General features: G+C 46.7%; 1 protein-coding gene across 3 annotated transcripts; it reads right to left on the bottom strand.

Moving 5' to 3' along the window:
- Positions 1 to 21,639: 21,639 nt before the first annotated feature.
- LOC117852671 (amino acid transporter AVT1I) lies at positions 21,640 to 28,545 on the bottom strand. Of its 3 annotated transcripts, none has more exons than XM_034734868.2 (4): positions 28,065 to 28,545; positions 23,284 to 27,751; positions 22,541 to 23,148; positions 21,640 to 22,296 (listed from the first exon to the last, which is right to left on the bottom strand). In XM_034734868.2, the coding sequence occupies exons 2-4, from the start codon at positions 23,357 to 23,359 to the stop codon at positions 21,781 to 21,783; spliced, it is 1,200 nt and encodes a 399-aa protein (XP_034590759.1). In that variant the 5' UTR covers positions 23,360 to 27,751; positions 28,065 to 28,545; the 3' UTR covers positions 21,640 to 21,780. The 3 variants fall into 3 exon arrangements, with proteins under 3 accessions (XP_034590759.1, XP_034590760.1, XP_034590758.1); XM_034734869.2 differs by having other exon boundaries at positions 28,368 to 28,545; XM_034734867.2 differs by having other exon boundaries at positions 23,284 to 28,545.
- Positions 28,546 to 72,089: the final 43,544 nt, after the last annotated feature.

Below are 72,089 nucleotides of genomic sequence, written 5' to 3'. Positions count from 1 at the left end.
GGCTTTCGATGATGCCGATCGATGCTTGGTGGATTCCGAGGTACATTTTACTTAGTTAACTCAATTTCAAGTTCTAACATTGTGTTCTTTTAAATAATAAATGCTATGCATGGTACAGGTTACGCGCTGCGGGACTCCTCCCTCTAGCGAGGTTGGTTGAGAGAGACATGATGGACGCCGGACTGAAGTGCGCGGAGAATTCGACACATTTCCACTTCGACATGTCACTCCTAGTAGCTCTTCTTGACCATTGGTGGCCTGGGACTCACACGTTCCACCTCATAGTGGGTGAGATGGCCCCGACACTTGAGGACATGTCGCTTCTGCTTGGACTTCCTTGTGCCAGCAGGGCCGTTGGCCCGGAGGACATGCCAGTTAGCTAGCGTGAGTAGCTTTTGGCCCAGTTTTCCCATGTTCCACTGAACGATCGGGCAGAGCCGTACCGCACCTTCAGCTCCACACACGGACCCACGAAGAAGTGGCCCATGCAGTTCAATGTGAGTATTATTTACCTATCTTTTTATATCGTTATCGCTAAGTTCTGTGAATGTGTCAAATAACTTGTATTATTGTGCAGGCCGACTACATGAAAGCCGGTGTCGATGACGCCACAGTTGCACCACACTTGGGGGCATACTTGCTGTGGCTCTTTGGGTGGATCATGTTTTGCATGTCCCAGGGGAACTTGGTGCCTAAGCACCTACTTCCTTACGCGAGGGCCATAGCGGAGGCCCCGCTTGACGACGTTCCACAGTATAGCTGAGGTTCAGCTATATTGGCAGTGACCTACAGGGGGCTTTGCACGGGCTGCTGCAAGGTCAACTTGATGGATCCCATCTTCGTTGGTTGCCCGTTGCTTCTTCAGCTTTAGTCATACGAGCGCTTCCTGATAGGTCGGCCACTCATTAACGTGGCCTCCTACCCGGAGTTGCCTTTCGACCACGACGACATCGACAGCAGACCCACGATGGGGTCATTGTGGTGCTTGAGAAAGGTACGGTACTACACCTACAATTACATTCTATACTCAATTCATATGTTGCATGCATCCAGATTTCGATTACTAAACCTATTTGTGAAATATTTTTTTGTAGGGATTGTGGGTTGGAGATCAGACGAAGAAGTCATACCCAGACTTTGTTGGTCAGTTCGACACTCTTGTTGACACCGATGTGAGGTAGACACCCTACACCACAGCGAGCGTCCACGCTTGTGCCCCGCTTGGGCTGTCTTCGTTGTGCCTTCGAGACCAGGATTACTGGATGACGAAGAGGCCACTGGTGTACGACCTCCACATCAATCATTATGTGGTACATTGTGTGATGAGGCAGTTCCACCGGTACCAGGACTCCCCACTTCCTATTACTCACATCATCCTGGCCGACGTTCATAGGTACACCCCATCTAATCATTTTCCATCTAATAAAGATTTTTTGTTACTCTAACCTGTTGCACCATGCATATGTTATGTGGACCCATCTGTCGGTGTTTTAGATTGGCAACCCGCCTAGGGGGTACCCTAGGTGGTCTTTGTGCGGTGGGTGTCGTCGAGAATCAAGGAGTTGACGGTGATGCAAGGAACACGATTTAGACAGGTTCGGGCCGCTAGATCGCGTAATACCCTACGTCCTGTGTGTTGATTGTATTGAACTTCTTAGCTGTTGTCTTGAGGGGGGTCCCTGCCCGCCCTTATATAGTCGGGGGAGCAGGGTTACAGGGTGGAGTCCTAGTCAAACATGGTTACAGAGTTCTACTTCTAATCGGTAGAGTAGTTTCCTTGTCTATTCTGACTAGTCTTTAGGAGTCCGTGGAGGCTACTTTACCCTACGATGTAGCCTTCCATATCCTGATCTCGTCTGAGTACGTCCCTGAGTGGGCTGTACAAGGCCTACTTGTGGGCCTGCGGATGTATGCCTGACAAGCCCCCGAGTACTTTGTAGTCGAGGGGAACAACTCAGGGTACTCGAGGATGTTGCCTGAGTGCTCCTTGGTGCTTTCTGAGTTGTAGACGCGGTCGATCCTTGGAGTACTAGTGCTGTCGCGTGACTGGAAGGTACTCTCAGCATCCTGCAATGTTCGAGTAACCTTTTCCTTGAAACTTCTTTATATGGTAGTGCGATGACAATCGCACTCCATATGGAGTAGCCCTCGAGCCTTAGGTCGAATCGAAGAATCAGACTGAGGGTCAAATCTGTGATTTTGCTCTTACTTTTGTAGTCTTTAGAAAAAAGAAAACTTTATCCTGCGGGTACAGTATCCGCAGCCCCCGAGCACTTAGGCGATTACTTGTAGTCGTTGAAGGGGTCAAACCTTTGGTCAGAGTATCCGTTGGAAATTATGGTGGTGAATCTAATTTATATATGATCGTTGCTTGATTAATGCTTGGAATCCGGAGGTGATGCAGATATAACAGGGGGCCTAGTGGTAATTAGCGGTAGTCGTTTTTAGCAGATCTATTTTTTTCGCCCCTTTCCTGTGCATCTTGAGCCGCCGCTCTTCCTTCAGCCGCTGCCACCATTGTTGCCTTGTCCTCACCCTTGAGGGAGATTTGCTGCCACTCCTTCCTTCCTCCACCTTTCCCGAGACTAACTGATGCGCGTCAAGAAGATGGGGAAGAAACTGGAGAAAAACAAGGGGGAAGCCGTGGACACCAGTAAGGTGAGATCTAAATCCAAGAAAGTCAAAGAGCTCGCGCTGCTGGCGCCAAAGTGTGGCCCGACAAACCAGACTGCGCCGCTGCCGCCTGGGATCACCTGGAAGCACTCTGTGATAAAGGAACCAGCGGTCCAGGCTTTGATCGACGCTAAGCTTCTTCAACCAAAGCTTGAACTCAAGTGGAGGCCGGCATTTGGGAATGCATGGCAGTTTGAGGAGCACCCGAATGAGACAGTCATGCTTGCGTATTTTGTCGAGAGAGGACTAACAGTGCCCACCTCCGACTTCTTCAGAGGTATTATCGGGTACTAAAACCTTCAGTTAGTTCACTTGAATCCCAATGGTGTGCTCCATATGGCTATCTTTGTACACTTGTGTGAGGTGTACCTAGGTGTCCCTCCTAGTCTTGATCTTTTTGGAAAGTTGTTTCGTTATAAGCCGCAGCCCAGTGCAACTAGGACAGAGGTGTTTGGAGGGGCTAGGTTTCAGCTAAGGAACTTGAGTTATCTCGAGTATGTCTTGCCTGACTCTCATGGCGACTGGAAGAAAAGATGGTTTTATGTTGGAAATCATGATCCTGTCTTGGGAAGCATGCTGATAATTGGGTGACCGAGCCCGAGGATACCCCTGAAATTTCTAACCTGCTGACTCAGCTTGCCGAGTTGGAGTCATTGGGCTTAACTAGCATCAATGTAGCCGCCAGTTTTCTCAAGCGGAGGGTTCAACCTTTGTAGCAATGAGCTCGCTCAGGCTTGGACTACTCGGGTTTTGATGACCCATCGCGGATGTCCCCTGATGACATATCTGATGATGATGTTGGGGCATTGTTGGGGAAATTATTCAAGAACTATCAAGAGGTACCAGTACTTCCAGGAGACCTTCATCAGTTTGATAGTTGGTATGGACCAACAAAGGTATGTTCCTTTGCTTGATTTGTGTATTCAAGGTGTGGTAACACTTTCGAGTAACAATTGTTGGCTTGCAGTCCCGGGTGCTTTTTGGCTTCTTGCCACAGCCTGAGGGCAAGGAGATTGTTGTGGTTGACACTGATGATGATTCTTCTCCTCCTACTAAGAAACGGCGAGTAGTCCAAAAGAAAGCTGTTGTGCAGCCTATTTCTTCATCGAGTTTGACCCCCGAGGGGTCACAGAGTGCTAAGGTATGTAGTCGTGTATTTAAGCATTTTTTGGAAAATTGTTTCTTTGCAGAATGCTAATGATTCTAGTCGGTTGGGAAGGTCGACGACTTGACCACGGGCGGTGATGAGGCTACTTCTGGTGAAGTAGCCGCAATTGCCAAAAAAGCAGTTGTCAGTATCGTGGCTGTTGAAGAGCTGCCTGTGGAGGTGCCGCTTTTGAACTTGGAAACAACATCCTCTGAGCAGGCAGCATCGGCATCGGCAGCCCCAAGGTTGGCAGCCCCCGAGCAGGTTATCGGGGTTACGTCTTCTGAGGTGGCAGATGTCGTGAAGACACCGGTGGTTGCTGCTGGTGCCTTGTTGTCCGATATTATCGCCAGTGGTGAGTACTCTATTTATTTTGGTAGTCCTGTGTACGTAGTCTCATCCTTGATTTTTTTCAAGATTCAGCGAAAGAGTAGAGGTCATACCTCCCATGGCCCCTGTGGTGCCGAGTACTCAACCAGCGGTTACTGAGAAGAAACGCGTGCGATTGCCGCCTCAATCATCCCGGTGAGTTTTTATGTGAGCTTTCTTTTGATTTGTATTTTTGAACTTCCTGAAAAATGGGTGATGACCTCATGTTTTGACCCAGGGATGCTGAGGATACCATTCCTGTGGATACAGGAGTGGAGGCTGGTCTTCCAACTACACTCTCTGGTCCCTTAGTTGATTTGTCAATGGATGACGCACCTGAGGTTGAAGACACAAGTCGTCTTGGTGCCACTATCTCCATGCTGCAAGAAGTTATCCACTCAATGGAGGGCCCAACAGTTCCCTCGAGTTCTAGGGGTGTGCCATCTTCAATGACTGTTGGTGGCACCTTGGCTTTAGTTGATGCGACTAAAGTGGGTGAAGTCGACGCACCGGGTATGTTGCTGGAGTATAGATGCTTTGAAGGGGATTTCTTTTGTATCCTATAATGACCCAAGCGTTTTTGTTGTCAGGGGCTGTTGTGGGTGAAAGTCTGGAGCCTCAGATTGCTAAGAATACCGAGGGTCCGATACTCGAGTTGCTGTCGGAATCAAAGTTTCGAAGAGCTATCCGGAGCTTTCAGGTGTGTGAACTATTTTCTTTTGATTAATTGTGTTTTTACAAGTCTTGATGACTTGTTTTGACTTGCTTGCAGGATCTGTTTAACAGAGCCCAAAGAAATACTCGAGCCCTCTAGGAGCGTAATGACACCGTGCAACGAGTGGTGCAACTGGAGCAAGAATGTAGCCATCTTATAGAGTCCTTGAGAGTTCATAAAGAGGCTGCAAAGTCCTTTGTAGTAGAGAGGAATGACCATGAAGTCCTTCAGGAGCGATTGGAGAATCGCTATAAATCTTTGAACAAGAAATATCAGGGTGAGTACTCATAATCTTTTGAGTATGTTTGACTATAGTGGTAGGTTCTGATCTATGATGCTTGGCACAGAGCTCAAGAGAAAAGAGGCTACTGCGAGTAGTCAACTTCTTGATTGGAGAAATGCTCATGACCGGGTAGCTGATGAGGCTGACCATCTCCGGGCATCGCTGGCTGAGGCTCAGGCTGCATATGAGCATGAGAGAAACAGGAAGAATCAAAATAGAGTTATGCTTGCTATGGCAACGGTGGCTTCTAGAGACCACGGTAGGACCATAGAGACACTGCAAGGCGAGCTCCAATAGTTGACTAGTGCTACGCAGGATGTAGTCAATGCCATCGCTCCACTTGAAGATGATGCTGAGCCTCGCTTACTAGTCGAGAGGCTGAGAGCTGCTCCGGGTAAAGTTGCTGGGCTCTGTAAGGCTGTATGCAAACAAGTCCTTACGGTGGTCAAGTCATATTACTCGAGGGCAGATTTGACAGTGGCTGGTGATGGAGTTGCTCGGAACTGCACAGAGGATGCCTATGTGCAGTATCTTGAGAAGGCTGAGCCAATTGCTTCGAAGATGTCTGAGTTTGTATCTTTAGAATAGCCTTAGTCCTGTTGAACTTTTGAGTTGTAACTTGCCGAGTACTTCGTAGGAGTACTCAAAATAATTCTCTGAATTTTATTTGCAGTCTGAATTGTGATCGATGATCTTCTATCTTGTCTAAGCTTTCTAGTCGAGAGGAACAAGTCCAAGTAATCAAGTAGTCATAGTATCTGTTGCGGTCGTCAATTATTGGTGTAGCTGTTGAAAGTCCTCTGACCTTTCTTTGTATTTTGAGGGGAGTGCACGGACGAGCTGTTCACTTTCGTCTGTTGTGGTTGAGTGCCTTCACGTGGGTGGAGTCAGAAAGCATCTGGCTGACCTTTGTCAGCGTTTCAGGCTGATCGTCATGAGCGAGCAGTAATTTCTGAGTAGGTGGTGGTTGTGGCGTTCTTGCTTTGAGTAAAAAAATGACTAATGATGTAGTCGTGGCTTTGTGAAGCCTGCTTTAGTCTTTGTGGAGGCGAGTTGAGAACTCGAACTAGAGCTTCAGTAATTGTGGGTACCTCTACGAGTTGTGATGACTCGGAGAGTTTTGATTGAGTCAAGAATGGGGAGCGGAGCACGGGAGCTCGCAGAGCTGAAGTGCTCGAGTGGCTGTGAATAGCCGACGAGTTGTGATAACTCGAAGATGCTTGATGAAGTCAAGTCAATCGGCGCGCTGGGGCTCGGAGAGCTAGAGAGCTCGAGTGGCTGTTAATAGCTAGTGAGTTGTGATAACTCAAAGAGACTTGGATGAAATCAAGTCAATCGGAGCGCTGGGGCTTGGAGAGCTAGGGAGCTCGAGTGGCTGTTGATAGCCGGTGAGTCATGATAACTCGAAGAGACTTGATGAAATCAAGTCAATCAGAGCGCTGGGGCTCGAAGAGCTAGAGAGCTCGAGTGGCTAAGGATAGTCGAATCAGAGGCGAAGATGGGAATTTTGCCAAAGAACTTTATTGTTTTTATTTAACTGGCATGAAAAACCGAGTGTATATCTTGTAGTCTGCTATGGGTAATAGCGACATAGATATTCTATGTTCCAAGAGTTTGCTATTTCTTCTCCTGAGAGGTCTTGTAGTCGATACGATCCAGGCCCTGTGACCTTGGATATGACGTAGGGACCTTCTCATGGTGAATTGAGCTTGTGTAGCCCTGATGTGTCCTAGACGCGTTTAAAGCCCATGTCTCCCAAGTTGAAGGAGTGCTCTTTGACGTTGCGGTCGTGGTAGCGTCCTAATCTGTCGAGATATCTAGCTGACTGTATTAGAGTTGCGCCTCTTGTTTCTTCCAAACTATCAAGATCCAGGCATCTAGTTTCTTCTGCTATTCCTTTATCATATTGTTCAACTGCAGGAGACTGCCACATGACGTCTGCAGGGAGGATGGCCTCTGACCCATGTACAAGGAAATAGGGAGAGAACCCTGTAGACTTGCATGGTTGAGTACACAGTCCCCAAAGGACATTGGGTAGTTCTTTGAGCCATTTACCTCCTTTTGTGTTGCCGATATCATGCAACATTTTCTTGAGAGCTTCGAGTAACATGCTATTGGCACGCTCGACTTGGCCGTTGGCCCTTGGGTGAGCAACGGAGACGTATCGTATATCAATTCTGCTATTCTCGCAGTATTCTCAGAAGTAGTGGTTGTTGAAGTTAGAACCCAGATCTGTGATGATCCTGTTGGGGAAACCATTGCGGTGTACAATTTTGTCCAGGAAGTTGAGGGCTCGGTCAACCTTGGGGCAAGTAACAGGTTTGACTTCAACCCATTTGCTGAATTTGTCGATGGCTACAAGTACTCGATTGAACCCTGTAGGTGCAGTTGGTAGTGGTCCTATCATATCAAGCCCCCAGCAAGCGAAAGGCCATGTTGGAGGTATCGTGATGAGCATGTAGGTAGGGACATGCTGTTGCTTAGTGAAGAACTGACAGCCTTGGTATTTGTGGATTAGTTGTTTTGCATCGGCCAATGCCATGGGCCAGTAAAAACCTACACTGAAAGCTTTGCCCACGATCGTTCGCGAAGAGGTGTGGTTACCACAGATTCCTTTGTGTATTTCTTCTAAGATTTCTTGGCCTTCTTCTCAGATAACACATTTCATGAGTACTCCTGACGATGCGCTTCTTCGTAGAGCTTGTCTCCGACTAGAACATAGCTTTTTCCTTATCGCGAAATTTGCTCAGCTTGGTTTTTATCGGATGGCAACTTTTGATCTTTGATGTAGCTTTCAATTTCAAGATGTGATTAAAAGGAATAATAAAACAACGATTTTCCATAATTTAAAATTCTTCCCAACATTTATTTTTCTTCACAGGAAATTTAGCATAGGAAAATTTGCTTTTCGGAATTAAATAATGTTGTTCTCTATCTGTGCATTCATGCTGATGCATCTTGGTGTTTCATGAGTGCAAAAGTTTCAAATTTGCGTTTGGACTTTGTCCAAGTTCTTATGAGAATTTTCTAGTTTTTCTGGAATTTTTTCTCTTTTTTCTTGAGCTTAATCCAATTTTTGGATGGTTCTAAAATCCTTTTCACAAGCTCCAAATATTTTAATTGATTCGTCGTGTCCCAAGCTATCTAATTTCATAGTATTCTTTGTAGCTTAAATAAATTATCTAGATTATCTGGATTTTTATTTACACGAGAAATTAATTCTGAAAATAAAAAGAGAAAAACCTTTCCCTCAATCTATCTCTTTAACCTAGCCCAACCGGCCTTTTCTTTCCCCTTCTTCTTTACTTCCGGCCCAAATCAGCAGCAGGCCACTGGCCAATCCTTTCCGGCCTTTTCTCTCTCACCGGCCCAACTTCAGCCGCAGCAGGCTCAATCTGCAAGCTGGCCTTTTTCCCCTTCCTTCGGCCCATCCCGCTCGCCCGGCCCATGTCTCCACGGGCCCAAGTCCCTCACCTGGAGGCCCAGCCAGCGCCTCCTCTCTCCCTCTCACTGATGGGCGGGACCCACATGTCATCCCGTCCCCCACCTCACCGCAGTCGCCGCCACACGCAACGCACAGGCCACGCTGCGCCCCCTTGCCTCCTAACCTCTCTAGCTCCTACGCCACTCCCGCCGCACGCACTGCCCCATTCCTCCCTCGCCCGCACGCCGCTAGTAACCGGCCCCTTCACTCCCGGTAACGGATGCCCGTTACCTCCTTCATGGCCTTCAATGGCCGGCCGCCCGATTCACCTCCCCGGCACCCTCTCAACTCCCTCCGTGCCCTATAAATCCCCCAACGCTTTCGCCCAAAGCTCCTCTTTCCATTCCACCGCTCGCTTGCCACTCTCTCGCACTAGAGCAACGCCGCCCAAAAGTTTCGCCGCCGCTGGTTCCTGTTCACCGGCCGTGCGCCTCTGCTTCCTCCACTTCGCCGCCGGTGAGGCTTCCTCCTCACACCTCTCTCCCTCACCTGCGCCGGTTTTTCCTCCCCTCCTCGCCGCACCAAGCGCCGGCGAGCCACCAGCCGTGCGCCGCCGGCCAGAGCTGCGCAAGCCCCGACGCAAGGAAGAAGAAAGGGATAAGGCACCATTTTGCATCTTGACCCCTGACAAACTATGTAATTCCTTCAATATCTTTGTGCCTTGATCAATCTTCAGAAAATTCCTTGAACTTTTCAGTTCCTTGCAATCTAATCCAATCCATAATCTTTTGCAGATCTAATCCTGAGTTTTCAGCTTTTCGCGGGCTCTGTTCTCTGTGTCTTGGTAATCTTCTTTGCTAACCCCTGTAGGCTACAGTTAATCGTGTTTAGGTCCATAGAACCTTGTTTAACCCATAGCTTCCATGTTTTAGCTCCGTTTAACCTCATTCAAGAGGCGTTAGGTTCATAACAGCATAAATTACACGTTAGTAATGATGTTGTCCACCATTGCAGGTCTTTAAAAATAAATTTAATATTAATTTGATTAATGACTATTTGAATGCCTTTTCTTAATAAGAATTTAAGTAGGATTTACACCGGTTTTTCATAATCAATATTAATTTGACTAATTCTTATTCAATTAGTTTTATAAATAAAAGTTAACTAGGTTCTATCCCGGTTTTCATAAACTAAGGTTTAATTGGTTAATTCCTAAATTATAACTAGCTTTTCTAAATAAAAGATATCTAGGTTATACATCGGTTTTCATAAATAAAGTTAAGATGCTTAATGATATCATAAATGCATTTTCAATAATAACATGTTTAGTTGAACAAAATATAAAGTTATTCGATTAGATGTCTTATACATGCTCTGAGTTCTAAAGTTAATCGTTAAATTGGCATAATTTGCACTTTAATATTTACAAATAAAATATGATTAAGTTTACCGCATTTTCAAAGATTAAATGTAAATTGCTTAATTCCAAATAGGGTATTCCTCTAAAATAACCTATGTCCATGTTTTATTTAATTAAAATGGATCAAGCATATAGTCTTTTTATTTCTTTGATACATCAAACTTCTCGATAGTTCCAATCTCAGTGTTTCCTGCATTTGCGTGACCTTAGTCAAGCGTTGTCCTTTAGTATGCTCTTTTAAAGCCTTTCTTTTATTTTGGTGTATTGTTCTTAGTTGTACTTGTTTGTTTGTTTGTGCTGGTGTTTGCTTTGATTAGAAAGATTGCTGCTCGAAAGCTTTGAAGAGTGAGAGTTTCAAGAAAGCAAGATCTAAAGAGCTCTGATCTTGGCTAATTAATTAGAAACTCTAGTTTGAAGCGGTCTTACTGAAAGGGCAAGAGGGACGGTGGTAAATGGGATATAGCACCCGCTCTCTTGGGGAGTGGGCTTTGCTAAGACACTGTACCTACTAGGGGGCTGTTATCTCCTACTACCGATCCGGAAACCTTAGCGGACTACTTCTTACTAGGGAATCATTGTAAAGGCCTCATAGCATCCCTATGCAATCACACCTCGAAAGTGTGGTATGGTGCCTAGCTAGCACCGCATGGTTGGGTCTAAAGTTCTTTTGAACTTTTACGCGACTTGTGGGTAAAGATGTACAACCTCTGCAGAGTGTAAACTGATATATCAGCTGTGCTCATGGTTAAGAGCGGCCTGGACCCTCACACGATTAATTAAACTTGAAGATGGACTTAAATCATTATTCTGGTTAGTTCCCGTGGCCTTGCTGAGTACCAACCATAAGTGTACTCACCCTTGCTTACTGCTGCTCAGAAGAAGAAGCTGCTATGAAGTTGCTATGAAGACGATGTTGAGTTCTAGGCGTACGCAACCCCCAGTCGTTTGCCTGTGAAGTTTGGAGCCTCCAATTCAAGAGTTTAGGCTGTGTGCCTCTGATAGTCTTGTAAGTCTTTTTGTATTTATTTTTACATGATATTGTTCCTGTTATTCACTTATGATGTCACTATATGTATGAAACTTGATCCTGGCATACATATAGGTAGCATGACTTGTTCCGGTATGGATGGCTTGTGGAGCTCATGTACAAAAATTCCTGCTGGAAATTCTGCACGAGTTGAGCCCATTTTTTACAATACATCAGCAGCTACATTGTTGTCACGGACAACATGATGAAATTCCAAGCCTGAGAACTTGTTTTCTAGTTTGCGGACTTCCTTACAGTAAGCGTCCATGTTTTTCTTGTTTCGATCCCACTGATCATTGACTTGGTTAATGACGACCAGCGAGTCGCCATATACCATCAGTCGTTTGATTCCAAGAGAGATTGCGAGATGAAGACCATGTAGTAATGCTTCGTACTCAGCTTCGTTGTTTGAGACTTCCCAAAAGATTTGGAGAACGTATTTGAGTTGTTCACCTTTTGGGGAAATCAAGAGTACTCCTATGCCGGCTCCTTCAAGCTTGAGGGAACCGTCGAAGTACATAACCCAGTGTTCTGGCCGTTCGACTAGCGTTGGTACTTGATTTTCCCTCCATTCAGCCATGAAGTCGACCAGAGCTTGAGATTTGATAGCCGTTCTTGGTTTAAAGTCTAGGGATAGAGCTCTGAGCTATACTGCCCATTTGGAGATTCTACCCATTGCATCCCTATTGTGAAGGATTTCGCCGAGCGGGAAGTCGGTGATGACGGATATGCTGTGTTCCTAAAAGTAGTGTCGCAGATTCCGTGAAGTGAGCAGGATTGCATAGAGCAGTTTTTGTACTGGTGGATACCGAGTTTTGGAGTCTGAGAGTACTTCACTGATGAAGTATACAGGTCTCTGGACTTAGTAAATGTGGCCTGGTTCGGACCGTTCGACTACTATTGCGACGCTGACAACGTGAGTGGTAGAAGCTATGTATAGGAGCAAGTCTTCGTTTGGAGTTGGAGCGGTGAGGATTGGTAGTTTTGACAGGAAGTCTTTGAGTTGTGTCAAAGCTTTGTCTGCCTCCTCTGTCCACAAAAGCTTGTCCTGGTGTTTGAGTAGCTTGAAGAAGGGTAGTTCGCATTCTTCAAGTCTTGAGATGAATCGATTGAGGGCTGCCATGCAACCTGTGAGCTTCTGCACATCCTTGATGCCAGCTGGGGCTTGCATATTTGTGATGGCAGATATTTTCTTCGGGTTGGCCTCAATGCCACGGTGGCTAATGATGAACCTGAGTAGTTTTCCGGAAGGTACACCGAAAACGCATTTAGTAGAGTTGAGTTTCCATCGGAACGCTCGTAGACTTGAGAAAGTTTCTTCCAAATTGGTGATTAGATCATCTGGGTCTCTTGTTTTGACGACTACGTTGTCTACCTAAGCTTCTATGTTGCGGTGTAGTTATTTTTTGAAATACATCTGGATGGCCCATTGATAGGTGGCTCCTGCGTTTACTACTCCAAAAGACATTGTTTTGTAGCTAAATGCACCAAACGGGGTGATGAAAGCTGTTTTGGCTTGATCTTCTTCTCTAAGGCTTATTTGATGATAGCCTGAGTAGCAATCAAGGAAACAGAGCAAAGCACACCCAGTCGTGGAGTCGACTACTTGGTTGATCCTAGGTAACCCAAAAAGGTCCTTTGGGCAATGTTTGTTGAGATCTGTGTAGTCAACGCACATCCTCCATTTGTTGTTTTTCTTCTTTCGAACGAGTATAGGGTTCGCTAACCAATCAGGGTGAAAAACTTATTTTATGAACCCTGCTGCGAGTAGTTTGGCTAGCTCTTTCTTGATTGCATCTCTTCTATCTTGAGCAAACCTTCGTAGGCATTGTCTTTTTGGGGTAGTCTTGGGATCAACATTTAGTGAATGCTCAATCAGTTTCTTGGGCACACCGGGCATGTCAGCAGGCTTCCAAGCGAAGATATCGTGGTTAGCCCGAAGAAAATTGATGAGCACGGTTTCCTATTTGGGGTCTAACCCTATTCCAATTAGAGCTGTCTTGGATGGGTCACCAGTATGGAAATCAACGGTTTTGAAGTCCTTCTCACTTGCTGGTTTGACTTTTGCTGATCCCGACTTGTTTTCTGGGATTTCGAGTTCCGTGGGATTAAGTTTCTTTGAAGCCGAGAAGACTTGTTGCATGGGGCTATGTGCTTGAGAGGTTGCTGCGATTTCTACAGCTTTGGTGTTTCATTCGTATGATCGCCTTAGGTCTCCCCGTAGCGTTAACTCTCCCTTGGGTCCTAGCATCTTGAGTACCAAGTAGACCTAATGTGGTATAGCCATAACTTAGCCAAGGCTGGCCTCCCGAGTATGGCATGGTAAGAGGTTTCGAAGTCGGCGACTTCGAATCTGATATACTCGGTTCGGTAATGTTCCTTAGTGCCGAAAGTTACTGGTAGGAAAACTTGGCCTAGTGGTATGGCTGCATTTCCTAGGACAATCCCGTAAAATGGTGAGTCCGTTGGAGTGAGCATGTCTGTGATGTCAAGGCACATTTTTCTTAATGTTTTCGTGAAGATGATGTTGAGTCCGCTTCCTCCATCAATGAGTACTTTGGTCAATCTTGAGCCTGCAACAACGGGGTCGAGTACTAAAGGGTACCTCAGACCATTTGAGTGGTGTGGGAGCTGTTGTCTTGATGGCCATAATTTCTTTGAGTTCTAGCTTGTTGGATCGCTTGGATGCGGTACCCGGAATTCCGCCAAAAATGACGTTGACTGTCTTGGAGGCGGTCTGGAAATCTCCTTTGCCTTCTTCATCCTTATTGATTTTGCTTTTGCCCTTATCCTTTTTGTGACTATAGTCTTTGGGAGGTGGTGGTGCAGGTAGATCTTGCATTACTCGGCGCATGCTGTAGCAATCTATCGCTGAATGTTTGTTGTTTGGTGTCATGGGCATTGCTTCTTGAGTAACTTGGTGAAGGTAGGTCCCTCATCGCGTTTGCGAGATCCTTTCTTCCCTGAGTTGGTCATAGTAGCAATAGTGTTGTCGGGTTTGCGTTTGCGGTTCGGATTACCCGAGTAGTTGTTTCGAGTATCAGTATTTCGGTTCCTTTCTTGTTCATGACTGTTATTATTGTTGTCGCGACTGCGGTTGCGATGCGAGCCGAATCGCTCACGCTCTTTATCTTCTTCGTCTGCCCATTGTTGTACCATAACTTTGAGATCTTTGATGGTGACTGGACGTCATCTGCTAAAGTCTTGGTATGTTCGACAATCGTAGAGGCCATTTTGAAAGTACTCAATGACGTCTGTTTCTGAGATGTCGACTATTTAGCCTTCTTTTCAAAAAATCGGCGCAGGTAGTCGCGAAGTGTCTCGCCTTCTTTCTGTTTAACTTGACTTAGATCGATTTTATTGCCTAGTCGGGACATGGAGCCCACGTAGTTATTGGTAAAAGCCTTTGTCAAATCTTCCCAAGAGTCAATGGTTCTAGGCTAGAGTGACTCAAGCCATGTTAATGGTGCGGGTTCCATACATATTGGAAAATGGATGACCTTTGTGTCGTTGTTGCCTCCGGCTACCTAAACTACTAGTGAGTAGCACCGAAGCCATTGAACTGGGTCTTGCTTGCCATCGTACATGGTGATTCCTATTGGCTTGAACTTCTCAGGTAGCCCAGTCCTCATTACCCGCGTGGTAAAAGCAGGAAAATGGTTATAGTTGTCAACTTCGCGTTCGCGTTCACGACGACTATTGATTACTTCCCTTAGATCGCTGAAAATTGACGTTTCGCGATCCTTTCTGCAATGGCGAGGGCTTTTTGCAAAGTTGGTGCAGTTGACATCTCCAACGTCCTTATTTCATCTTGGGGCCTTGCGTTCATTTTGTCCCTAGCTATGTTGCTCTAGTTGGTTGACTACCTCGTTGCTTTTTCTTTGAGCCTCACAATGGCCAGCGTGGATCGCGACATCTCTGCTGCCGTCTTGAGGAATAGATGGGATTGGAGATTCTTTATCGAGTAGTTTGTAAGCTTGCTCTGCGAGTTGCGTGATTAACCCATTGCCTTGCTGCGCGAGTTGAGCTATTAATTCATTATCTCTGCCATGAGGCATGAGAGTTGATATAAGATTGATTGAGGCAAATGCTGCGAGTGGAGTGTTGTGTTCTTGGGTTTGCACTGCATCGAATGCTCTTTCGATGTTCATCATAGGGATATTTGTAGCTAGTAGTCGTCGACGTTCAGCCTGAGTAACATTGTGTGCCCTTCTTTGGTTTCTTTGTTCAGAAGTTTCATCTTGCGGGGCGTTAGCTGATGACTCATCTTCTGAAACGTTGTCGAGTTGTGCTATCCATCGAGGAGTTCTCTGTTGGCTGGTACCTATGTCATTGTTTTGTGTGATGACAAAAATTTCTCTATCTGGGTAGTGGCTTCCAGAGTTTGATGTTGCAATCTCTGTAGTGCTTTCTTCACGATTTGAAGTAAGCGAGATGCCTTCTTGATACGGGAGGTTATCTATGTGAGCGACAAGTCGTGACTCATAGTCATGGGCGAGGAAGGATGGTTTCATCCCTAGCCAATAAATGAATCTGCCTTGCGGGGTTGAAGTAACTACCAAGCCTTGAGCTGGGCCTGATAATGGAATCTCTTGGACATAGTTCGAGTCATAGTCGCAGTCTTTGACTGACCCGACTTCGGATTGGGTTTGAGTGAGGAAACCTTGGTGGACTATGGTTGTGTTGCGGAGTCCGTACGGGAATCGACTTCGAGCTGAAGTCGACTTGCAGGGTGACTTGCACGTTAGCTCATGTGGGCTAGTCCAAGTCGAGGTCGAGTCCGAGCCATAGTCGAACTCATTGTTGTTGACGTTGAAAACTTGGTTTTTCTCGCGAAATTTTTCGTTTTTTGCTGAAAAATGCTTTCGTCGAGATGTTCCTTCTCCTGGATGCCAATGATGCGGCGCTGAAATGATCCAACGCCATCGGCGATGCAAAGCCAGGATCCAAAGACAAAGGTTGCGCCTGCCTTAAAGCTGAAAATAGGCTTGACAATGACTGATGCCATCGATCTCGCGTGGAGAAACTCAGCGATAGCCCCTACCTGGCGCGCCAGCTGTCGGTGTTTTAGACCGGTAACCTGCTTAGGGGGTACCCTAGGTGGCCTTTTGTGCGGTGGGTGTCGTCGAGAATCAAGGAGTCGATGGTGACGCAAGGAATAGGATTTAGATAGGTTCGGGACGCTAGATCGCGTAATACCCTACGTCCTGTGTGTTGATTGTATTGAACTTCTTAGTTGTCTTCTTGAGGGGGGTCCCTACCCGCCCTTATATAGTTGGGGGAATAGGGTTACAGGGTGGAGTCCTAGTCGGACATGGTTACAGAGTTCTACTCCTAATTGGTAGAGTTGTTTCCTTGTCTATTCCGATCTAGTCTTTAGGAGTCTGTGGAGGCTACGTTACCCTGCGGTGTAGCCTTCCATATCCTGATCTTGTCCGAGTACATCCCTAAGTGGGCCGTACAAGGCCTACTCGTGGACCTGGGAATGTATGCCTGACACCGTCACGGTAGTGCTGGGCCAGCGACCCAGTGGGGTTCGAGGATGGTTTCGTACGTTGAGATGTAGGCGGCCGCTTTGGAGGACTTGGTGCACGAGGATTGTCTACACTCCGATGATGCTTTCACAGCGTACCTACAGTGGTACTTGCTGAGGACACGTACACGCATCATGCACATTCCCAGGCAGGTACCGATGGAGACCACACCTCTAACGCAGATCTACCCGCGTTCTAGGGATATGAACTTCGACATCATGATACGCTTCTGCATCATTTGCTACTCAAACTGCTTTGGATTATGTTGCACTTTGTACGAAATGTGGTGTGCCTAACTTGAACTATGTCATTGGCAACAATATGACATTATTGCAAAGGTGCAGGCGACGATGAAGTCTAGCATGGATCACTGCTTGACCATGTCTCCGCAGGAGCACGAGTCCATGTACAAGAGGATAGAGCACCTGTGCAGTAGGTTCATGCGGGCCGTCAGTTGCCATGGTGGTCACACCGATGTTGTACTTCCACCATGGGTTGCCTACCCCGGGTCATCTTCAGCACCATCTACGTAGCACTCTGGTTTGTCTTCAGCACCACCTACGCAGCACCCCGGTTTGTCTTCTCCTGCACCCACTCATCCGGCGTACCCCGGAGTGTCTTGTGCTCCACGTGCACCATCTTGGGTAGCTGTAGCAGTAAGTCCTTCCACTTATGCGTTGGGTCCGCAGTATGTGACTCCCACAGGTATGTGTTCGTTACTTTGTCATTTTCCATTGACCAATTGTTCTCTAATTGCTCGTACTAAATTATAATTTCATCACACAGCTCCACAACAGTATCGAGGATATAGTGCACTAGGACCGTCTTCAGCTTCACTCCGCGTGCACAACTTCGGTGTGTCATCAATACGTGCATTCTATTCCATTACAAATAGGAACGAAATTGACAATAACACTTTCTGGTTCAATAACAGCGTACACAGGCCGCAGAGGGACCGATGAGAAGTCCGTAGAGGAGGAGATCCAGAGGACAAGTTCGGCATGGGTGGACTCCTTTTTCAGCTACGACGCTAAGGAGATAGGTCCTTCGTAGTTGGGTGACGCGCCCATGACTCTGACACAGGGCTCCACCCAAGACTTCGCGCACCAGCTGTAGCTGCATCAGGACGTCCACCTCGCGAGGTTGGCCCTCCGGAGCCCTTCACGTACGACCAGTACCAGACTAGAGCAGCACAACGGGTAGCAAGATGTGGTCGTGGTCCTCCATGTTACAAGCAAGGACGCATTTAGTCCATAGGACCTCCTTTATCTTTTGTAGGCCAGTGCAGGCTATGATGTGTACGATGTTGTAGACTATGATGTGTGCTCCTTTACAGACTACATTATATAGGCCGGTGCAGAGACTTTGATAGCTAGGACGGTGCAAGCTATGATGTCCATGCATGTCCTTTTCCATTTGGCATTATGGACATGGTCCATGGACCATGTTAGTAGCATTCTATATATTAGATGTTCAGGCAACGTTCAAACGCACTACTAATACTTCCCAACCCGAATCCACCATTTGTAGTGAGGTTGCATCTCCCTCTAAGAAATGTCGTCATGGAGGGAGGAGCAAAATGGGGTTCCACCATGGAATGAGTGCCCCAAATGCCATTGCGGCTCCGTGCGTGGTTGCAAGTATGGGAGGATGACACACCTAGGGGGAAGAAGGGGTGTAGGTACTTCAAGTGTCCCAACATTGATGATGATTTCAAGGTCAGTCCGTTTAGTCGTCGTGGAGGGAGGAGCAAAATGGGGTTCCACCGTGGAATGAGTGCCCCAAATGCCATTGCGGCTTCCGTGCGTGGTTGCAAGTATGGGAGGATGACACACCTAGGGGGAAGAAGGGGTGTAGGTACTTCAAGTGTCCCAACATTGATGATGATTTCAAGGTCAGTCCGTTCATAAATATTTTAAATATATTTTCTACGTACGGGTACCTTGAACTAATAAGGAATGAATATGCAGGCATGCACATCATGGAATGGATTGACACTAGGCCTTTAGGGGGGTGCCCATTTGGCCAGTGGTGCTAGAGACCAAAGCCCAATACTATGGTGGGCTAGAAGTGGCTCGAGACGCGGCACGTGCTGCTCGGCTCGAGCAAGAGCGACGCATCCGCCAACAACAGATTCGTTTGTAGGGAAAGGAGGATGAACTGCAGAGACGGCGTGACCAGTTAGGTGCTCGAGAGGCAGCACTGAAATGGTAGGAGGAAGAATTCAAAACTCCTTAGGTGCAACTCCTCCAAGAAGAAGAGCGATAGAAGAAGAAGAAGAAGCAGGAGGTAGAATGTTCCTCCAAAACAATGAGGAAGGGGAAACTTCCCCAGTTCACCCAGTAGAACGTTAGTTGTGCTCCACCAATTTACATTACCTAAGGCATTTTATCCTAGGGAAGGTGCTCTTTAGGTTTTTCATGTTGGGCACCTCGGATGCTATTGTACTGATGTTTGTACTGCGATAACATTTCATCTCCATGCTTCAAGTACTCAGATTCCACACTATTCCCATTATACTGCTCTGCTGCCAGTACAATACTCAAATAGTGCTAATTCACTGTTGATTTGCTAGAGTACTGGGGAATCTCTTCGGTACTTGATTTGGTAGTCATGACAGCTTCTGCAGATTCCCTGTCATCTTTTGGTGAAAAATTAGAGTATACTGAACTGTCATTCCATGAAGCTCCTTTCAAAAGAGAGATGATGGCCTCTACATTTGGTGGATGCCTTGATTGGAAAAGATGCTTGCACCGGCTTCACCTATCCATCACTTCTGATTAGTGGTCATGCATTGATGGATGCTGGCTGATCACTAGTGCCTCTATATGTACTGATAGCTTCCAGCTTTCTTCTCCATATCACCATTTTCTGGTTGAACTTCATGAAGAAGGTAAGCCCAGCTACCCTTTCTTTTGAGTATCAAGAAATGAAAGTATCACAGCCAAGAGTTGGTCTTCGGCTGTTTGCAACTTTCAAATAGTGCTAAACCATTGTTGACGTGAACCCTCACTAAAAAGCCTACACTATAGACTGTAAGGACCCTGAACATAAGCCTTCTCAGGCAGATGGGACTCGACACTGAGCCCTACATCCCTGCACCTACAAAGCCTATATCTAGACTTTTTCAGGATAATTGAACACGACGGGATACTGAGCACATGGGGGCGCAGTGCATCTCCATCTCAGCACTCCTTATATTGGACCTCCCTCTCTCATATCCTTCCACACCACTGAGCAGGAGGAACAACAATGGCATCCGCAAGAGGGGGAGGTCATGGGAGGAGGGGATGCTCCTATTCCTACCATCACTTGGCTAGGTTCTTTTGGCCCAACGGAGTATGAGGCACCCCTCGACGACTTCCCTCTTGAGGATAGGAGTAACTACACCCCTCCAAACTGCCTTAGGCCTTATGACGGCCACCATGATGCGTGGCCAATGTGTCACCATAGCGTGGCTTGTGTCGTCCAGCTATTTGATGGGTACGATGATGGAAGCCAGCATTTCTTTCAATACCCGTATGGTTTGGTAAGTCAAGTTATTACTTCTTTACTCTTCCTAAGCTTTTCGTGCTACAAACTAACATCATATTCAGTCTTATCTCGATGAAGGAAACTGCTGCTAAGCGAAGTGGGTCGATCCACCACTTTTTGAGCCAACCCAAGAGTACATCCACTACCTGAAGTGTAAGATCTTTGACCTCGAGCGTAAGATCGAGGACTTTCAATCCAAAGTTGATGCAAATACTTGGGCGGTTAACATAGCAGGTGACTTGATTTGTACTGATCCATGGTGCAATTGCCCCTACCACCACAAACAAGGATCGTCCCCCGTCTCCGCCATCCTCTAGGGATGCTAGCTACTATGAGGCTGGGCCCTCCTAGCTCTCGCAGAGCCAGTTCTACTAGAAAGTAGACATGACTCTATCCCTAGCTATTTCAATTGCCTAAGGCATGTTAGGTTTAGCAATGACACATGTTTAGGATAGCAACCGTGCCGCACATGCCACTGCAATCTATAATTAATTGTTCACCCTAGAGTCGTTGTTGTTCATATGTTGTGCACGAATTTCGTCTCTATCTGTTGTAATTTCACTGGAAACAGCTATGTCTCTAATGGCAGGGAGTTAATTCATTTTCAATTATTTCCTCGAAGCGCTCTACCTCTTTCAAATTACGAAGTTTCATATTGCAACCAAAAGTGACATATCTGAATATTTAGTGCTACCAATGTTACTTGATATTTTTTTTACTATGAGACAAAATTACACGAAAAAAATTAAAAAATCCAAGTTATAGCCGGTTCAAATAGCTATAGCCATTTGAACCGGCTATAGTGCTAACACACAACAAAACCAGCCGTTGGAGGGGGAGCTAGCTACCGCCGTTTGGTATCCGGCTACCGCCCTTTCAATCGGCGGTAATAGGCTACCGCCGTTTCAAATGGTAGTACCTACGTCCACCGCTCCAACCGCCATTTCAAATGGCGGGCGCGTAGCTACTGCCGTTTGATCCGGCGGCAGGGGTCCATTTCTGCAAATTTTTGGATCACCTATTTATTTTTGCAAATTCGTAAAATAAAAAATAAAAAAAATAAAAAAAATTCGAAGGCTTTAGGTGGTTTTGGGCTTTTGGCGGTTTGGCCCAGACTCAAGGAAGCCTGAAACAAAATGCCAGTCGGTTTGGCCCAGACGCACGTCCACAATGCGCATCTTGCTTGTCGCGGTTGGGCGGAAAACACACCGTGACTCCAAAACTCTAAACCGGGGGCCTGCCGGCCCACTCGATTGCAGCTGCATGAAGCCATCGGCGGGCCCGCTAACCAGCGGAGAAGGGCCCACGGCCGCGCCTTTCCTCGGTCCATTGCTTCTTTCTTTGATAACCATTCTGGTAGGTAAACAGAATGTGAACTGGGAAGTGGGAACCACAAGTTTTTTTTTAAAAAAAAACGAGGGAACCACCAGAGTTGAAGCATTCTATGTTGATCGTATAATGTCCCGTCCGAAAAAATATCTATGAACAACATAGGTAATGAAGAAAAATATCGTCCGAAAAAATAGCAACTAATTTCATATGCTATCTTCTTATCAAGGTGAGAGTACAACTGCATAAGGCTACAGATGTGGATGTTACTAGGGTAGGTTACAATATGGTTTGGGTCATATATACAGCAGCTCAAAGTGATCACTCAAAAGCTATGAACAATCTGCTTCAGTGAGTTATATGTGCCAACCACAATTACTCCCGCCCCAATCATGATAATTCCCAGGCAAACCACCAGCTCCAACCTCAGATTCCTGGAGGTCCTCGAGCTGATCTTCAGGTAGCAAACGCAGGGCAGCAAGATCGTGACCGTGCTGCTGAGGAACGAGCCAGTAAGCGCGACGACATAGGCGAAGAAGGGCACCACAAGTGCTATGATGGTCGTGCTGACGACCAGGGCGGTCCTGATGAAGATGCCGATGGTCCTGTTCTTGCCAACACGAAGGCTGTCCTCGATAGCCTCTGCTATCGGAGTGATTAGCAGCGCGAACTTGGTGAACGGATTGATCAGTGTCGTGAAGATGGCGATGTTGGAGGCAACACGTTTTGATGGAAGGTTGAGCGTCACCTGGGAACTTAGTGATTCCCCGTACATCAAGTATCCAATGATGCCTGTCACCCCATAGCTAAGGGTGCAGATAATGAAGCAGATGAGCAGCACCTGAAATTGTAAGAGGTATAAATATAAATGATGTCACTATAGTAGCTTTATGTAACCGGAAGTTTGACAGATGATTAGTAGTTCTGCCTCAGTGTAGAGATTATTCCAATTTCATGTTACTTATTGTTGGGCAGACAGATGATTAATAGTTCTAAAGAAACAGTACTTCATAAAAGTCAAATTTATCTGGATTTATGATCAAATTAACAAAAGATATTGGTGAAAGGAATTCTACTTTACTTACTGTGGGGAATGTTTTTCTGTTTCTCATGCCAGTGTATATCATGGGAAAAACAGCATGGCCACTGAAACAGAACGCATATAAGCTCATAGCAGTTGGCATACCAGACCAGTTGACAGTCACGCCTTTCTCATGAAAACCAACACCATCAAATGCTCCAACCCACAGAACAGAGGCGATTAGAATGAAAGAAGCCATGACTCCACCAAGAGCGACATATGCAAGCATGTTCAAGCTCCGGAGCCATGTTGTTGGCAACACCAGCAGGCTGAAGATCAACACAAACCCTTGCTTGCTTCCAATCTTGAGACTGGCAATATGGAAGTTGGCACTTGGAAATAATTTCTCCAAGTTGTCACCTTCTAATATCAAGAAATCAATAGCAACAAGATACAGCTCCAGATACAAGAATATTGCTACAATGATTTTTCCTTTCCGGCCAAAAGCTAGCTCGCCAATATCAGGATAGGTCTTAACAAGCGAGCTTGAGTCTATACATCTCTGTAGGAGAATACCAGTATAGAAACAGATGGTTGCTATGGTTATGAAAATGAGTAAGCTCAGCCATCCTCCTTGAGACAATGCATATGGAATGGATAATATTCCAACCCCTGCAAACAAAGAAAACATACACAGAGAATTAGCTAGCTTAGGGAAACATGGGCAACCGTATTAAAACTGCTAAAGCATCACTTCTTGACATCTCAAGCTTGCAAAAGACAGGCAGAACGGAAGAAACTAGAAACCTGAGAGAGCATTAACTCCATTGAAGCAAGTTTTGAAGAAGCCTGTCCCAGACTTTGAAGGAGTGTTGTTCTCCATCAGAAACTCCTAGTTGCTATTGACTAGAGGATGCAGCCCTGGGTTTTAAAGAGCTGTGGTGCATGAGGTTAGGACATGCAGACCCACTCCATGTCACATTATCACCACTTTGGTAGTGCCGTGTGACAAGAAGTGGATGTCTATTCCCAGAAAAGAGATGAAAGTAAAGCCAAAAAAAAAGGATTGAGTGGAATTAGACAGAACAGCAAAGTAGATTCATGAAATACACATTTTTTGTCAAACAGATGGACGTCATCGCTTGAGGATCTAACGAGACGTATCCCAGGGGGAAGGAAAGGAGAAGCAGCCCATGCAAAATGCATGCAGAAGCCATAAAAAAGCAGGAACACAAATAAAGTTGCATGCTGTTCCTGCAACCTCTAGGACCCAAATGAACAGATGTTTTTGTGTACTGTTTCCCTTTTTGTTGGAAAAGATTATAGATTATACTGAAACTCTATACAGCACGGAGGCCATCAAAAGTAACGTTAATTGCACGCACCACATAAATGTGATGTCATGGCGCACCATACTGCAGAATATATCCATACGAGCAGTTTACAATCAGGCTTACAGAACTAGTTAGCCAGAATCTAGACCCCTTGCACCGAAGCAACTGGGAAAAGGGTTGCAATCTCCAGGACTGTCAAGTGTAAACTTCAGGGAAAATTCAAACCTAGCCATAGTGAAAAAGCAGTGGTAATGATTAACAAGTAGACAAATTAGAATGAATAAATATGTAATCAAAACTGTGTATGAACCATCCACTTTATAATGCCAGTCTCTTTTTTTCCCAGATACTCAAGAGAGCTGTGTATCATTTCATTTAAGAATAAGAAAAAAGGAAAATACAAATTTTTAAAAAAAACACAGATCCAACACAATTCTTACACACAACATGATGCCCAACATCAGTTTTAACAGAAAAAAAGAGACGCCCCACTCAAAGAATAATAAGCGACCAGAAGGCTGGACAACCTCTAAATTAGAATGCCTCTAGCATGCCTGCCCTACTGCCAGATTCTGCAGCTCTTTGACCCTAGCTGTACACAATAGAGTTTCCTTCCCCAAAATAGAACGGATCAGCTAATTCAAATCTGGGGAGGCACCATTAAAAACACAATCATTCCGGTGAGTCCATGGTTCCCTGGCCATTAAGATGATCGGTGTGTTAAGCCCTTTCTGAAGTTGACAATGCCAGTCTCCAAAGTCAAAACCATTTAAGACACAACCCTCATTCTAAAACACAATGTATTCAACGATATTTTGCATCCAGGTCAGCACAAAACAGCCCTTAAAGTGGATGTATTTTGAAGTTCGGGGTTGCAAATTCTGACAATATCACTGTTAAGGGTTTGAAAATAAACCATGGCCAGAGTTGAAGGGTTGACAAATGTACTTTTACTGACAGTAATGGTCACAGATAAGCAATGCAGCCAAGAAGAATATGGTATAACAGATGGTAATACCTTATACATGTTATAATTTTACAACAACCCAAATTAGCTAGCTTGCTAATATCAATATCTAACATAATCAAAATCTTGGCATGTGATTTACGTAAACGAAGCACATGAGCTTCTATTTATTGGATATCATTAATTGATGTTTATTTCTGTAAGTAATAATGGACCATAATTTCAACAACCAACAGCAACAGATGTGAAAAGGAATGATATATCTAAGATGTGATGTAACATGAGGATAAAAGTGTACCTGAAATGGTTAGCCTCACTGCATATTCAAAACTAAAATTGTAATGGAGAAAGCATAATAATTGGTCAACAGCAGTTCAAAACAATAGAAATATTTAGTTATACATGCTGAATCATGAAGGCACAGCTTCACATTCTAACCATCATAGCAGAAGATAATATATGGACACAAACTTTTGAGATATAGATATTTGGATGAGGAGACTTCCCACTATATGATGTTCCCTTTTTGTGACAAATGAAGAAAAGTGTGCACAAAGTGCAAATGAAACCAATAAAGGCTTAAAGCTCACCAGTGCCCTATTATAAATAAGTGAAGCCCAACAGCAGACCAAAAACTAGTACCAGTTTCTATTAAACTATTCCTATTGCACATTCAGTGGCATCATATCAAGTAATTAGGAGTAAGTGCATTATTCAGTTAAGAGAAAATGAAAATGGAACCACTTTTTTCTATAGAGCTGAAGCCACACGAGTAATATCTCCAAAGATGCTATGCAAAGCACAACAATGGAAGATTCCAAATGGAAGCACTTTAAATAATTATACCATGTAGTTTCTTTAACAAAAGTTAGAAGACTCATAACCCCAGGGGAAAAAAGCATAGGAAACAAAGACGTGCTATCCTACATGAAGTCTCAAATAAAAAAACAGAAATCACGATCCACGTTCCATCACAGCAGCTGTCATAAAATTTTGAATAGATACAGTGACCACAGAGAGAAAGATTGCAGAGTCAGCTAACCGTGTACAACTTTACACAGATGTCTGAAGTTGATACTTGATAGATCTAAAGCACTTCAATGAGGTAACACAACACGCTACATAGTGACTCCTTGAGGGTATCTTCTTGTCTATCCACCAGAGATATCTGGAGTGGCCCACAATATTATCCAAGAAACAGAAAATAGCAATGCCTTTAATTTCCATTTATGCCCCAGTCCACTAGACACGACGAGATGTTTTCAATCCTTTCTCCTTTGTATCATTTCTGATCACACCTAAAGCAAGCATTTGCTGCAGTATACGAAGCTAGCAGATGTCTGGCAAAGATGCAGACACTTATTTAAAAGATCTACTTTCATTTTTTTTTCTAGAGCATACAACTCACTGTCTGGCAAAGATGTACTGTGTAGAAACTAGTCAAATATGAGGTAATTGCCAATAGGGGAATTTCTACAACCCGAATCACCACCAAATCAAATTCAATTAACTGTAAACAACTTTATTAAACTACAAAATTACTGTGGTTTTAGTAATACTACAGTTTTCAAAACCACAATATTTAGTACATCCAAACACCTTATTGCTATCTAATACCTAGGTATTTTGTAAGCCATGGTATCTATCCAACACTTCAAAAATACTTTGTATCCAAACAGGACCTTAAGCTTCTTTGTTAACTGTGACAAAGAAATTGAAAGGAGAATAAAGTGCATCCCATAGATGAAACAGAAAGTGACGTGTGAATACATGTCCAATTTCACAAATTCATTATGAAAACAAAATTACACACAAAAAGTGTGAAAAGTGAAAAATCAGAAATCCAGAACATGTTAGGAGGCTATAGTAGCCTAGCAGCAAGGAATATGATATGTTTAGTAACATCAATCAACAGAAATTTACCAGCTTCTTCAATAAACATAAATTACTAATCAAGAAACCTAAGTTGATGAGGACAAACTGGTGATATTCCTCCTCTATCTGATAACTTCACTTCTTTCATCCTTATAATTCTACTCCCTCTAGTCACAGATACTTTGTTTTTCACAAGGTCAGGTCAAACTTTTGAAACTTTAACTATCAGAAAATTTAGAATATTCACTTTGGAAACACAAAATCATACGTGTAGATTTGTCCTTAGAAACACTCCCATAATCTCATAAATTTATTTTACTTTATAAATATATTATTAATAAAAATAGTGTTCAAAGGTACACTTTGTCCCCATCATGTCCAAAAAACATCAAGTACTTTTTATTGGACGAAGTAACATGCAACATGAAGCAGCAAACATAGGACATCAAAGTCAATCTCAAATTCTCAATGTCCAGTGGATGGATCAAAGCAAAGCATAATCAGAGGAATACCTAAAACTAATAATAGCATGCATACCCAGTTACCCATAAGATACAATGTGGCTTATGTTATATACTTTGAGCTTCATCAAATTGTATAGTGATAGCCACGAGGTGGAACTGAGGAAGTCAGACGTCCGAGTGATAGTAAAAGGCTATAACTTCGTCATAGTTCACTTGAAGTTGCTGTCCTTCTGTCATTCAGGTCCAGAATGGTTCCGGTAGCAGGTGGGTGTGGAATAACAGCCCCAACATAGTTCTCTTTGCTGCATCTGTACAACCCCATGGTTAATCAGGCTATGCAATTTATGTTGACCTGAGGAATCCAGATTTATTCTGACAATGACTGACCCACCAAAGTCCAATATAATTGGCAGGAAACTTCATGAGGAAAAGTGAAAAAGAACACAACCGTTGGTGCTCACAATACATGCTCAGCAAGCATTGGTTGGGAGGCAGAGCTATGACGTCCACTAAATCATTCATTAGGCCCCATCATTCTTGATTCAACGCTCAAGCTTCTTGCTGGGTCAACCTAAATCAATATCGTTTTCCCAGCTACCAACAGCCATTGTTTCACTCGCTAAGCTTCAATCAACCTAAAGATCGAAAAGGGCACATCAGAAGATTCGAAGTGGCAAGTGTGGAGGGATCTCCACTCTCCAACAAAAGGCATCAATACTCAATAGGATATCCTAAAAGCCCACATTGCAGTAGCGTGTTTTTCTTGAACTGGTACCAAATCCTAGTAGCCTAGGACTGTCTAGTTTACTCCTGTGGCCCGCGCAATGATGGAGGAGACACTAAGTGGGGTTATTAACTTATTATACATCAAAAGATTGAACCAAAAGTTGCGCGTGCCAGCAAATCCGCAAGGAAACCAAGATGGAAGAAAGCATGAGAAACACGAACCCGGCGTAGGATATGGCCGTGTTTGGAGCAGACCAAAAGGCCTCCACTCCATTACCAGCGCCGCTGCACGCACGCCAACCCACATTGTGCATCACCACTACGATTCAGCACGGAATTGAGCCGACAAATGTAGCCGCGCTGATACAGCGCACTCATCACCGGCCACCAGCACTACCAGATACAGCGGCCGCTAGCCTGTTCCCCGGACGGCCGGACCGGCTTTACCTCCCGAAACATATAGCCTATAGGCGGAGGCGAATAGCAATCGGCGTTATACTGAATAGCGAGGTGGGGGGGGGGAACCTGGCGCTGCGCAGGGCAGCTCGCCCTGCCGGAAGCCCGGAATGCTAACCACCACAGTAAACAGGAAATGGTCGCTTTCCAAGGGCCCGCCACCTCCCCGCCGCCGCCGGTGGGGTTGGGGCGGCGTCTCGGACGTCGGCGGCACCAACCTCCAACCTTCTTTTCCACGCGAAAAATGTGGTGGAGTGAGAATCAGCCGCCGGCTTGGGCGTATTTGGGCTGCCATGTGGTGAAACGCTAAAGGGCCTGTAAGAAGAATTGCCGAGACTACGAAAGGCCTTTGCCCACCAGCAGCGACAGACAGCACCGGGAAACAAGGAAAGAAATCCGAGCAGCCCGTGTTCGAGAACGCGGAATTTTTTTTATTTTTTTATTTTTGTTTTTTCGATTTTGTGGAAATATAGCGTGGAATCAAAAATTTGCAGAAATGGGCTTATACCGTTTGCAGAAATGGGCTTATACCGTTTGCAGAAATGGGCTTATACCGTCGGCTGAAACGGCGGTATGGTCCTTACCGCCGGCTGAAACGACAGTAAGGGCCTGATGCTGCCTACGCCGCTCCCTACCGCCGTTTCAGCAGGCGGGAGAGCCCTACCGCCGGTTGAAACGGCGGTAAGACCCTCACCACCTTACCGTTGCTGCCGAAGTAGTGTGCGCATGGATCAAGGAAGCCCCGCCGGTCGAAATAGCGGTAAGGACCCTTACCGTCGGATGAATCGGTGGGGGTTCTCCCTATAAAAATCCACGCCGCAACTACCCAAATAGAGAGGGGAAAGGAACCAGAGAAGAGGGAGGGGAACCAGAGAAGAGGGAAAGAAGGAAAGAAGAGCGAAAGAAGAGGAAAGAAGAGGGAAAGAAGGAAAAGAAGGAGGAAAAAAACAAAAAAGAGAGGGAAGAAACTATCGTCGTCAGGTATGTTTTTCAATCTCGTAGTATAGTAGATTTAGAAATATCCGGTGATTTTAGATGTACAAAAATATAGATTAGGTAGTACAGTAGATTCAGTATTTAGTTCATAGTAAATCTAGTGCAGTATACTTTGATGCAATTTTAATATTTATGTTATACAACCGTACGATGCCACGACGTGGAAAAGCTAGGAAACCAAGGTAATTTCGGTGCACGTTATTACGTTAACTGCTAGTCGTATGGTTTAATGTTAGTTGCTTTCGATTCTTAGAACGAAAATGGTAAAGGTGGAGTGGTGTTCCGTTGACCGGAAATACGTTCGACCTTTTGCCTCTGCCTAGTGGTGTTCCAATACCCATGTGCTTTTGCGGCGATCCTTACAAGGTAGCCAAGTCCGATGCAGAGGACACGTACAGGCAAAGGTACTGGATGTGTTCAAACTTCCAGTTTGAGCCTACGCTTCATCAGCGCCGTATTAACAAGATGGTGAGGGATTGATGTTGTGTAATAATTATTTCGTGTCATATGACATCTTGCATGATTTTTTTTTGTTTTGTAACAATTACATTTGTTGGAGACCCCTCCACCGCTCTGTGATTTTGAGCAGTGGATTGACACTAAGATCAAGCCTGAAGACAAGGAGGAGATGCAGTACATGTTGCGGTGAGCGGCAGAGAACAAGGAGAGGATGGAGAAGAGACTCAGAGAGGAGGCTGCAGAGAAGGAGCACAAGGAAGAGGAGAAAAGGAGGCGTGTTGCTGCGGAGAGGGAGGAGAGGGAGGGGAAGCTTGAGCGTGCACGTCGAGTGAAAGCAGCGATCGAGGAGAATCACGATGCCCTAAGAAAGGGAAAGTGACCTCGTTGTACTCAGTAGTTTCTCTATTATTGGCTAGTTTCATGGTGTTGACGCCAGATTTTGACACATATGGAATCGGCGTCAAGGGAAAAAAGAAATTGACCGATGCGGCAGATTAAAAGGTCATGACTGGGAATCGGCCGATTGATGCTACAGTTGGGAATCGGCCAATTGGCGCTACAGTCTTTTGGCGGACAGAGTTAGTGGAGATTAGCTGACTGGAAGGCTGGAACGATTGGGCTAATATGGGCTTAAAGTGGATCAGGGAAAGAAGATAGAGAAAGATTGGCCCGCGAGAGTATAGTAACCAACTCCGATACGAGTTGTGTTTGTAAATATTTGTTTTTGTTTAAGATTAGAGATATATCCTAGTCGGTTAAGAAATTGGTTGTAACAGGCTATAAATAGTCATCCTTAGAGATTTGTAAAAGAACACATCAATCAATACAAACAAATCTACTTTTTCATCGCACTTTACTTTCAAGTCGGCGACTTCGCCAATACTTTTTCTTCTTTCACGAGTTCGTACGGGTTGGCAGGGCTGCATCGACACGATCTCCGGCTGATTCTGTAAGTTCCGTTTATCGAGTAATATCCAAGCTTTAACTTCGGGCGCATCGCTGTTGTTTCAATTAGATTTATTCACCAGTTATCGATATTTACTAGAATTATAGATTTTATCAGTTGTTCTAGTTTTATCACCAGTTATCCAGCTTGGGATTTGAACTGTCGGCTCTGTTATTGTTATTTTCATTCATCATTATTATATAGCCGATTAGATCTATTTCAAGTGTTACTTTCGTAGCTTTGTCTAACTTACTCTAGTAGTTTCCTTCGCAATCGCTACGTGATTGTTGGCTGTATCATAGCCGATTATCTTTATATAGCAAATCGGCCGATTCGCTGATACGCTTTTCGAGATCGGAAACTTAGCCGATCGGAACCCCTGGAATTTGACATGTTTTTCTTCCTTGCCAATCAACAGGTCAGATTGGCTGGCACGCCGCGCGAACCGCACCAGGGCAATCACCCGAACAGGAGCTAAGCAGATTCTCCCAGGTCGTGTGTCCGACGCTGAGGGTCAATCGGCTGACTTTTAGCGCCAACACACTTTTGGCATGCCCAGTGGGACCACCTCAACATCCACCATTTCAAAAGCTGCCGAGATCTCCAAAGACAACGTCATCGAGGTGACGGAAGCAGATCTCAAGGACGACCAGAAAGAAGAGTTGGCAAAGCAGATGGAACAATACAGGAAAACTTGCTTGCAATCTTTCAGTCGTACCAGGAGTAGGGAGACCGTCAAGAAAGCTCCCTTTCCAACTCCCCGCCAGATCACCATCGCTGAGGATTCGGCCAAGATGTTCGACATGATCCAACAGTCTGTCTACCAAGCCTTCATCGATCAATCCCTGGTGATGGCCAACACGGTGTACAATACTGTCATCAGATCCCTGGCCAACGGCGTATCTCAAGGATATCAGGGGCCGGCGTACGCCCCACCCATCGCAGCCCCAGTCAGGAGCTTACCGGGCACATCTCAATCGGCTCCTCAGCCGATGCCGACACAGCATGGAGGACACAACACTTCACTGCCTTCAATGCATCTAGGATACAATGGTGTGCCATGCTTTCAATCACAAACACCGCCACAACCTGCTCAAGTTTCCTTCGTGCAATCATTGCCATCAAACTCAGTTCCTTGGGGGGCACCGTCGACAACGGTCGTTCTGGATCAATCAACCGGCTATGGAGGCTCTCCGATCCAGGCACCATTCCAGTTGGCCACCCGGCCGACGGTTCCACAGTATCAACCTGCCACGTCATAAATCGGCAGGGGGGTAGAGGCTGCTGAGGCACTCCGAGGTGCGGCGTCGATGATACTGTATGATGAGACGGCCGGTTTGCTGCGCCATCAAATGTCAACCGCTCAGCCGGCCACGTTCCCGCAGAATCCGTCGCACGCTTTGATTCATCACCCGGTCATCCCACCGCCGATCCACCAACATGTGCCGATTTCCCAGCCAGTAATTTATTAGCAGCAAGTAGACTGGACGGCAAGGATAGCGGAGGTGATTGAAGATCAATTCGGGTTGAAGCCAAAGGTACAAACTAACACGTACAAAACGCCATACCCGCCTGCCTACGATCTACTGTCGTTTCCCCATCGGTACAAAGTTCCCGACTTCACTAAGTTTTCGGGGCTGGATGACACCTCAATTGTGGAACACGTAAATAGATTCATCATCCAATGCGGGGAGGCAACTACACAGGATGCTCTGCGGGTGCATCTGTTCTCATCGTCCCTGTCCGGGTCGGCTTTCTAGTGGTTCGCTACGCTACCGCCTAATTCCATCGTCACCTGGGGCGACCTGGAAAAATAGTTCCACAAATACTTCTACGCGGGAGTTCATGAGATAAAGCTCTCAGATTTGACCAGCCTCAGGCAGAGAAGCGACGAGTCCGTGACCAATTATGTGCAAAGGTTTAGGGAAGTCAGAAACAAATGCTACACCCTGGTCCTAACCAATGCGCAGCTGGCCGACATCGCCTTCCAAGGCCTCCTGCCACATATCAAGGAGAAATACGCTTCCCAGGAGTTCGAGAGTCTGAGTCAGATCGTCCACCGATTGTCCGGTCAAGAAGTACGCCCCTTTGATCAGCGAAGAAATTTTCAGAAGAAGGTGGCATACTTAGAGGGATCTGAATCTGAGGAGGAAGTGGAAATCGGCCTAGCAGAGTGGGTTAAAGGAAAAAAGCCGATATCGTGTCGTTTCGGGAAAAAGGAACCGGAGGCGTTCGGTTTTAACACGTCAAAGGCCGAAAAAAATTTCGACCTACTTCTCCAAGAGGGTAGATTAAACTCTCACCTTATCATACGATCCCATCGGCCTAGCAGCTAAAAAAGATGAAGTATTGCAAATGGCACAATGCCACGTCCCACGACACAAACGAGTGCAAAATTTTCCATCATCAGATACAATTGGCCATCGAGCAAGGCAGGCTCAAGTTCAAGGTCCCGACAAAGCCAGCAAAGCCAATGAAGATTGATTAGCATCCTTTCCCCACTAACATGGTTGATACGGGAAGAAACGCGCTTCAAACCAAGGTGCTGACGTCGGAATCGGCTAAAAGGAGCGGTGCTGTGGACCCCAGAAATCAAGCTACAGTCGAAGACGTCAAGGGGAAGAGATGGGTTGACGATGAGGGTGAAGGATCAGAAAGACCGCGTAGACCTATTACCTCCCAATTCCTGCTCAACAAATATCAGCGGCAGCAGGAAAGTTCGAGATATCGCGAAGAAATAATGCGACGACACGAAGATCATTGGCGGTGTCCGTTCTTCATCCACTGCTGGGAAAACAACCTCAAGTTGCCATCAGCCAACAACTGCCCAGAATGCAGCGGTCCATACCGTGACAATCGCCCGTTCAAGAGGTCTCGCTCCAGGGATAAAGGGTCAGAGCCAATCAGCAGAAACTGGCGCGAGCAAGAGGATCGGCGCCTTTCAGTGCGTGATCGGCTGGGGGGCAGAGTTGACCGGTATGATCGGCCAAGAGGCAGACTTGAACAGTATGATCGGCCGGAGGGTAGGTTTGACCAGCACAAGCGACTGGGGGGCAGAGTCAGCGCGCACGATTGGCTAGAGGAGATGACCGATGCCAAGGTGTTAGATGAAAAACCCCCTAGGACGGGAACCGGACTGGGAACGCGCCAGACCGCCGGCCAAACCGGTGAACCCTAGATGGTGCCCTGATGGATCGACCAAATCCCAAAAATGAAGGATCCAACGTCTGCGCCAATGGGAATAACAGGAAGAAGTGCAGCGACAGATGGTGGATAAGAAGTATAACAGATCTCGGGTTTGGCGCCCCAAAAGAAACGACGAGGAAGAAGATGGCAATCAGGAATCGGCAGCTGACGTCAGCATGGTGTTCATCTTGCCGATGGAGTTCATGGCTCCTGCCGATCGGGACAACACGACAAAGATGGAGGAACAGATGGCACAATTGGCTCTGGAGCCAATGACAGCCACTTTTGAGAAACCCGAAGATGAAAAATGGCAACACCTCAAGGCACTGTTCCTCAAAGGACACATCAACGATCGACCTATCACTAGGTTACTAGTAGATGGAGGTGCTGCAGTCAACATCATGCCGTATGCCATGTTCCGGAAACTGGGCAAAAGCAACGAAGATTTGACCAAGATGGATATGATGCTCAAGAACTTCGAGGGCAACGAGTCTCCCGCGCGCGGGGCACTCTGCGTCGACCTCACCATCGTCAGTAAGACCCTTCCCACTACTTTCTTTATCATTAATGGCAAAGGGTCCTACAATATGTTGCTCGGACGTGATTGGATACACGCAAATTGCTGCGTCCCGTCTACAATGCACCAATGCCTCGTATAATGGGTCGGCGACAACATCGAGATAGTCACCGCCGATTCCGCCTACAGTGTTGCTGCAGCCGATACGCAGCAGTGGAGCTGCGAACACGTCAAGTGCATATCCGGAAGAACTTGGGACACCGATTTCCTGAAAGTGTCCGATTTTGGCCTACAGCCGATCCGAGCAGTCGGCTCTGAAGATTCAGATTAGATGGATCAGTTCATCCGAGAAGAAGGAAGCTGGGGTATGGGTTTACATCGGCCGATTCATTAGAGATGATAGATTTAGGTGCTGGCACTAAACCAAGGCCGAGGTACATTAGTGCTAACCTGAATCCTGAATACAAGTGTAAATTGACAAAATTATTAAAAGAATTTAAAGATTGTTTTGCTTGGGTACCATGAGATGCCTGGTCTAGACCGGTCCATTGTTGAACACTAGTTACCTATAGAACCGGGATATCGGCTGTATCAGCAGCCCGCACGACGATGCAATCCCAAAATTCTACCTGATATAAAGGCCGAGATTACAAGACTGATTGAAGCGAAATTTATTCGGCAGTGCCGTTATGCCAAGTGGATCTCTAATATTGTGCCCGTATACAAGAAAAATGGAAAGTTGCACGTGTGCATTGACTTCAGGAACCTTAATCAGGCTACACCGATGGATGGGTATCCAATGCCGACAGCCGATGTTTTGATAGATGCCGCCGCAGGACATAAAGTCATCAGTTTTATGGACGGTAATGCTGGGTACAACCAAATATTAATGGCCAAAGATGATATTCCAAAAACGGCTTTCAGGTGCCCGGGCCACCTCAGTTTATTCGAGTGGGTAGTAATGACCTTTGGATTAAAGAACATCGGCGCTACATATCAACGGGCTATGAATTACATCTTCCACAAGCTCATTGGCGTCCTGGTGGAAATCTACATCGACGATGTTATAGTCAAATCAAAATGGCATCAAGAGCATCTTGCCGATCTGCGAGAAGTATTGGAGTGCACAAGAAAGCATGGGCTGAAAATGTATTCGAACAAGTGTGCATTCGATGTATCGGCCGGGCAATTTCTAGGATTCATGGTTCACGAGCGCGGGATAGAAGTCAACCGAAAAATCATAGCGGCCATCAATAAGGTTGTGGCCCCACAGAACAAAACTGAGTTGCAATCCCTAATCGGCAAAGTTAACTTTATTAGAAGATTCATATCCAACTTGTCCGGGCGTATTCAAGCCTTCACGCCGTTATTGAAGTTAAAGCCCGACCAGTAATTTGTGTGGGGAGAGGAACAGCGGAAAGCACTGGAAGAGATCAAGCAATATCTAATCTCACCACCTGTATTGGTCCCACCACAAGCTGACAAGCCGTTCAGACTATACTTATCGGCTGATGAACGGGCTTTCGGATCGGCGCTGGTACAGGAGTTCGAAGGAAAGGAATGAGTAATATATTATGTTAGTAGAAGGCTTCTGGACGCCGAGACAAGGTATTCCCCGGTAGAACGGCTATGCCTATGTCTTTATTTCTCATGCACCAAGCTCAGGCACTACCTGTTGTTGGCAGAGTGCAAAGTCGTATGCAAGGATGACGTGGTAAAGTACATGCTATCATTGCCGATTTTGAAGGGACAAATTGGAAAATGGATCCTTGCTCTATCAGAATTTGACCTAAGGTACAAATCGGCCAAAGCTGTCAAGGGTCAAGTCATGGCCGATTTCGTGGCCCAGCACTGCGGATCGGAAATCGCTGTTGTTGAGCCGGTTCCATGGACTCTGTACTTTGATGGTTCGTCATGTGGGGCCGGATTAGGAATCGACATCATTCTCATATCGCCTCGGGGGGCAAGTTATGATTTCTCTCTGCAGATAGAAGCATCCGCGACCAATAATCAGGCGGAATACCGAGCCGTCCTAAAAGGCATTCAATTATTGAGAGAGATCAAAGCCGACGCTGTGGAGATTTTTGGGGATTCCATGCTCATCGTAGACCAGTTAACGGGAAGATCTGAATGTAAAGATGATGTCCTGAGGATCTATTATGAAGATTGCCTCCAACTCTTAAAGGAATTCAAGTCCGCAGTTATTGAGCATATTCCCAGAAGTTATAATGAAGAGGCAAATAGGCTTGCCCAACACACGTCCGGGTATCGGCCGATTCAAGGCACATGACTTTGGAACTCACGGCCGACGATTGGCAAAAGGAGATCGCCGACTACCTAAAGGATCCGTCCAAAAAAGTGGATCGGCGAGTGCGTTTTCAAGCGACAAAATATGTATTACTCGAAGATGACTTGTTTTACCGGACGATTGATGGGGTTCTGCTCAAATGCCTGGGGACGGAAGAGGCAAAGATCCTGATGGGAGAAATCCACGAAGGCGTGTGCGGAGCTCACCAATCGGCTCATAAAATGAAGTGGATGATTAGGAATAACGAATATTATTGGCCAACGATACTCAAAGACTGCTTAAAATATTATAAAGGGTGTCAGAACTGTCAGAAGTTTGGCAACGTACAACATGCGCCAACGTCGGCTATGAATCTGATAATCAAGCCATGGCCATTCAGGGGTTGGGGAATAGACCTCATCGGACAGATTTATCCTCCATCAAGCAAGGGACACAAGTTCTTATTAGTAGCCACTAACTACTTTACCAAATGGGTGGAGGCGATCCCATTAAAGGCCGTGACATCAGCCACTATGGTCGATTTCGTAAGAGATCACATTGGTTATCATTTCGGTATCCCTCAAACCATCAAAACTGCCCAAGGGACAATGTTCACTTCAGGAGAGTTCGAGGAGTTCACTGCCGATATGGGAATCAAGTTGCTGAATTCTTCTCCAAATTATGCTCAAGCTAACAGCCAGGCTAAATCATCCAATAAGGGGATAATTAAGTTGATCAAAAGGAAGATTGAGGAACAACCTAAAAAGTGGCACTTGTGTTTGACCGAGGCTTTATGGGCTTACAGGATGGCCTGCCACGGGGCCACTAGAATATCTCCTAATCAATTGGTATATGGTCACGAGGCAGTATTGCCTTGGGAATTAAGGACGGGGTCAAGACGCACATCGCTTCAAGATCAGTTGACGGCCAATGACTATTCCTTACTCATGAAAGGAGAGCTAGATGATTTGGCAGGTCAACGATTGAGGGCTCTGATCAGCATTGAGGAGAATAAAAAGAGGGTGGCCAGGTGGTACGACAAGAAGGTCAAAGTCAAGCAATTCTCCCAAGGAGATTTGGTATGGAAGTTGGTACTGCCAATATGGTCCAAGGATCCCAAGTTCAGTAAATGGTCGCCCACTTGGGAAGGGCCATATAAAATTGGCCGATGCGCCCCGGGAGACGCATATATACTGGAAACGATCGAGGGAGAGGAGTTCACGAGGGCCTTGAACGGAAGATATCTGAAGAGGTACTATCCTAGTATATGGGTCGATGCATGAATAATGGTGGAATGTATCGAGATGGCGCAGCCAACTCCTATTAGATCTTATAGACGATGCAAAAATAACATCGCCTTAAGAATAACAAAGCATACATCTGATCTGGCCGATTTATTATTCGGTACGAACGACGGGGTACATGGCCGACACGGTACAAGTCGCCCTTAGAACAAAAAGTACCAACACATCTATTAACCACGCTTTTTCTTAAGCTCCCTCTCTACCCGACCTAACTCTATCAAGAGGCGGATGCTCTTTTCCTCCAAATCCTTCATCATGGCGTCAGCCTCAACTTGGCGAGGAAGAGGGTGGCTCCGATCAAGTGGTGGTTGAGACGTTGCCACTGCAGCATCTTCAAGGGCGACTGGGCGAGGGAGTGGATGACTCCTTTCGATTGGCGGCCGCCTGGAGCAGTTGGCGTCGATATGATCCCAGATCCTCTAGACTTCAGCAGGAACGTGATCCCTGACTTCTTCGTGATGAGCTCTGATCAAATCTTTGTCCTCCTGCGACAACGGTTCATCGGAGTGCATGATCTCGATCGCCCGTTCCAGTTCAGGACTAAGGCGTCTCGGCTAAAAATTAACAAATAACCGCTCGACGTCAGATTGATCAAAATGTCAGACCGGGGAATGAAGGGCAAAGGAAGATCTCATACCTGGTTGACGGAGAAGGAGGAAAAGGAGGAAGACGAAGAAGACATCTTGGTGAATAGTTCGAAGGTATGAACTACTAGAGGAGAAGAGGATGAGCGAGGTGAATGCCCTTGGAAACAATACGAGGTCTCGTACTTATAGAAAGAAAAGGGGCTAGAGTTTGGTAAGACGCGTCCCATCGGAGTAAAAGGGGTAATAAATGAAAGGTCGCCACGAAGGACGGGTCAGGATTGGATCCACACGTCAACGGTCAAAAGACATTAATGTTTTTACAGAGCGGCCAGTGCTTTTATAGTTCATCCAAGGAGGGTATTAATAGCCGCAATTGCTCGCTGCCTAACCTAATCGGCCGAGTCTAAAGTTCGCCGGTCGTCGTCGGCTGATCCAGGGACTTCTGGCATATGGCGATGGAGCTTGATTGCTTCGTGGGCCAGGCTCTGCCTCTCTTGCTTTAGCTCGGCGATAACAGAAGGGAAGTCTTGGAGTCTTTTCTCTTCGATGGCTATGTCCTTGGTCACCTGCTCCATCTCCTTGGCGAGCTCTCCCCTTCGGCGCTTGAGGCGGTCTATAGCACCAACAATACCTGGGCGGGAACTTTCAAGGAAGTTGATTCGGTGATGTACCTCTTGGGCTCGGTGCTTGTAAGAATCTTCCTCCTCATGAGCTTTAGCTAGCTTGCAAAGCCCTGAACACTGGGATCCGCATTGATTCAATATATGCGGTGGGCACCAGAGCTTCTTCTGCCTCTTCTGGGACTCGACTTCTAATTTCACTGAGTAGTTGCCGAATCGGCGAGGCGTCCTCCACTAATCGCCCGATATCATCTTGAAGGAGGGTCTGTATGCTTTCAAGTTTGGCATGGACGTCATCGGGGATTGAGCTCACTGTGGCTTGACGTGAAGCAACCTCCTCGTCATCAGAAAGCGCGACCGCAAAAGAGAAGAGACTGTTATTGGGAGTATCTTGTTCTTGCGAGAGAATACAATAATAAGCATCGGTTAGCCGACGGTAATAGGAAAATCGGCCGATTCGAATGACAAGTCCCTTACCTCTTTGAAGCGGATTTCTTCTGCTTGCACCGGAGGGAGTGCTGTCCTCGGTTCAGAAACTGGTGCGACTAGCTCATCAGAGGAGGAGGATTCGACGATTATTGGTGCCCTGCTCGGACCGGCCTCCTGGAAGGGTACGAGGAGCAAATTCTTATGAGTATAATACAAATGACTAAGTCTGATGACATGTGGTGATTGTCGTACCTCCATGGGTTCCTTGGCCGATGGCTGTTGGAAAGGTACAATTGACGTACCGAGGGAAGCCTACATCAGAATCGGTCAATCTTTTGATTAAGTATCGAAAAATTGAGTTAAGGGATTCTTTACCTCAGTGGGAGGAATGACTGGTGCTCCGATTTCCGCTTGGGGCGTGGCCGATTGCTGCGGGGGCACCGGGGCAACTTGTGCAGCCTAATATAAAGAAGAAGTCAGTATCAGGAGAATACTCAGGAGGATGTGAACACGAGGTTACCTAAATGGCTTCTAGTAGCAATGATGCAGCGGCCACTCCAGCCTCTGTAGCAGCTTGGGGGTCAACTTCCTCGATGATCGGGAGAATCGACGCTGCCAAAGATTCCGCCGATGCCGTCGCCGACTGATCGGCCGATTCCGTGCGGGTGCGCACTCGGCAGCTAGTCTTCTTTAAGGTTTTCTTCGGCGCCTGTTTCACTCGGCTGGTAGTGATGTCATCAATGGATGGGGCATGATGGTTGATGAGTGGGAATTCCGTATATGGGTAGCGATTCTCTATCAGCCTGCCACTCCAGCTGCGCATTGGAGGAAGTCGACTCTCGGACTATAAAAGAAAGTAAGAGTTAGCAACAAAATTTGTAGCATAAGAAGGAAAATGACATCAAAATCGGCTGAGGGAAAAGCAGTACCGCTGCATTCAGGTCGATGTTCTTAGGATCCAGATCATTGCAGTATGTCGCAGGAGACGCACAAATTAGGTGTTGCTTCCATTCTGCCTACCATAATTTGAATGGTTGGACAGCAAAAGGAGCTACTATCCAGTTATTCAAATCGATGGTGCTGGAATCGAGCACTCGATCGCACAGCCGACTGTAGTCAAGACCCTTGGTGAGCTCGTCTCGGAATTTCACGCGACCGGCGAAGTAGACTCGAATCGGCAGCTGACCTAGGCCGAACTGCCGAGCCGCAACTGATGGGTTGTAAAACTCGTAAGTAGGGGCAACCTTCCCCAAGAAAAATTTCGCCGGTAAGATCCCTAGCTTGATCAAGACGGCCGTGAGATCATTGTCAAAGGTGTTGGACGTTGAATCATAACAGAAGGGGAGCTCAAAAAGCGGCTCTGTCCTCTTATACGGGTACCAGCTGGTGGTTTCTTCACTGAAGCCGTTGTAAAAACATCTGAAGTACTCGGCTACTTTGGTGGCGGTGAGCTGGCAACCAGGGAAGACTGATGTTGCTTCGTCGAAAGAGGTGCATCGGCGTCGTACGATGGGGTTTTCTTCTAACTCGATATTGGGGAATGTCATGTGTTCCACCCGATGCTGTGAGATCTTGCTCATATACAAATTGAGCCAGAGATTGATGAACCACCAGGGGCCACCTGGATTTCCAATCGGCTCTCCTTTTGATAGTTTGACGCCGATTTGGTGCAACATATGATAGGCCAATCCTAGTAGATGCTTCCCGAGGGGGATGGAGGCTCCTCTTAGTTCACCAATGGAGGCGCCGACCAATCGCCACCGTGGCAGAGCACTCCTTTTCTCCCTCAATCTTATCCTCTTGCCGCTCGAGCTCGTTTTCTTCCTTCGAACACTTCCGCGCAAATATAAAAAGGTACCAAAGCCTCTTACCGGAGTTCCCTTCGCTACCACCGCCTTTGCTGCACTGCTTGCTCTATTCTTCTCCACCGTGCTCGCCACCGCACACTCCTCTGCTTCGCGCTCAAGCGCCGCCGCTTGATCTCTCTGTAAAGCTCCCCTTCCGCCCAACACCGCGCCTTGCCGACCCTACCAGCCGCTTCGCCATCCTTTCGCGCAACGCTAGAGCTTGCTTGTTGTCCACAAGAAGCACCGCCACCGCCGAAACGCCATCATTTCTCGTTTCGCCTCGGCTTGTTTCTTCCCAACCCCGAGACCTCATCAGTGGGACCGGAGGTGAGCTGCCGACCCCCTTCCAGCTTGCCCGACCCTGCCCGACTCGCCCGAGTGTTGTTCGCCTCGCCTGAGGGCTCGGTTGTGTCTTTTTCTTTTGACCGAGGGTATCTGTGCAAAATTTCGAGGACTTCTCTGTCTAAAATCTGAGAACCCCAGTACAGTTATTCCTTAGGCCTAAGGGTCAGATCGTAAGTTTTCCCCGATTCGACTCTTTTAACTTGTTTTAAAGCGACTGAAGCTCGAAAATTACATCTTAAATCGAGGAAAAAATCAGAAAAATGTGAAATCACTTTGGTTGGAATCCTCGTTCTGAGTAGAATCCAATAAAGTAGGTTTTGCGCCTTTTCCTATAGTTTTGCTACAATTTGTGGGTTAAATCTTTGCAAATGCTGTTGAAATCACCGTCTAAGTGTCTCACCCTAGCATTGCATTTTGTGTAGAGCTGAACCTTGTCGACAGCACGTACGAGCTTCACCCGACGTCAAAAGACGAAGTTGTAGCTGAGCCGCCGCTTGCAAGAGTCGAGCCCGTGCACACCGAGGACCAGTTCGCTACCGTCCCTCTTGAAGGCAAGCCCCGGAGCATAACCCAGTTTTTCTAAACTTGTGCATGCCTTCTGTTGTTATGTGTGAGCATTTATGTTCTAGGAGTTGATTGAAACCGTAGATGCATGACTTAGTTTCTCTTTGATCTGAACACTAGTATGATAGGCCGAGTAGCTGCTTGCTTAAATAGGAGTCGGTAAAAGTCGAGTGATTTCCTGTCACTCGCGAGTTATAAGAGTTGCTTGTTCTCCTTTTGTTACAACTATAAGGACGATGGATGGGGCAAGGCTCTGTGAACTATTTTGGTGGTCGGTGGATTGCCCTGTCTGTCTACATGAAATTGGTTTAAGGTCGAAAGGTGATGGTGTTCGTGATCAAGTGTTTGAAAGTATTAATCTCATACCTAGTATGGGATAGGGAAGCCTATTACCTGATTGAACTGGGGCGTGGCTTATACCCCTGCTGTCCCTGGAACGAGGTTCCCATGGTGCATCACGTGGGTGCAAGTGCGGTCACAGTGCAGCAATAGGCCGGGACTGTGGAGCATTGCATGCCAAGGGAAGTTTGGACCTGACACGCGCCTGGGAATTGATGGGGACGGCCGACAAGTGAAGTGACCCTTCGTGGTGCACGGATGTCGTGAGATTAGGTTGACCATGCATCGTTAAGAAATTTGAATCGATTCGTCTGCCTCTCACAGTTTGGGACTGCTTGATCGCTATGCTACACTGAGTAAGAATGGAAGATGATGGTGATCTAAATATTATTACTTGTTTAATTGCTTGGGAACCATTGCTTGTTTAGTATAGCTGCTAACTTAGATTGGTAAATGAACGTAGAACTTGTGGCTAAAATATTGAAAGTAAGGATCTACTGTAGTCGCTTTTGGCAAAACAAACCCCTCAGCCAAAAAGCCTTGCATGACTAGAAGTTGGTGGAGTAGTTACCACCTGTTGGTTAAATCTTGTTGAGCATAGTTGCTCAGCCTTGCTTGTGGCACATCTTTCAGGTGATGGTGAAGCCCCTGAGTTTGCTGCCTGTGGCACTTGGCCTGCCCAGCTTCCTCCTGGGTGGACAGTCGAGTGGGATCCCTCCTCGGACGGCGAGGACAGGGATCATTGATGTCATGATCGGCCTCATCGTGACGTCCGACTTTGGCGCTAGCTTCCATTTGTCTTTTTTCGCTACTTAAGAACTCTGCAAACTTTGTTTGAATTTCGAACCTGGGTTGTAATAAATTAATGTTCTTTTTAATTTTTGGATGATCTATTGTATTCTCTGGAACCACTCACCTTTGTGTGAGCTCTGCTTTCTCGGTCCTGTGTAGTGGTTTATCGGATGAAATCCGACGGAGTGCCGAGTTAACTTGATTAAAGCATATGATCGCGTGTCAGGCGACTTAATTGTGCTTTAGCTAAGTTAATTAGGGCGGTTCCGCCATAGCCCTCCATGTACTCTGTCATCTTGTACCCATAGATCCTGTGGTCGTCATGCATTGAGTTATCAGCCAACTGGTACCTTTTCCTGAAATACTTCATGGTGCGGTATAGGTAAAATTCCACAATACCAACAAGGGGCAGGCCCCAAACACCGCGCAAAACCTAGATGTAAACCTCAGCTAGGTTTGTCGTCATTATACCCCACCGCGCACCTCCATCATCAAAGAGTAATGACCACTTTTCCTTCGGTTCATTCTCAATCCACTGTGAGAAGCTCTTGATGGATCTTCCCCGTCTGCACCTGACATTTGGACCATCGAGCCCGACATCCTCCAGAGACACAGGGTCGTTGGCCTCAGTATTGCCCGACGTCTTCGCTAGTTCCTCGCACTGCTTCTTTGTGAGGTCCTCAAGTTTCTTCCATAGCAGGTTGAACTTTTTCTCCTGATTCTGGCTGCACAGGCGCTTGAAAAATTTCATAAGGGTCTTGTTCTTGAATTGGCTATGAAAGTTTGTACCCATATGCCTCATGCACCACCTACTCTTCAAGTCCGGCCATATGGGCGCCCTGAAATGCTCCTGACTTCTATTCTGTAGGTTTTCGATTGCTTGCATAATACCTTTGTGCCGATCATGAATGAGACAAACCCCCTCGACGTCCATCACAATCATGTTCTTCACCCTCTCAAGGAACCAATACCAGCTATCTCCAGACTCCTCCACAAATGCGATTGCAAGCGGCAACACCTGATTGTTGCCATCGGACCCAACAGCTGTCAATATTGTTCCCTTGTATCTTCCAGTCAGAAATGTGCCATCAATGCAAATGATTGGTCGACATAACCGGAAAGCCTGAATGCAAGGACCCAACATGAGGAATGACCGCTGCAGGACCTATTTCCCTAGAAACTGAATACATGGATAGGTTTTCAAGTCGTAAAAGCTTTCAGGATTTCTTTGGAAAATGGTGTGCAACAGGGCAGGGAGGTTGTCATAGGATGCTTCGAACGTACCCCACTTCATCTCCAGCATCTTCTGCTTCATCCGGTAAGCTTTGTTGTAGCTGATCTTGTACTTGAATTTCTCCTCTATGGCATAAACAATGGACTTGGGCTCGAAGCTAGAATTCTACACTATCTGAGGATACATGTATTGAGCAACAAAATCAGTAGTGAGGTTACGTTATGTTCCTTCCAATTTAGCCAGCAAGTATTGGTGCTCAACCACTCTAGTCACCTTCCAGTAATCCTTCCATTTCCTCTTGTATGCATGCACTCTGAATGGGCAATCATTACGCACACAGCGGACATTATACACCTTCGAGCTACTATTTTCCACCCTGAACTGACGCTGCAAAGACAAAGTGGACCATCTCTTAATAGCCACCTTCACTTCATCCTCACTTTAGTACAAAGCCCCCACGAATACCTCATTCTCCCCATACTCCCAAGGAATATTTTCCCCAGTATTCACCTGTAGGGCGGAATGGTCATAATTTGACCAATTTCACGGTACAGGATAACCATCTTCCTCATCAGAGGAGTCACCATCCATGGCACCATTCGCCTCCTCTCCTTCCATCTCCATCTTCTCTACTAACTCAGAAAATTCTTCCCCCTCATCAGCCTCCCTATTTGGTGCGCGGGATGCAACATCATTCTCTGCATCTCCCCCTTCTTGTTCACCGCCCTCAAGTTCTTCGTCTCCACCCTCAGTACTCTGCACATCTTCTTCCTCTTCAACTTCATCACCTCCTACTTCTTCTTCAATATGACTGTTAGATCCATCCTTCATGAACAGTTGAACATACCATATGATCGGTAAACCTTTTCTCGTGCAACCATTTATGTAAGTCCGGTAGCTCGAAGTTCCTTCAAGCGGAAGCAACTCCCAAAAATTTATGTCGGGCCGTCTTTTGACTACAACCCTCACAGACACATCCACTTGATCTCTATCAACACCAAGATCCTTACAAAGCCACCACCAAATGCCCCCCCAAGTTCTCTCTCTTGCTCTTGGAACACACTTGGTGAAACAGGGAAATCCACTCAAATCTACCCCTTCTGGACCATATCTAACATCCCCCAGCCTATAGAACACTTGAAAATATAAACTATCCGACATGCCTGCCAACATATATGAAACGGGTAGTCCAAATTAATCTTAGCAATATATATCATTTAACTACAATAACGACCTCAATTCAATAAACAAACAACTATGTAATACTAAACCAAGCTTACTAACTACATTTATCATAGGCTTGTACCAGAACTAATATAGACGACAAATAAATCTCACATCCACTAGATATTTCTAAATCTCAGATCCACTAAGATTTCTTAAATTTACTATCATCTAAAATAAAGCTATTGTACTACCTAAGGTAAATCTACTATACCACCTAAGCTAATTCTATACCACCGAAGCTGAATCTATTTTACTGTCTAAGCTAAATCTATTGTGCTAACTAAGCTACATTTTGCTACATCTAAATTCAGCTAAATGTTTCTAACTCTCAGATTCACTAGCTATTTCTAATCTCAGATCCACTAATATTTCTAAATCTAGATCTAGTCACTATACTACACTATCTAAACTACGAGATTAATAAAATTTACCTGGGAACGATGGAAGAATTTTCTTCCCCCCTTCTTCCCTCCTCCTCCACTCCTTTCTTCCCTCCTCCTCCTCTCCTCTCCTTTTTTTTCCTTCCCTTCTTTCCTTTCTCCTCTCCTTCTTTTTTTTCTTCCCTTCTTTCCTTTCCTCTCTCTGGCGTGGTAGGCTTCTGGTGGGACGATAGGCTTCTGGTGCGGTGGAGGGGGAGGGGTGCGGGTGGGATTTATACTGGGCAAGCCCCGCTAGTTTAGCGGGCGGTAAGGGCCTTACCGCGAGTTCAAACAGCGGTAAGAGCCTTACCGCCGTTTCAAACGGCGGAGCATCCTCCGGTGCCACGCGGAGGCTTATCCGGTTGGTGATCGTTGGGGCGTGTTGCCTTACCGCCGGTTGAACTGGCGGTAAGGCCTTACCGCCGGTTGAACTGGCGGTAAGGCCTTACCGCCGATTCAGCCGGCGGTATAAGCCTATTTTTATAAATTTTCTATTCGACTATATATTTTTGGAAAATTAAAAAAAATATAAAAATAAAAAAATTAGAGAACGCGGACGGATATCCGTCTGTCCTCTGTCGCCTTAAGGGCGAGCGGGTTATTTCGGCTGTCTTTGGACTGCTATGTTTGGCTCGGCCCGCTAAATATTTTTCTTTTTATCACAGTAGAGATTCAATGGGCTGGACGCATTCGGGAACACACCAAGCTCAATGAGGAAATTCCTTATCCAAACACCTTCCTTCGCGGCTTCCGAAGCCGCGATGTACTCGGCTTCTGTCGTAGAATCGGCCACCGTCTCCTGCTTGGAACTCTTCCAACTAACAACACCACCATTTAGCGTGAACACAAATCCTGATTGTGACTTTGAATCATCTCTGTCGGTTTGGAAACTAGCATCGGTGTAACCTGTTACAACGAGCTCCTCCTGACCTCCATAGACGAGGAACATATCTTTAGTCCTTCTCAAGTACTTAAGAATGTTTTTCACCGCTGTCCAGTGACTCTCACCTGGATCAGATTGGTGTCTGCTTGTCATACTTAGCGCATATGAAACATCTGGGCGAGTACTTATCATTGCATACATGATAGATCCAATAGCCGAGGCATATGGCACTCTACTCATGCGATCCCGCTCATCAGCAGTCGAAGGACACTGAGTCTTGCTGAGATGTATGCCATGTGACATAGGCAAGAACCCTTTCTTTGCCTCTTCCATGCTGAACCGCTTCAACACTTTGTCAATATAAGTATCTTGGCTCAAACCTATAAGCCTTCTCGATCTATCTCTATAGATCTTAATGCCCAGAATATATGCCGCTTCCCCTAAGTCCTTCATCGAAAAACTATTTTTCAGTGAAGTCTTTACGGACTCAAGCATAGGAATGTTATTTCCAATCAGTAATATGTCATCCACATATAAGATTAGAAATACTACAGAGCTCCCACTAACCTTCTTGTAAACACAAGACTCTTCTTCATTCTTGGTGAAGTCAAACCCTTTGACCACTTCATCAAAACGAATGTTCCAACTCCTAGATGCTTGCTTCAATCCATAAATGGATCTCTGAAGCTTGCATACCTTTCCAGCATTTTTCGGATCGACAAAACCCTCGGGCTGTATCATATACACGTCCTCAGCTAGGTTTCCATTCAGGAAAGCTGTCTTGACATCCATCTGCCATATCTCATAATCGAAATATGCAGCTATAGCTAGAATAATCCGAATGGACTTAAGCATCACTACGGGCGAGAAGGTCTCGTCGTAGTCAACTCCTTGAACTTGTCGAAAACCTTTTGCGACAAGTCGTGCTTTATAGATGTGAACATTTCCATCCATGTCCTTTTTTTTCTTATAGATCCACTTGCACTCTATGGCTTTAACACCATCAGGCGGGTCAACCAAGTTCCAAACTTGATTTTCTCCCATGGACTCTATTTCGGATTGCATGGCACTCTGCCATTTTTCGGAGTCTGGGTCCATCATTGCTTCTGCATATGTCGCAGGCTCATCATTGTCCAACAATAATATTTCCCGCATTTCGCGGAGCCTTGCCGACCTTCGTGGTTGTGGCCTTGCTTCTCTTGCCATGGGTATCTCAACTTGTTCTGCTACGTTAGCATCACTCATTGATTCTTGCCCGATTGGCTCATCTTGAACTTCTTCAAGATGCACTGTCTTTCCACTCTTTTCTCCTTTGAGAAACTCTTTCTCTAGGAAAATCCCGTTCCGAGCGACAAACACTTTGCCTTCTGATCGGTTGTAGAAATAATATCCCAAAGTTTCCTTTGGATATCCCACGAAAATGCACTTATCCGACTTGGGTGTGATCTTGTCCGACTGAAGTCGCTTGACAAACACTTCACATCCCCAAATCTTTAGAAAAGACAAACTAGGAACCTTTCCAGTCCATATGTCATATGGTGTCTTAACTACGGATTTAGATGGTACCCTATTAAGTGTGAAAGCTGCTGTTTCTAGAGCGTATCCCCAAAATGACAACGATAGGTCCGACTGGCTCATCATTGATCGAACCATGTCTAACAAAGTTCGATTACGTCGCTCGGACACACCGTTTCTCTGAGGTGTTCCAGGCGGCGTAAGTTGTGGAACAATTCCGCAACTCTTTAGATGATTGCTAAACTCGTGGCTCAAATACTCGCCTCCACGATCAGATCGTAAGGCCTTAATTTTCTTGCCACGCTGATTTTCAACTTCATTCTGAAATTCCTTGAACTTTTCAAAGGTTTCAGACTTGTGCCTCATCAAGTAGACATAGCCATATCTACTAAAATCATCAGTGAAAGTTATGAAATATTGGAATCCTCCTCTAGCCGTCGTGCTCATTGGTCCGCATACATCACTATGTATGAGTTCCAACAAGTCTACTGCTCTCTCAGAAAATCCTGTGAAAGGCGTCTTGGTCATCTTGCCTAGCAAGCAAGCCTCACATGTCTCGTATGATTCAAAATCAAACGAAGTTAGAAGTCCATCAGAATGGAGCTTCTTCATGCGCTTTTCACTTATATGACCCAAACGACAATGCCATAAGTAGGTAGGACTCAAATCATTAGGCCGAGGCCTTTTAGCACTTACATTACAAACAGGTGAACCATCAAGATTTAAAACAAATAATCCATTCACAATGGGTGCAAAAGCCATAAACATATTATTCTTAGAGATCACACAACCATTGTTTTCACTCGCAAATGAATAACCATCCTTCATCAAGCATGAAGGAGATAAAATGTTTCGACTTAAACTAGGAACAAAATAACAATTATTCAACTCCATAATAAATCCTGACGGGAGGTGGAGTTGCATCGTCCCGACGGTCAAAGCAGCAACTCTTGCATTATTGCCCACGCGGAAATCAACTTCTCCTCTTTCCACGCTTCTACTTCTTATCATTCCCTGCATCGAATTGCAAATATGAGCAACCGATCCGGTATCAAATACCCAAGAATTAATAATTGTATCAGCGAGGAATATGTTGTCTATAACATTAACAACAAGCGTACCTGAGGTAGAAGTACTCTTACTTCCGCCATTCTTCAAGGAAGCTAGGTACTGCTTGCAGTTTCTCTTCCAGTGACCAAGTTCATGACAGTAAAATCACTCTTTGTCTGGAGCAGGTCCAGTTCCAGCTTTAACCTTGGGCGGTGGGTTTGGCTTGGACGTTCCAGCCTTGCCCTTCTTCTTCCAAGAATTGCCCTTCTTCTTAAAACTGGGCTTGTTCTGTCTCGCCATCACATGGCTGGTACTAGCGCTTTTCTTGATGTCAGCCTCTGCTGTTTTAAGCATGCCACACAGCTCATTCAGACCCTTCTCCGTCCCATGCATATGGTAGTTCGAGATGAAGTTCCCATAGCTAGGCGGAAGAGACGAAAGAATGAAATCAGTGGCCAACTCTTCGCCCAGTGGGAAGCCTAGCTTCTCCAACCGTTGAGTGTAACCAACCATCTTGATTACGTGTGGTCCTACTGCTGCGCCTTCTGCTAGCTTGCTCTCAACAAAGGCCTTAGACACATTGAACCTTTCAGTCCTGGCCTGTGTTTGGAACATGTCTCTAAGCGCCACGATCATATCGTGCGCCTCATGGTTTGTTTCGAACTGCATCTGCAGCTCAGGTTCCATGCAAGCAAGCATAAGGCAGCTTACTTCGAGGTTAGCATCACATGCTTTCTTGTAAGCATTCTTAGCAGCAGCGGGTGCATCATCAGCAGGTTCTTCTAGTAGTGGGTTGTCTAGAACATCTTCCTTTTTCTCAGCCCTGAGAACAATTCTCAGGTTACGGATCCAATCCGAGTAGTTTGTTCCATTCAACTTGTCCTTCTCAAGGACCGAACGCAAAGCAAACGACGTGGTGGTGTTGCTAGGTGTCATTTAATCTACAACAAAAGTAATGCAAAATACACTAAGACAAATGTATCCATGATAGAGCAAATGACATTAAACTATTTTAACAGAATCTACTCCCACTAAAATCAATATCCCTCTATTGAAAATTAGTGATTCAGGATCCACAACTAACAAGTCCACTAGTGAGCTTTAGCATCACCGCTAGCAAACGAGGTAGATCGGTAAGCAACTTTTGCTAGTCATATCACATATGACTCCTGTTGTTGGGTGACATCTCTATGTCTCGGCGCCCAACCTCTATGCCCTAAGGTCCTTAACTGTTAAGATAACCTTGTTAAGCAAACCAACCCTTATGCGTGTAAGTGTCCGACACAAACCCGTCTAGTCAAGGAAAACTAGTGGCACCCTAATTTCATAGACCCACCACTAATTGTACAAGACATGGGACGGTGCAAGTTTTAGTTGGGAGGGCATACTAACTTAAACTTTGTGAGGGATCGTTCTACTTCTAACATCACAGCATGCAGAAAGTAAAACAGAATAGCATTCACACAGTTGTGACACAGTATGGCCCGTTTTCATATGGTGATCTCCATCTCCATAGAACCTGTTCACCATGGTGATCTCCATCTCCATGTTCCATGTGCGCCATCCTCCTGGTGATGAGTCCTCCAAGAGCTAGAGCATGCTATTACACCTAATAGCTAGTAAAGAATCTAGTAATGAAGATTACATAGTTGCTTGGATCATCACAGATTGGTACGCAGACCCTTAAATACAATAAAGTGACAACACATATGGCTCCTGCCGTGTTGCCGTACGCGTGACACGCAGGTCACGAATGAGTTACACACATGCATCACATACACAAGGGGGCCATACTGATCACAAGATACATACATACATCCTGCAAAACAGAGTTAGGCGTCCTAACATTCCAAACTTCGGAGGCCCGAAACTCCATCTTCCAAGCCGAATTTGGGAAATCTAATTTCGCCAAAAACGGCAATGCCGTTGAAATTCATGTGTAACTTTTTCTGTAGATCAATTTTCGTATAAAAATCGCCCCGATCCGAGATCGTACCGAAAAGTTACGGCTGATTTACCGAAGCATACGCATACGGCAAAAATCCCGACCCCGGCAGTAGATCCCATCTACTATTGCACATCTAATGCGCCTGGCGTATGACCCTGGATTTCGATTTGACCAATCATATTGATCTTCCCTCACTGCAACTGGATTTACGTGTATCACTTAACTCCGATGGCGGAAACCGACCGGTAGGAGTATGTCATTACACTACCATTGCAGCAAGGGCACGAAAACAGGACATAGATCAAACAGAGAACTCGCATATCTCCATATGCACACATCCCGAATCCAAAACTAAGCAGCTACAGCTCTGATACCACTGTTGGGATACGAGGTAGGCTACACTAGCGCAAATCAAAATTTCTACCGCGTATAACCAGGAAGAACTGCCGTATAAGGATCACGGGATTACCACTCGACGCACTACTGGTGCGGAAGATGTAGATATGCATCGGTGCAGTGAAGACGATCACGTAGTCGTACGTAGTCGATCACGTCCAGCGGCTCCTCAGCAGCTCGTCCACGTGCAGCAAGATCGCCTCCGGTGCCACGGCTCGTCGTAGGCTCGTCGGCGGCTCGTCGATGGCTCGTCCAAGTGCTGCAGGCGCAACACCTCCAAGGTATCCACACGTGCAGGGAGGAAGCGTCGCAAGCCGGATTGCTAGATCCGCGAGTTGCAACAGGCGAGGGCATGGGAGGCGCGGCAAGTGTGTTTCGCCAAAAGGTGTAAACCCTAGGGCGCCCCCACCCCTCTATTTATAGAGGTTCCTGATGGGCCTCTGGATCCGAGGCCCATTAGTACTCCTAAACCTAATCCAACTCGGATCAGATCCGAATTGGGCTTCCAGCCCCTTAAGTGTGTGACCCTATTGGTTCGGATACGTATAGACATGGCCCGAGTACTCCTACTCGGCCCAATAGTCGGTAGCGGCCTCTAGCAAGACGTGCCAACTCCTATACGCACACGAAGATCATATCAGACGAACCATCACAACATAATATACATGCTATTCCCTTTGCCTCACGATATTTGGTCTAGCTTCAAGCCGACCGCTCTTTCTCGATCCTGTGATTCGGAATCCCTTTGTAGGTTAACTCTTAACCATACGTAGCATGGCCATGCATTTTCGGATCCGATCACTCGAGGGGCCCAGAGATATCACTCTCAATCAGAGAGGGGCAAATCCCATCTTGATTGACCATGTCTCATAGCATGCTTCTTGACAAACCCGAAAGCTACCTTTATAACTACCCTGTTACGGCGTAGCGTTTGATAGCCCCTAAGTAGGTCGATCCACATCTAGAATACATGCGACAATCTCAGGTCTAAGGACAAAGCGTATATGTTGTTTAAAGAGAGAACTACTTCTCATGTTGGGTCAGTCCTAACACATGTCTCCACATGTGTCCACATTATTAGTTCAACATCTCCATGTCCATGACTTGTGAAACATAGTCATCAACTAATACATGTGCTAGTCTAATATTCATGTGTGTCCTCACATGAACTCCGACTAGGGACAACTTTAGAATAACCATACAAGTAAAGAGTTTCACATACAATTCACATAATTGCAAATCAATTCAAGTAGCCTTTAATGGATATTCAATGAACACAATATACAAATCATGGATACAAATGGAATATCATCATCTCTATGATTGCCTCTAGGGCATACCTCCAACAGTAGATGCTTGCTTAAATAGTAAACGGTAAAAGCCGAGTGATTCCCTGTCACTCGCGAGTTGTAGGAGTTGGATATTTACCCTTCTGTCACAACTATAAGGACGATGGACGGGGTAGGGTTTGAGGTAACTCTTTGGTGGTCGGATGATCGCCCCGTCTGTCTATGAAACTTGCTAAGGCCCGTGGTGGTGTTCATGATCAAGTGTTTGAAGGTACTAATCTCATACCTAGTATGGGATGGGGAAGCCTAGTACCTGATTGAACTAGGGCATGGCTTATACCCCTGCTGTCCCTGGAACGAGGTTCCCATGGTGCATCATGTGGGTGCAAGTGCGGTCACAGTACGGCAGAGGCCGGGACTGTGGAGCATTGCATGCCAAGGGAAGTTTGGACCTGACACGCGCCTGGGAATTGATGGGGACGGCCGACACAGGAAGCGGCCCTTGTGGTGTGCGGATGTCGTGAGATTAGGTTCGCCATGCATGGTTAAGAAACTCGAATCGATTCGTCTGCCTCTCACAGCGTCGGACACACGACCTGGGAGAATCTGTTTAGCTCCTGTTCGGGTGATCGCCCTGGTGCGGTTCGCGCGGTGTGCCAGCCAATCTGACCTGTTGATTGGCAAGGAAAGAAACGTGTCAGATCCTAGAGGTTGCAATCGGCTAAGTTTCCGATGTCGAGAAAAACTTATCAGCGAATCGGCCGATTTACCGTAATAAAGAAATCAGCTATGATGCAGCTGATTACCAGGTAGCGTTAATAAAGAAAACTGCTGGAGCAATCTAGACAACGCTACAGTAGCAACACTAGGAACAGATCTAATCGGCTATGCGTAAAATGAATAGATTAAACAACGGAGTACAAGAAAAGCTGAAATTACCGATTCCTAGCTGTATAACTAGTGATAAAACTAGAGCAACATGTAAAACCTAGAATTCTAGTAAATATCGATAACTGATGAATAAATCTAAACGAAACGACAGCGATGCGCTCGAAGTTAAAGCTTAGAATTTACTCGATAAGCGGAACTTACAAGATCGGCCGGAGGTCAAGTTGATGCAGCCCCGCCAACCTGTACGAACTCGTGAAAAAGAAGAAAGGTGTTGGCGAAGTCGCCTGCTTGAAAGTAAGTACGAGGAAATAGTAGTTTGTTGTATTGAGTTGATGATGATTACAGATCTACAAGGGTGGCTATTTATAGCCTGTTACAAACGACTTCTTATCCGACTAGAACTCTATCTCTAAATTTAAACAGAAAACGAATATTTACAAGTACGATTCGTACTAGGTCGATTATCACACTTTTCATGGGCTGATTCCCTCTTCATCTTCATAATCCTTTTTAGGCCCACACCGGCCCAACTATTCCAGCCTCCTAATCGGCCGACCATCTCATCGGCAAGGGACAACCGATTAGGACCCACACGTCGGGGGCTCAGACTACTCCGACCCTGGAAACTAAGGTCGAGCGAGGCGGAACTCCAAGGGTTAATCGGTCGATCCTCGACTGTAGCATTAATCGGCCGATCCTCAACTGTAGCACCAACCAACCGATCCTTGACTGTAGCACCAATCGGCCGATTTCCAATCGTCACCCTTGCATCTCGCCGCATCTTCTAATTTCTTCCTCTCCTAACGTCGATTTTACTCGTGTCGAAATCTGGCGTCAACACATGCCCCCCAGTTTCGGAGTAAAACATAGTCTTTACTTCGAAATTCTTTTCAACTTCCCTTCCGAAACAGACGCAATGAAAATATCCTTCCGTTTCGCGGTCTCCAACCTGATGATTGCAATCTTTTTGAAACGGGCGCCCACGACAACCACTACTCCCGAAAAACTCAAAACGCCGGCGCGGTAAAAATTCCACTTTTACCCCTTCTCAGACCTCCTTTAAATATCAGCACATCCCGTACTTCCCTTACGAGCTCACGTCCTTCTTTCTCAACGCACAGGCTTTCTTCTCCCTCCAACACTTTCCTTAGTCCTCCAGCTCTCCAGCGCCTCCTTCCTTCTACATTCCTTCCTTCTCCAATGGCGGCACCTTCAGGCACTTCACCAACGTCCGAAGCTCCAAAAATGGCGCCTTCGGCGGAGGTTCTAGTAGCGACGGCGGCGGCTCCATCGACGGGAGAAGGAGCTTCATCAGCGAAAGTTGAGGCTTCATCCGAGATCCCATTGGCGGCTTCATCATCTGCAGCTGCACCGGCGATTCCGCCGATTACAAGGAGCTTCATCCCGGAGGTCATTACCGAAACTTTCCCTATCAGTAATGCATTTACTTTAGATCTATTTCTTACCCTCGCACCCCTTTTTCCTTTTTAGGCGGTTAGGCATCACATCACCATTCGTCTCACAGAAAACCCCAGCCTTATCTACCTTGGTCCCATGGGAAACCCAGATCCAACCGACTTAATCAATTTGGAAACCCATAGGATCCCCTTCAAACAATCAACTATGGACCTAGATCATTGGTTGGGTACCTTTAGTTCTTGGCCGAATGAAACTCCCGGCTGAAGGGAATGGTACCAGCGGATAGCCGCCTCCAAGAAGGTCCAATGGGACGAGCTCAAAATCGGCCAATGCATCGATCTATCCTTATCCCAAATGGAACGGAATAAACCATTAGTGATGGAAGCTTCTTACTTCTGGTCTGATGCTCTCAATGCAGTCTTGTTTGGACACGGACCCATGACCCCCACTCTAGCCGATGTAGTCTTGCTGACCGGCCTGGACATTTCCTCCCCGGACACCCCTTTCTGCCTTATAGCCACAACATCCCATCGGCTGGACACAAGGGGAATCGGCGGGTGGAAAGGTTTCATCAGATGCAACAAAAGGGCCAGATCTGTCGAGAACAGAGTGCACACGGCCTTCCTGATGATGTGGCTGGAGAAACACTTCTTCTGTGGGAGAGCAGCTGGTCCATCTACCAATACTCAAGCTCTGGCCGAAGCATTATCGATAGGGACTTCCGTTCCCCTTGGAAAGCACTTACTGGAAGCAGCCTACCACATGCTTCACCAAATCGGCATCAAACTATCCCAAGGGGAGCCGATTGGAAACCCAGGTGGACCCTGGTGGTTTATTAACTTATGGCTTAACCTGTACATGAGCAAGATTTCTCGGCAGCGAGTGGAACACATGACGTTCCCCAACGTCGAATCGGTAGAGAATCCCACTGTCCGACGCCGATGTACGTCCTTCGCCAAAGCGGCATCGGCCTTCTCTGGTTGCTCGTACTCTGCTACCAAGGTGGCCGAATACTTCCGGTGTTTTTATAATGGCTTTAATGAAGATGCAACCGTTGACCCAATCTTTGAGCTCCCTTCTTGCTTCGACTCGACTACCGGCCGATTTGACGAAGATCTCACAGACGAACTAATTAAACCGGGAATCTTACCGGCCAACTTCTTCTCGGGGAAAGATGCTCCTACGTATGAGTTCTACAACCCCTCTGCTGCAGCACGGCAATTCGGCATGGGTCAATTGCCGATCCAGACATACTTCTCCGGCCGAGCAAAGTTCAGAGATGAGCTCACCAAGGGCCTCGACTAAAATCGGCTGCGAGACCGGATCCCAGACTCCAGTACCATAGACTTGAATGAGTGGATAGTAGCCCCCTTCGCCGTTCAACCATTCAAGCTATGGTGGGCCGAATGGAAACAGTATCTGTTCCGCGCTTCTGCATCGACATACTGCAACCTCCTAAACCCAACCAACATCGATCCGAATGTCGAGGTATTTTTCCCTGATCGATTTTCATTCCTTATTAATGTTGTTAAACGTGTATACTAACTCTTGCTGTTGTCTCAGTCCGAAAACCGCGTTCCCCCAACACGCAGCCGGAGTGGCCGGTCGATAGAGGACCATCATCCATACACCACCTTCCCTCTTATCGGCTATAATGCCCCTTCCGTGGATGTGATCGCCGGCCGATCGAAGCAGGCGCAGAAGAAGGTTATCAAGAAGACTAGTCGCCGAGTACGAGCTCGTAAAGAATCAGCCGATCCTCCTATGATTACATCGGCAGAAACTTCGGCCGCACCGCCCCCTCCAGCCGCTGGAGAAGTAGACACTCAAGCCATCACGGAAACTGGGACAGCCGCTGCATCATTACTGGTGGAGGCCATGCAGGTAAACTTGTTGTCCGATCCTACCGATTTCCATCTCTATACTGACTCATCTTATATTAGACTGCACAAATCACCTCTGTGGACCTACAACAATCGGCAGCAACCCAATCGGTCATCAACATGCCAATGCTTCCATCCGCCGAGGTATACTACCCTTCAACCGATTCTCCTAGTATTTGAATGATGTTCTTATTCAATCTTTTGACATAGGTCACCGGCACACTAAGCGCCCCGCCTAATCAACCACTGGTCATCTTTCGGGAAGCTGGCCCAAGCAAAGCACCAATCATCGTGGAGTCTTCTTCTTCTGACGAACCAATGGTACCAGCCCCTGAATCGAGGGTAACGGCCTCTCAAACGCAATTTGAGGAAATCCGTTTTAAGGAGGTAAGAGATTTCCCACCCTTACTCGGCTGATTTGCTATCACCATCAGCTGATTTGTTTTCTTTTTGACTTACTATTTTCCAGGAACAGGACACCCCCAACAACAGTCTTTTTTCGTTTGTGGTCACACTCTATGATGACGAGGAAGTCGCCTCTCGTCAGATCACTTTGAGCTCCGTCCCTGATGACGTTCCTGCCAAACTTGCAAGCATCCGATCTCTTCTTCAAGAGGACATCGGCCGATTGGTAGAAGACGCCTTGCCAATTCGGCAACTTTTTGGTGACGTCAGCGGGCGAGTACCAGAAGAAGCGGAAGAGGCCTTGGCGCCGGCCGCGTATATCGAGTCAATGAGGATTCCGGTCTTTAGGGCCCTGCGCCACATGGCCGATCGCGCCAAGTTGACTAAGACTCGTGAAGAAGAAGACACGTACAAGCGTCAAGCTCAAGAGGTGCATCAACGGATCCACTTTCTGGAAGACTCTCGCCCGGGAATTGTCGGCACGATAGATCGCCTCAAATGCCGAAGAGCAGAGCTTGCCAAGGAGATGGAGCAGGTGACCAAGGCAATAAATGCCGAAGAGAAGAGGCTTCAGGAACTTCCTTCCGTCATCGCCGATCTAAAACAGGAGAGGCAGCACCTGGCTCACGAAGCCCTCAAACTCCACCGCCATATGTCAGAAGTCCCTGGATTGGCAGAGGATGATCAACGGGTCCTGGACTCTGTCGATCAGATCCGGTGCCGAGCGATCGCAGCTATCAACGCCCTTCTGGGCGATCTGTAAAAGCACTGGCTGTCTTTGTACGAACATTAATATCTCCTTTGACCGTCCTTCGCGGTGCCCCCTTATTTATTACCTTTTTCACTTCCGATGGGACGCGTCTTACCAAACATCCATGCCTTCTTTTCTTATAAACGTCGGCCTAGGTCCCCGTTCTGAGAGTACCTGTCTAGCTCGGCTTCATCTTCCCTGACTTGTTTTTGTCGGCGTGCTTTTTAGTCATGTCTTCTTCATCCTCTACCTTTTCCTCTATTAATCAGGTAAAAGATTTGCCTTCATTCTCTTTCTCAGTTTAATTCCTCTGAAGAGAATCGCATTTTCAGCGGCTATATGTATATTGTTGCTTTTCGTAGCCGCGGTGCCTTAGCCCTGAGCTCGAACGAGCCATCGGACTCGTGCACTCCGACGAACCGTTGTCGCAAGAAGACAAGGATTTAATCAGGGCTCATCGCGACGAACTCCAAGAGCACGTCCCTGCTGACATCCGACGGATCTGGGACTTTCTTGACGGCAACGACCACCGGCGACGTCAAGCCGACAGAAGTCATGCGCTTCCTCATCAAATCATCCTTGAAGATGCAGCAGCAGGAACATCACGCCCGGCAATGGACCGGAGTCATCCTCTCCCCCGTCAAGTCGAAGCGGAGGCCGCGATGAAAGAGATAGAAGAACAGTACATCCGTCTTCTGATAGAACTAGGTCGGGCAGAGAGAGAGCTTAAGAAAAGGCGTGGTTAATTATTTTTTGTTCTAAGGGCGACTTGTACCGTGTCGGCCGTGTAACCCATCGCCCGTACCAAATAAAATATATCGGCCGATTTGGACGATTATGTTTTTTCTCTAGACGATTCCTTTTGTATCGGCTGTGTGCTTGTTCATCGTGGTTGATCCTTATGCTCCGACCCATATACTAGGATAGTACCTTTTCAAGTATCTTCCGTTCAGAGCCCTAGTAAACTCTTCTCTTTCGATCGTTTCCAAAATATAGGCGTTTCCTGGAGCACATCTGCCGATTTTATATGGCCCTTCCCACGTAGGGGACAACTTACCGAATTTAGGATCTTTCGACCCGATCGGCAACACTAACTTCCATACCAGGTCTCCCGGAGAGAATTGTTTGACTTTGACCTTCTTATCATACCATCTGGCCACTTTCTTCTTGTTTTGTTCAATACTTATCAAAGCTCTCAATCGTTGGCCAGCCAAGTCATCAAGTTCCCTTTTCATGAGTGAGGAGTAGTTGTCGGCCGCCAACTGGTCATGGACCGAGGTGCGTCTCGACCCTGCCCTCAATTCCCATGGTAGTACCGCCTTGTGACCGTACACCAACTGATAAGGAGACATCTTGGTAGCCCCATGGCAAGCCATCCTGTATGCCCATAGGGCTTCAGTCAGACATAAATGCCATTTTTTCGACTGTTCCTCTATCTTCCTTTTGATTAACTTAATTATCCCTTTGTTGGAAGACTCGGCCTGGCCATTAGCTTGGTCATAATACAGAGAGGAGTTTAACAATTTGATTCCCATGTCGGCCATGAACTCCTCGAATTCTCCTGATGTAAACATCGTCCCTTGATCGGTTGTGATAGTCTGGGGAATGCCGAAATGGTAGACAATATGGTCCCTTACAAAGTCAACCATAGCAGCCGATGTTACGGCCTTTAACGGAATCGCCTCCACCCATTTGGTGAAATAGTAAGTGGCCACCAGAATGAACTTGTGCCCTTTGCTTGACGGAGGATAAATTTGGCCGATGAGGTCTATTCCCCAACCTCTGAACGGCCATGGTTTGATAATGGGATTCATGACCGATGCGGGCGCACGTTGGACATTCCTGTATTTCTAACAATCCTGGCATCCTTTATAATATTCGAAGCAATCTTTGAGGATCGTCGGCCAGTAATACCAATTATTCCTAATCATCCATTTCATCTTATGTGCCGACTGGTGGGCTCCACACACTCCTTCGTGGATTTCTCCCATCAGAGTCTTAGCCTCCTCCGTTCCTAGACACTTGAGTAGGACGCCATCAATTGTTTGGTAGAACAAGTCGTCTTCTAGTAACACATATTTGGTAGCATGGAAACGTACCCGCCGATCCACTTTCTTAGATGGATCTTTCAGGTAATCGGCAATCTCCTTTCGCCAGTCATTGGCCACGAGCTCTAGAGCCATAGCACCTTGAATCGGCCGATACCCAGATGCGTGCTGGGCGAGCTTGTTGGCATCCTCGTTGTGATTCCTTGGGATGTGCTCAATAACTGCAGACTTGAATTCTTTCAGAAGCTGCAAGCAATCTTCGTAATAAATCCTCAACACATCGTCCTTGCACTCGGACCTCCCTGTTAATTGATCCACGATAAGCATGGAATCCCCAAAAATTTCGATAGAATTAGCCTTGACTTCCCTTAATAATTGTAACTCCTTCAACACAGCTCGGTACTCTGCTTGATTGTTAGTGGCGGATGCTTCTATCGGCAGAGAGAAATCATAGCTTGCCCCCCGAGGCGATATGAGGACGTTGCCGATTCCTGATCCGGCCCCACATGACGATCCATCAAAGTATAAGGTCCAAGGTACTGGTTCTACGAAGGTAGCCTTTGGTTCGCAGTGCTGGGCAACGAAATTGGCCATGATCCATATCAAAGGTCAAACTCCGACAAAGCCAAGATCCATTTTCCGATTCGTCCTTTCAAAATCGGCAATGACAGCATGTATTTTACCACGTCGTCCTTGCATACGACCACACATTCCGCTGATAGCAAATAGTGCCTGAGTTTGGTGCATGAGAAGTAAAGGCATAGGCACAACCGCTCTACTGGAGGATACCTTGTTTCGGCATCCAGAAGTCTTCTACTGACATAATAAATTACCCGTTCCTTTCCCTCGAACTCTTGGACCAAAGCCGACCCGATAGCTCGTTCATCGGCTAATAAATATAGTTTAAACGACTTACCAGTTTGAGGTGGGACCAATACCGGTGGTGAGACCAAGTACTGCTTGATATCTTCCAATGCCTTGTGTTGCTCTTCCCCCCATATGAACTCCTGGTCGGGCTTCAACTTTAATAATAATGTGAAGGCTTGGATTCGCCTAGACAGATTAGATATGAATCTTCTGATGAAATTCACCTTGTCGATTAGCGATTGCAATTCAGTTTTATTCTGTGGGGCCACGACTTTGTTGATGGCCGCTATGGTCTTCCGATTGATTTCTATTCCCCGCTCATGCACCATGAATCCTAAGAATTGTCCGGCGGATACGCCGAAAGCACAGTTATTCGGGTTCATCTTCAGCCCATGTTTCTTAGGGCATTCCAATACCTGTCGTAAATCGGCCAGATGCTCCTGGTGTCCTTTTGATTTGACTACGACGTCGTCGATGTAGATTTCTACTAGTATGCCGATAAGTTTGTGAAATATATAATTCATGGCTCTCTTATACGTAGCGCCGGCGTTTTTCAAGCCGAAAGTCATTACCACCCACTCGAATAAACCAAGGTGACCCGGGCATCTGAAGGCCGTTTTGGATATGTCCTCTTCGACCATTAGTATCTGATTGTACCCAGCGTTTCCATCCATGAAACTAATAACCTTGTGTCCTGCGGTGGCATCTATCAGCACATCGGCCGTCGACATGGGGTATCCATCTATTGGTGTGGCCTGATTGAGATTCCTGAAATCGACGCATACACGTAGCTTTCCGTTCTTCTTGTATACTAGTACAATGTTGGAGATCCATTCGGCATAACGGCATTGCCGAATAAATTTTGCTTCGATTAGCCGCGTTATTTCAGCCTTTATGTCTGGTGGAATTTTAGGATTACACCGCCGTGCAGGCTGTTGATACGGCCGATACCCCGGCTTTATGGGTAACCGATGCTCAACAATAGATCGGTCTAATCCGGGCATCTCATGGTATTCCCAAGCAAAGCAATCCTTAAATTCTCTCAACAAACTTGTCAATTTACATTTGTATTCCGGCTCCAAATTTGCACTAATATATGTCGGCCTTGGTTTGGTGCCATTGCCTAAGTCTATCATTTCTAATGAATCGGCCGACGTGAACCCGTGTCCCAGCTTCCCATCTTCTCGGGCGAACTGATCCATTTAGTCTGAGTCTTTGGAGCCGACTGCTCGGATCGGCTGTAGGCCAAAGTCGGACACCTTCAAGAAGTCAGTGTCCCATATTCTCCCGGATATGCACCTGACGGTTTCGCAGCTCCACTGCTGCGTGTCAGCTGCCGCGATGCTGTATGCGGAATCGGCGGTGACCACCTCAATGTTGTCGCCGACCCATTGTACGAGGCATTGATGCATTGTAGACGGGATACAGCAATTTGCATGTATCCAGTCTCGGCCGAGTAACATGTTGTAGGACCCCTTGCCATTAAGGATAAAGAAAGTAGTAGGAAGGGTCTTACTGCCGATGGTGAGATCGACGCAGAGAGCGCCGCAAGCGGGGGATACGTTGCCCTCGAAGTCCTTGAGCATCATATCTGTCCTGGTCAGGTCGTCGTCGCTCTTTCCTAGCTTCCGAAACATGGCGTACGGCATGATGTTGACTGCAGCTCCTCCGTCTACCAGTAATCTGGTGATGGGTCGGCCATTGACATGCCCTTTAAGAAACAACGCTTTCAGGTCTTGTCGTTTGTCATCTTCGGGCTTCTCGAATGTGGCTGTCATTGGCTCCAAAACCAGTTGTGCCATCTGCTCTTCTATTGCCGTATGAAAACCATGTCGATGTTGGTTGCCGATTCGTCGCCTCCTCTGTCATTTCTTATGGGGCGCCATACCTGAGACCTACCGTTCTTCTCGTCTGCCGTATGCCCTTGCTCTTCCTCCTGTTGTTCCCACTGGCGGAGACGTTGGATTCTTTGTTTTTGAGACTTGGTCAATCCATCGGGGCACCACCTGGGGTTCACCGGTTTGGTTCGTGGTCTAGCACGTTCCCATTCTGGTTCGCGTCCTAAAGGGTTCTCATCTGACACCCGAGCATCGGCCATTTCTTCAAGTCGACTGTGGATGCTAACCTTGTTTTCTGGCCGGTCATGCCGATCAAATCTGCCCCCCCCCCCGGCCCATCATTGCACCTGCCTTCCGACCGGTCATATCGGTCACTTCTGCCCCCCAGCCGATCACGTACTGGAGGGCGCCGGTCATCTTGGCCGTGCCAGTTCCTGCTGATCGGCTCTGATTTCCCATCTCTGGAGCGAGACCTGCTGAACGGCCGATTGTTACGATACGGGCCATTGCACTCAGGGCAATTATCGGCCGAAGGCAACCTGAGGTTGCTTTCCCAACAGTGGATGAAGAACCGACATCGCCAGTGATCTTCATGTCGCCGCATTGCTTCTTCCCGGGATCTTGAGCGTTCATGTTGCTGCTGATACTTATTGAGCAGAAATTGGGAAGTAATGGGCCTTCGTGGTTCTCCCATCCCGTCGTCATCATATTCCATCCGTCGTTTTCCTTTGACGTCTTCGGGTGTTGCTTGATTCCTAGGGTCCACGGCGCCGTTTTGCTTAGCCGATTCGGACGTCAGTACCTTGGTTTGGAGCGAATTCCTCCCCGTGTCAACCATGTTGGTGGAGAAGGGGTGCTGGTCGATCTTCATCGGCTTGGCCGATTTCGTTGGAACTTCAAATTTAAGTCTGCCTTGCTCGATGGCCGACTGTATCTGCTGCCGGAAGATTTTGCATTCGTTTGTATCATGGGAGGTAGTGTTATGCCACTTGCAATATTCATCTTTTTCAGCTGTTCGGCAGAAGGAATCGTATGGTACGACGAGAGCTTGATCTGTGCTTCCTAGAGGAGGAGGTCGAAGATTTTATCGGCCTTTGATGTGTCAAATCCGAACGTTTCCGGCTCCTTCTTTCCGAACGGACATGATATCGGCTTCTTCCCTTTAACACATTCCGCAAGGCCGATTTCTGTGTCTTCTTCGGTTTCAACCTCTTCTAAGTATGCCACCTTCTTCTGAAAGTTCCTCCATGGATCGAAAGGACGTACCTCTTGACCAGACAATCGGTGGACGATTTGGCTTAAGCTCTCAAACTCCTGTGAGGCATATTTTTCTTTGATACGAGGTAGGAGACCTTGGAAGGCTATATCGGCCAACTGTGCATCAGTCAGGGCTAGGGAATCGCATTTGTTCCTGATCTCCCTGAACCTTTGCACATATGAGGAAATTGGCTCGTCGCTTCTCTGTCTCAGGCTGGTTAAATCGGCCAACTTCATCTCATGTATTCCGGCGTAGAAGTATTTATGAAATTGTCTTTCCAGATCGGCCCATGTAATTATCGAGTTGGGCGGTAATGTGGTGAACCACTGGAAGGCCGACCCAGACAGGGATGACGAGAAAAGGCGCACCTGTAGAGCATCCTGCGCCGCTGCTTCCCCGCATTGGATGATGAATCTGTTCACGTGTTCCACAGTTGAGGTGTCGTCCAGTCCCGAAAACTTGGTGAAATCAGGAACTTTATACTGATGGGGAAACGGCAGTGAGTCGTATGTAGGTGGGTATGGTGTCTTGTATGTGTAAGTCTGCACCTTCGACTTTAAGCCGAACTGTTCCTGAATCACCTCTGCGATGCGTGCCGACCAGTCTGGCTGTTGCTGGTGTACCGTCGGCTGGGGCATTGGTACGTGCTAGTATATTGGCGGCGAGATGACTTGATGATGAGTGAAAGCGTGCGGCATCTGATGTGTCATAGCCGGCTGCATAGTCAAGGTCGGCTGTTTGAATGAGCCGCCTGCTTCGTCATACAGTACGAGCGGCGCAACGCCCCGGAGTACTTCCATTGATTCTGCTGCCCTGCTCATCTCTGGTGCGACGGGCTGGTACTACAGCATAGTTGGCCGAGCGGCCGCCTGGAAAGATGCCTGGAGTTGGGGACTTCCATGGTTGGCCGGTTGATCCTGGACGGCTGTCACTGATGGTGCCCCCCAAGGCGCTGGATTTAACGGAGGAAACTGCGCGGAGGACAACTGAATGGGACGTGGCTGGAGGTATTGAGCGCCATTAAACCCCATAGGGATCGATGATGAGGAAGCGCCAGAACCCCCAACTGGAATTTGGGTCGGCTGAGAAGCCGAATAAGGTGCATTTGAATAACTCTTGTTCGGAGCCGTAATCGGCGGAGCATATGCCGGCCCCTAGTACCCTTGAGATACACCGCTAGCTAAGGAGCTGATGACGGCATTGTATACCGTATTAGAAATCACCGGAGATTGATCGATGAAAGCTTGATAGATAGATTGTTGAACCATCTCGTACATCTTGTCCGAGTCCTCGGTGATTGTGATCTGGCGGGGAGTTGGAAATGGAGTCTTTTTGACAGTCTCCCCGCTCCTGGTGCGACTGAAGGACTGCAGACATGTCTTCCGGTAGTATGCCGTCTGCTTCTCTAATTCTTCCCTCTGGTCGTCCCTGAGATCTGTTTCTGTCACTTCGATGATGTTATCTTCGGAGACTTCAGCAGATTTCGACTTAGTGGCGGTTGTATTGGTCCCACTGGGCGTGCCAAAAGTTTGTTGGCGCTAGAAATCGGCTGATCGGATTCCCAGCGTCGGACACACGACCCGGGAGAATCTGCTTAGCTCCTGTTCGGGTGATCGTCCTGGTGCGGTTCGCGCGGCGTGCCAGCCAATCTGACCTGTTGATTGGCAAGGAAAGAAACGTGTCAGATCCTAGAGGTTGCGATCGGCTAAGTTTCCGATCTTGAAAAAGCTTATTAGCGAATCAGCCGATTTACCGTAATAAAGAAATCGGCTATGATGCAGCCGATTACCAGGTAGCGTTAATAAAGAAAACTGCTGGAGCAATCTAGACAACGCTACAGTAGCAACACTAAGAACAGATCTAATCGGCTATGCGTAAAATGAATAGATTAAACAACGGAGTACAAGAAAAGCCGAAATTACCGATTCCTAGCTGGATAACTAGTGATAAAACCAGAACAACAGGTAAAACCTAGAATTCTAGTAAATATCGATAACTGATGAATAAATCTAAACGAAACGACAGCGATGCGCCCGAAGTTAAAGCTTAGAATTTACTCGATAAGCGGAACTTACAAGATCGGTCGGAGGTCAAGTTGATGCAGCCCCGCCAACCCGTACGAACTCGTGAAAAAGAAGAAAGGTGTTGGCGAAGTCGCTTGCTTGAAAGTAAGTACGAGGAAATAGTAGTTTCTTGTATTGAGTTGATGATGATTACAGATCTACAAGGGTGGCTATTTATAGCCTGTTACAAACGACTTCTTATCCGACTAGAACTCTATCTCTAAATTTAAACAGAAAATGAATATTTACAAGTACGATTCGTACTAGGTTGATTATCATGCGCTTCATGGGCTGATTCCCTCTTCATCTTCATAATCCTTTTTAGGCCCACACCGGCCCAACTATTCCAGCCTCCTAATCGGCCGACCATCTCATCGGCAAGGGACAACCGATTAGGACCCACACGTCAGGGGCTCAGACTACTCCGACCCTGGAAACTAAGGTCGGGCGAGGCGGAACTCCAAGGGTTAATCGGCCGATCCTCAACTGTAGCACCAACCAACCGATCCTTGACTGTAGCACCAATCGGCCGATTTCCAATCGTCGCCCTTGCATCTCGCCGCATCTTCTAATTTCTTCCTCTCCTAACGCCGATTTTACTCGTGTCGAAATCTGGCGTCAACAGTAACCCATGAAATTGTCCTCTCATATTTGAAGCTCCATCATATCCTTGCCCTCTAATCTTGGAAATAGATAGACCATATCTTCTAAGCATAGTATCCAATGCTTCTTTTAGTGAAGTTGATGTGGTGTCAGAAACATGTTCAATGCCAAGAAACCTCTCAATCACACTTCCTTTATCATTGACAAACCTACAAGAGAAAAGAGAAAATAGTGTTATTTGAAAGCAATAAAACAAAACCAATAAAATAACCAAATAGAGAGAAGGTATATACCTCACAACCATAGCCATTTGTTCCTTAATAGATGCATCACGAGCCTCGTCGACAAGAACCGCAAAACAACGATCTCCTATTTCACTTTTAATTAACTCACTTGTCTCCTCTGCACAAGCCCTAGCCAAATCTTTCTGAACCATTGGACTACTCATTTGATTATTCCCTGGAGCATTTTCACCAGTCACAAGTGTAGCCTTAGGATCCTTCTTTTTGTACCATTCGAGCATCTCCATAAAGTTCCCTTTATTTCTTGATGTTTTAGACTCATCATGTCCACGAAAGGCTAGAGCTTGCAAAAGGAGAAATCTAGCAATGCCTAACATGATACTTAAACGAGCTTTATATGCCTCCTCTTCTGCTGCATTTGTAACAGACCATACATGTTCAACACTTTGCCTCTGATTTTTGAAATCAAGTGCACGCTTTCTTGCATTATTATGAAAGCCATCAATTGATTGACCATGCTCCTTGAAACAATTCTTTGCATTCTTCCAATTTCTAAACCCAACTTTGGTGAATGTATCATTACTATGAAACCCAGCTTGTTGTGGCTTAAAGAGATAACAATAAAAGCAATAAGCTGCATCCTTGGCTACACTGTACTCTAACCAATCAAATTGATCAAACCATGATCCAAAAAATCCTCTTGATTGACCTTTACCATCTTTTTTCGTTTTTGGAAACTTATGACCAGCTGACCTATATGGACCTATTTGTAGATATGCTCTCCTTGCCTCATCCCTAATGTCATGATGAAAATTATCAATTGGCTTCCTTTCTCCTGGATCAGCAACTATATCTCTCATATCAAGTTCAATCCGTGGTCTTTTTTGCTCAACCCGACTCTCTACACTTTCGACACTACTCTTTTTAGCATAGTATTTCTCCATTCTAAGTTATGATTATGAAATGTTGCAATTGCAAACTAAGACTCAAATACTTCCTGCTCAAATCAATGAAATGAAATATTCATTATCATTACTTTGCATAGAAATAGCAATTTCAAAAAAAATTGCATACCGGAGCAGGGGAGCAATTTCAATAGACATAGGTGAACAGAACAGGGGCCGGCCGGCGGCCGCCGGGCATGGGCGCGCTGCATGGCCGGCGGGGGCCGGGGGGTGGGCCTGCGGGCGGTGGCCTACCGGCGGGGGCGCGGTCGCGCGGGGCCGCGGGTGGCGGCGCACTGGCGACCGGCAGGGGCACGGCCGCGCGGGGCCGCAGGCGGCCGGAGGGGGTGTAGTGTGCGGGCGGCCGGCAAAGGGCGCGGCGCACGGGGCGCCAGCGGGGGCGCGGGGCGCCGGGGCCGCGGGAGGGCGGCGCGCGGACGACGGCGAGCTGGGCGGGCGGCCGGGCGCCTGGCGGCGAGTCGGGCAGGAGGACTGGAGTTGGGGGAGCCGGGAGGCCGCACCGTGCACGTGCACATGGGCCGGCCGGAGGCAGTGCTAGGCTGCTAGGGCAACGGCCAACGGGAGTTGTTGGGCCGCCTGGGCGCCTGGGCTAACTTTTCTTCGGGGTGGGCTAATGGGCCAAAATGCTTTTTTATACTATTTTTATGAAGAAGTTTTCCACTGCTCTTGGGCCTCACCCCGGGCTGCAGCCCGGGCAGCCTGGGGCCCAGATCCACCCCTGTTGATAGCGATACGCCTACGGTAACTTTGTAAACTTAAGAATCTATCAACCTAGTCTCATAAAGATACATGTGCCTTCCATAGCAGTGAGTGTCGGTGTTTTAAATTCGGCAACCTACCGAGGGGTACCCGAGGTAGTGTTTTGTGTGTGGGGCTCGCCGAAGACAAGGAACATGAATGTGAACTCGAACACATGATTTAGACATGTTTAGGCCACTTATATCGCGTGATACTCTACGTCCTGTGTGTTAGTTGATTGTATTGATTGATAAGATATTTGGAGGGGGTCCCTGCCTCACCTTATATTGTCGGGGGTAGGGTTACAGGTCGGTTGTTGTACAAGAGTGCTAGTCGGATTCGACCAGAGAGTCCTAATCTAGTTGCTACGAGTAGTTTCCTAATCCTTGACTAGTCCTTGTCCGCTATGTAGATCACGCCGTCCTGCACCGTAGTCTCCATGTCTGATACATCTTGGTGTACAGTCCAGTATTGTAGAACTGTCCAATCCTCCCAATAGACTCATAGGTGTATTGCCGACAGTGAGTACATGTGCAACTCTTCCTATGCTCCGCCACAGCCCCCTTTCTACCACTACAGCCTTCCTTAGTTATTGGGTGAATATTCCATCCGAGAAACTTGAATTATTCCATATCTAACCTCATCGGGCGACCATGGCTTTGGATTGGGTAAAAATTACATCCTACTTCCTCCGTTCCAAATTATAGGTTATTTTGAATTTTCTAGATGCATAGATACTATTATGCATCTAGACATAGGGTATATCTAATTACATAACAAAATTTATGAATCTAAAAATCAAAACAATTTTTATAATTTAAGACGGAAGGAGTATCTTTCATCTTATTAAAAAAAGTGCAGGACACCTTGTCCGGGCCAATTGGAAAGTGGCCACAGGCCAGTTGATCGCCCGTTCTGATCAGAGCTCGAGCACTCAGATTAAGTTAATCGACACTTAGCTAGCTGTACCTGTTCCATTTGCTTCTGAGTTCTATCATCAGCGCTATCCGTCTTCCACTAAGTGTGTCTACTCGTCAAACAAGAACCATTGGAAAATTTCAGAGGCGGTAAAAAAGGTTGACAAAAGGAAGAGGATAAGGGGAAAAACTCCTAACTACTCGGACTCGCGACGCGCCATCTCACACCTTGATCGGAGGCGCAACCAACTCGTGGTTGCAGTCCCAAATCGCCCAGCTGTGGTCCGGCTGGTTTTGATGGTCCAACGCACTCCAAAACCCACGCACATCACCCTACATCGTCATCCCGATCCCGACAGCGCTGGAGCCATCTGAAGGCCGCCACCGTTCTACTCTCGCCATCCCTAGCCAGTCGAGGTGGAGGCCAGAAGGAAGACGATATCTCCTACGCGGTACCCTAACATCGGCATCCCTTTCACCAGCCACTGCCCCAATTGAGATGGATGGCTCGTCGCACAACGTTACCGCCAGTTGATCACTAAACTCTTTCTAAGATGTGTTCATGTTCTAAATGTTAAGATCATGTTTTAGTTAATCTAAGTGATGTAGATTCCTAAATTTGGTATTAGTTAAGCCAAATCGCATCTAGCATGAACCCTAAGATCAAATTTAAGATGCATTTAGCCTTGCCAACTAGATTTTAATGTGCAATTAAGTTAATTGTCCTCGCCAGTGTGCAATTCAATCTATGCCATGAGTCTCTGAGTAAGAAATGCATGTGAATCTAGTCGATTAGATCCTATTTGTTGTGAATCAGTGCCTAAATCAGCCTATCAGTACCGGATTAGGGTTAGTTTCAAGTTTTATTAAGAAATTAAGTACCCTTTTAGTTCGGCTTTAGTCAAGTTTAAGTTACTATCTTGGTCTGTTAAGTTGTCTAAGGCCGAATTAGATACAAATTAAGTCTAAACTCAAGGTTAATTAAGTTCAATTTCATGCCTAAGTTAAGTTATTAGGGTTAGTTCTTCTCTGATTTTACCCAAATTCCCATTGTCTAGCTACAATCCATGCAGCTAAGCACTCACATCATGAAATTAAGATGCGCAAAAGCATGTAGAAGGAGGGGGTCAGGCAAATTTCAAGCTGAATTAAGAAGACCCCAAAGAAGATCCCCAAATCAGAATCCTAACCCTAGGGTTAGGAAACTTACTTGGTTGTCGTTGCGCGAACCGTCAGCTCGCCGCTCATGGATGACGCTCACCTTCCCGGCCAGCCATCAGAGTAGCATAGGTGCACGCGACTTGAGTTACCGCATGCACCCTACCACATCATGGCCGGCGACCCTCTGCGCCGTCTTGTCGACTCCACCCGCGGCATCAGATCCGCCCACCAATCGTCGAGTGGCCTTTAGTTCTTGGCCGCAACCATCGCCGGACTTGAGGCCGGTCGCGCCCTTATGCTTGGGCCGCCCTGCCGTGATGAAGCACTCCAGTGGAGCCCCCCGACAACGTGCCACGCGACTTGGTCGCACGGGCGCGATGGCAAGAGGGCCCGCAGAGGTGCTGGTGGTAGGACGGCAGCGCTCTTGACCGGCGGCGGACTGCTCGGGGTTGGGGAAGAAGGAGGCGGAGAGGAGAAACGGCGGTGCGGAGGTGAGAGGCTGCGGTGGCAGGTGAAGAATGGAGCTAGGGCTCCGGGGGACGACCGCTCCGGGGTTTTGATCC

Source organism: Setaria viridis, chromosome 4 (genome assembly GCF_005286985.2).
Source record: "Setaria viridis chromosome 4, Setaria_viridis_v4.0, whole genome shotgun sequence".
In the NCBI taxonomy this organism is placed as follows: domain Eukaryota; kingdom Viridiplantae; phylum Streptophyta; class Magnoliopsida; order Poales; family Poaceae; genus Setaria; species Setaria viridis.
The sequence above is the reverse complement of the archived record's forward strand: the minus strand, read 5'-3'. Positions and strand labels throughout refer to the sequence as shown.

Bases quoted from the DNA above. Each gene is read 5' to 3' on its own strand.
- LOC117852671 (XM_034734867.2), bottom strand. From the start codon at position 23,359: ATGGAGAACAACACTCCTTCAAAGTCTGGGACAGGCTTCTTCAAAACT. The intron at 23,149-23,283 runs GTTTCTAGTTTC...CTTTGTTTGCAG, and splicing joins TGGAGTTAATGCTCTCTCAG to GGGTTGGAATATTATCCATT. The intron at 22,297-22,540 runs GTAAGTAAAGTA...TTACAATTTCAG, and splicing joins ACAGAAAAACATTCCCCACA to GTGCTGCTCATCTGCTTCAT.